Source organism: Sphaerodactylus townsendi, linkage group LG15, assembly GCF_021028975.2.
Source record: "Sphaerodactylus townsendi isolate TG3544 linkage group LG15, MPM_Stown_v2.3, whole genome shotgun sequence".
Lineage (NCBI taxonomy): Eukaryota > Metazoa > Chordata > Lepidosauria > Squamata > Sphaerodactylidae > Sphaerodactylus > Sphaerodactylus townsendi.
The window spans coordinates 3,413,432-3,484,918 of NC_059439.1; the positions used below are offsets into that span (position 1 = coordinate 3,413,432).

General features: G+C 51.8%; 1 protein-coding gene across 1 annotated transcript; it reads left to right on the plus strand.

Moving 5' to 3' along the window:
* The first annotated feature begins 10,299 nt into the window (after positions 1–10,299).
* Positions 10,300–53,205, plus strand: AREG (amphiregulin). Its single transcript, XM_048517812.1, has 6 exons — positions 10,300–10,408; positions 11,907–12,094; positions 36,327–36,516; positions 37,139–37,297; positions 49,066–49,148; positions 52,059–53,205. Exons 2-6 carry the CDS (start codon positions 11,944–11,946, stop codon positions 52,103–52,105), a joined length of 630 nt encoding a protein of 209 aa, XP_048373769.1. The 5' UTR covers positions 10,300–10,408; positions 11,907–11,943; the 3' UTR covers positions 52,106–53,205.
* Positions 53,206–71,487: the final 18,282 nt, after the last annotated feature.

A 71,487-nucleotide genomic window follows, 5' to 3' on the forward strand; every position in this document is an offset into this window, starting at 1 on the left:
CCGCCGAGCCCCATCCCTGGCCTCCGTGCAGGCCAGCTTTTGGCCTCCCCAGGCCCTGCCAGCCTGCACAAGGGCTGGGGGTGTGGCTCGGTGGTGGGCAGCCCCTCCCCCACACAGCCCCTCCCCCAGCCTCCATGCAGGCTGGTGAGGGGGCCCAACCCCCCTGAACCCCGCCTCCGAGCACGGGTGGCGTGCGGGGGCACATGGAGATTGTCTCTTTGGCGCCGTTTCCCCCCAATGTGTCTCTGCTCTAGTCTTCTGATGGTTGCTAGCATTTTGTCAGTGTTTTTTAGGCAACTCTAGAACTAGCTTAATATAATTAGGCACGAAGGACAAAACTATAGGCAAGCCTAGACCTGCTGGGCTTGTTGGCTTCATCGGCCCTCACTGACTGAAAGGGACCCCTACAATTCTGCTCAGGCCGTGTGAGTAACTGCCAGAGGCTCATTCCGCACATGCAGAATAATGCACTTCCAAACTGCTTTCAGTGCTCTTTGCAGCTGTGTGGAATAGCAAAATCCACTTGCAAACAGTTGTGAAAGCAGTTTGAAAACGCATTATTTCGCATGTGCGGAAGGGGCCAGAGATTGAACAGAACCAAAGTTAGCATCTGTTGGGGGGTAGATGTAATTTATCTGCAAATTGTATTGCAAAATAGTCTCAGTGGGCTCCAGGGCCCAGGATAATAACCCCCTCACAATTTCTGAAAGTCTCCTCTTGAAGACATTATGCAGACACAGTGGTGGTAGGAATGTGACCTCAATTTTTACTACCTTTGCCGCAGAGCAAGCAAGCTTAACAATGCCATGACAGTGTGCCCATTGCATTCAAGTATTCCCCACTTGTACTCCCACCATTGGCCCAGTGTCTTTATTGCCCCAAACTAAGTGGCATTCTGGGCTCCATGGAAGGGATGAGGGTTCTCTGGGGCAATTGTGCCCACAGCCCCAGTGATCTTCAGTTCAGTTCAGTTTTATTACGGCCATTAGGCCAGCAAAAAAGAGCAGAGAAGAACAAGAAAAAGGAGGAACAACAAACAAAAGAACAATCGAATTTGCACTGAAATCCATGAAACAGAAATCCACACAAAAAATATCATCAGCTTGTAGCATTCTTACGGTCACCCTCATGTGGTCTGGCTCTTGGTCCCAACATGGTTCTTCTCTTACTATATGCCAGCATACAAAATTTAGCTACCTGCTGAGATATAAGAGAAACTCGGTCTTCCAGCAAAATTCTCACAAGAACTGAGTCGGAATTAACTCTAGTTAAATTTCTGTACTGGATAAACAATGGATGAATTAACGCCTCCCTTTCCCCTTTATGGAGTTCACAATGCAATAAAATATGTAATACAGAGTCCACTTCCCCTGAGTTACAAACACATAGTCTCCTATGTCGTGGGATTTTTTTGAAATCTGCCCATTAGATTGGCTGATGGAAAAGCGTCAAAACGGGCCCTTGAAAAGGCCCAGCGGCATTTCGTAGATGTTATATTGGACAGGTAAGGGGCAGCCGAGATACCTGTCCAAGATTTTAATGGTTTATATAACGCCGGTAACAAGGAGAAATCTGTTTGCATTTCAATATCATTGAGCCGTTGATAGACCAAGGCTGTTGCTCTGCAATGATCCAGTTCCAATAATTGTACAGGATCCAAACCACACTGTGTAAGTTTAAGTGTTATTTTTTTCTAGTGAGTTTGGATATGGTGTTGCTGCCAGAGAAACCAAAGAGACGAAATAAACCCATGGGATGGGAGAGGACTTTAAGCCAGTGTTGATAATAAGCCTCCAAAAGGTTGTCTCAGCTTTAACCAACCCTGCTTCTTGTCTTAAAACTACAGTGGCTGTACATTTAGGAGTGTTAAAAAAGGCTCACAGGGAGATGTGTGGATGGGGACTCTCTCTAATGAAATTGAAATCCGAAATTATTTGCCGTGGGGGCTCCATGGAGGTAGGTTATTACCCAGGGATTTAGCTTCAAATAATCTAATTACGCTGGAATAAATCCACCCCCTTGTGATCGAAAATATCTTAGAGTTGCCTGTGAGCTCCTTTATGCTGCTGTATGGCTAGGCATATGGGCTGAGGGTTTTCCGTTGTACTGGAAAGACACACCTAGGTATTTGAAACACTTTATTTGTTCAATCTGATGACCTAACAGCTGCCATTTCAGTTTCTTAAAATTTGGCATTAAAATGCACTATCTTGAGATGCTTTGTGTAGTTGATGCTTAGCTGTTCCTCTGTGTGCATATCTGAGCAAATATCTTCCGAAGCTCTCTTTTTAGCCCCACTCTTGTCAATGATAATACAACTTGGCATCATGGGGCATACATGAGAATGGCTATACTCTTATCAGAAGTAAGGATAGGTGCATAGGTATCTTTCTTATGAAACCCTATTATTAATCAATAATGATAACATAAAAGTTAAACAAATGGGGGTGCTAGAAGGCGCCCTTGCCTTACACCTTTCTGAGTAGAGATGGAAGCCGTTAGATGACCTTTGTGTGAGAACCTTACCTGTATGAGGTGCGTGTTCTCATGTAACTTGACAATTAAGTGGAGAAGGAATCTATCGATATTGGTTTCTACTAACTTTGACCAAAGCCGACCTACGAGAGTTACATTGTCAAATGCAGCTTTAAGATCCAGCGAAAATGCGTATAGTGATCCTTTTTTGACAAGCACATATTTCTCCTACCAGGTAGTTTAGTATCGAGCAGTGATCCATAGTTGAGCGGCCTTTACGAAAGCCAGCCTGTTCATCCTCCAATATTTTTTTCTCTATTCAGCCATTCAAAGTAGGTTTATACACAGATATTTGAGTATATAGTTTGCTTGCAACACTAAGTAAAGCTAATTGGTCGGTAATAGGCTGGATTTGAGGATAAACCTTTTTTAAAAATAAGGTTATAATTGCAGCACTCCAATCAAGATCGGAATACAGGAAGTGCTATTGATATGAGTAAAAAGCTCAGCCAAAACTGGGGCCCACCATTCTACATTAGTTTTCAATAATTCTGGTGGTATAAAGTGGATTTCCCAGGGAATGCCCCTTTACCATCTTGCAATTGCAAGATCATGATTTTAATTTCATCCGTGGTCACTGGAGGCCATAGTGGGATATCAGACAAGACAGAGTGATGCCGCGTTGATTAGAGGCCTACTGATCTTTATAGAGAGGTCAGAGAAATAGCTCTCCCAGACTTCTGCTGGGATTGTGTTTGCACCATGTAGTAAAGTTGTAAAAATTGTTATTCTATTGCTATTAGTCTCCAAAAAGTTCCTGGAATCGTGGTTTTTGCCGCCCCTAATTGAGGCTTGCCATTTGGCATGACTGTCCAGCTTTTTCTTATGTTTTATTAGGGATTTGTGATGATCTTTTCCCTTCAAAATTACTTGAGATTGTGGGGATCCACACCAGCTTGAAAGCTGTGGAATAATTTAAAATAAGATTTTCCTTAGCTAATACACGAAATCATGGTCAAACCACTGTTTATGGAATGTTCCTGAATGAGAGATACCTCCTGTTGTTCTTTGAAAGGAGGGGTTTGAGGGGTTGTAGAAGTTCATAAATGCACCCCTTTAGTGTTGACCCTTTATTAACCTGTTTTAAAAGTTCGGCTTTTTATCAACTACTACACCATGTCTGAGTTGAACCAGCTAATGAACTGTTGTTCAATATTAGTATTCCATTTTGTTCTCAATCTGTTTGACTCTACTGAGAGGTCCCAAGTGTGAGGCTCCTAAGAGACCTCAAACGCTGAATTGTCAAATCCAGCACAAGGAGAGAAGTGGTCACTTTCTGCCAGTGGAACTACTGTAAAATGTCTGGTTCTATTTATGATTTCCACCAAAGGAACTAACAGGTAATCAATAGTTGATGCTTTTATTGCAGGTGAAAGTGTACTTGGCCACCCTGGGTAATCTCCTGGCTGACTCCCATTCAGAATAACTAGAATTAGATTTAATTTTTGTTTGTTTGTTGTTCCCGCATATTGATTTGCTATATCAAGATTGTTTCTCTGGAACATAAATATATGGTGTGTCAATGAACGTCCTCCAAGCATACCCCAAATCTAGCTAACAACATTCATCATTCTATGCATTTTTGCATTAAAGTCTCTACCGAAAATAATTAAGATGAGCTGCAGATTGATTCAGTGATAGATGGCATAACATTTCCTCTACCGCATTGTCCCACTTTTACTTAACCACAGTCCTTGGTTTGACTGGAGGAAGATAAATATAAACACATAGAAAACAAACTGACTTAGAGTATAATAACACCACCAAAACCGCTGGGCATGGGCTATAAATTCTTTTAACATGCAGATTTAAGTTGGTTGAGGATAAGATATTCCCAGTCCCCCTGATGGTCTACCCCCTCTTATGTGGAGTTGCCTCCAGTACTACAAGAACAAAAATTAGGGATATCAAAATTATAAATAATCCATGTCTCTTGTAATAACGGAACATGAATTTTTTTTTTTTTTTTTTTTTTTTGGGGGAATATTGACATCCATGGCTTTAGAGGCCCATTACTTACGTATTCCGCGTTGCAAGCAGGGTTGGAAGTTGTCAGAATTTTGGTTGATACGGTTTTAATGTCGAAATCTCCCGGGTTACATTATCCTCTGGAATTACATCCATTTTCTTAATATTGTCTGGGCCTTTGGTAGGTTACGCAGCAGGGATGGAACCTTCTGACAAGCTGAGCCTGAGATTATGATAACATCCTGGAGCTTGTTTGAAATAAAATCAGGAAGAAGTTAAAAGTGCGGGAATACTAAGTTGGAGAGGTCAGTTCTTTTAAAGTTCCACTATTGCCCTTTACTGACTTTTCCCCTGAAATTTGGGATGAAGATTTTATCTGCTTACGTGACATTGGAGGTCAGAGTGATCTTCACATTTCACGACACGGAATCAGTTCACAGCTGGGACAGGAGCACCAGCCTTGACCACGTAACCTTCTGCAGCTATCCACTTCCTGTTGTGGACTGTCCTAACCAGCTCCTCACCTTTGTAGGGACCGCACGTGTCTCTGAACGGATTGCTGAGATAAGCCAGGATAGGGCTTAGTCACATGGAGACCAGGTGCCCCTGATGACAAACAGGTCTAATGGTAAAGCTTGTTTGGTGTTTTGCATCAGTCTGATTGATCCCAATAAAAGGTCTTCTGTGGATTTGGTTCTTTTAGATTTATTTTTTCAAAACTTCCAGAAATTTTATATCTCCGGCCTCTCTACACCTCAGAAGGCCCCGGGGTGGCTCTTTCGTTCTGCCTTCTGATCAGCTGCAGGCAGCAGATTCATCACCTGGATGCAAAGGGGTTTTTCTCTATTTTCCTCTGGGGTTTCAGTGCCAGGGGGAAATAGGCAGTGCAGTGCCCCTCTTTACATCTTTCACATGATGCTGTGCTCTTTCAGGAGCTTGTAGCTCACCTTTGGCCAAAGCAAAATGCTGACTTCTTTGATAAGCTGGATTGGCGAAAATAGCTGTGTATTGGCTGATGCAGGGTCCTTTTCCACTTCACCCATGTTTGAGAGAAACCAGCTCTATCTCCGCCACTCCCACCATTCATTACAGGTCATGGGACAGTGGGGTTTCTTATTTTTTGGTTTACTTCTCCCACCGCTAGTTATTGGGAGAAGTGGTCTGTGACCCTCAGTCAAAGTAGAAGGGATTGCTGGAAGTCCCCAGTAACCAGGGAAGGGGAAAATGGGCAGTGGTGGGATCCAAAAATTTTAGTAACAGGTTCCCTCGCCAGCCCCCCCTCAGCAAACGGGGCAGAGGCATACCTAGGCAAACCTGAGCCCTGGGCAAAACCTGAGTTGGATGCCCCCCCATGGGCAGCCACCCCACCATGACCCCAAAAAATTTTTTTGCACAGGTCATTTCTAAATCATCATCACATTATAGAAAATGCCCCAACTCACAAATCTGAACACAGCAATGGTGAAACACACAGGTTCTTTGATAGAGACTGGGGAGATAAAAGGCACGAAAGGCTGAGAATCAATGAATTGCAGTACCTGAAAGGGATTAACCCAGTTCCAGGAGTTGCAGTAACCGTCGCAATTGCTACTACCGAACCAGTGCTTCGTTCAAAGGCCGATGCCTCTTCGGGAAGGCGATGACCGGAGGCGACGGAAAAGCGGACCCCATTAGTGGCTTCACCGGCACAGCCAAATAATTAGTAACCTACTCTCGGGAACTGGCGAGAACCCGCACTGGATCCCACTTATCTCAAATGGGAACAGGGTACATTTCTACGCTCTGCGTCCATTGCAGGACTAAAGGCGGGGAACCACCTTGCAGTCCTAAATCCAAGCCAGGGAGATCAAGCTGCACTAACACGCTGAGAGAGAAGTCGGTAGGAAAAGATTTCTCTCAAGAGTTGACTTACTGAGAAGTTGCAGAACACCTGCAGATTGTAGGGAAGAGGATTCACAGCCTGACATGCTCAGATTTCAAAATAAGTTTATCCAAGCGTGAATCAGTACTCATTCATTTGACCTTTAATGGCATGAATAAAATTTACATCCATTGAGCAGTTAAAATACATAGGATAGAATAGAGATGAGAAATCATGCGACGTCTTCGGTCTGACTTTTGTTGGTATCGTTTAGAAGCAGCCTGGTCGTGTGTAAGACAGAAATGAATGGGGCACCATTAATATGGGGTTCTACGAGTTGGCGTCTCTGAAGTTTATATTTGGAACAATGCAATAAGATGTGCTCGATTTGATTTCGGGAGCAGTTACATAAGCGTTCTTGAAAAGGGATGTGGAGATATCTTCCCCTGGTAACATTTAGCCGGTAAAATGTTGAGATTGAGAGCCTGCGCAAAAGCGTTCTTTGCCAACTGGTGAAGTGAGATTTGAGAAATATGCGGCCGAAGTTCCTGCAGGGGAAGATGCCATATCTCAAAGGACGGCAAACACTGTTGGCTTGTGATAAAAAGAATTTGGTATTCCATGTCGTAGGTGTGAATCAATACGAAAAGAAGACGGGATTGTGAATGAAGACATCAGATTAGGAGTCAAGAGACTGTCGTACCGGTTTTACAAAAGGCAGCGTCCACAAACGTGCAAACATTCATACTAGTTGCCAGCTCCCCATTGGCTTTCCTCTTTTTTTTGAAGGCCTTGGTGTACAGATGAAACTGACACTCCAGTCAGGTCTACTAGTGGAAGATGCTAGAAGAAGGACATCCCACTGCTGTGCCTGGAACAGGGGGCTGCAACCTGCGACTCTCCAGATGTTCATGGACTACAATTCCCATCAGCCATGGTGGCAGGGGCTGATGAGAATTGTAGTCCATGAACATCGGGAGAGCCGCAGGTTGCAGACCCTTGGTCTGGAAGATTCCACCTCTTCCTCAACTAATTCTTTCAGGCTCCCCTCCCTCTTTGTTCCCATTCCGTTTTCTTCAGACAGCTCCTCCTCTGTTGTTTTCTTCTGCAATTCTGTTCAGTTGCCTCCATCACCAAATGCCGAATCTTCCACGTCACTCTTCTTCTTGAATAATTCACCAACTAACCTCCAACTGTGGCGAGCCTGAGGCCTGCTGTGGAGAAATTGAGTCTATCATTTTAAATTTATCTATTTTGTAGCTTGTTTGGCTAAGTGTAGAGCCCCAGCTGTAGAGCATGCTCCTTTTAGTTAGGACTCAAATGATTAACACCTGTTAGCAACTTTTGACTTTTGCCAAGCTGACTCAGCTAATTATCAGGAAAGAATTATTGGTCCGTTTACATCAGCTGACAGATGATTTTCTGTACAATTTGCCTTTTAGTATTTCATTAGCCCACCTTTCTATCTTTCTTTATTCTTGTTGTTGCTTTGTTTGTAAACTCTGCCTGTTATTTATCTATGTTTTAGGTAGTTAATCTCTGCCAGTGGATATTTTTAGTTATAGTTAAGTGTTTAGTCTCTGCTTGCATTTGGTTGTAACACAGCTGCGCTACCGGAAATTTTAAGTTATTGTTTTAACTTTTACTTTTGCATTCTCAGTTTATTGAGCAGGTGCAAAACTCAATAAACAACAAAATATATTTTTCTAAGAACAGTTTTGTTTTCAGTGATTTTTTGCATGCTTAATAACAAAATCCCAACCCACGTTTCTTATGAAGGAGTGGCCGGAAGCAAACTCTTCCGTTACACCTGCCTTTTAGCCTCCCGCCAAACCCTTCCACAAAGTAATGCTTGCTATTTCTCAGACTCTCCTGTCGCTGGTTCTAGACTAAAGGCAGATGAAAGTGGTTAAATGACTCATGAACTGACCAATCATCCACTTGACTAACAAGAAGTAACACGTTCTGAACCCTTCTGTTCTACCTACATATGAGAGAAACTCCCTGAAAACCTTTGAGAGAAAAGGACTTGGCATCTTGGTATTCACTTTTCTTATTCAGAGTTAGACTGTCCATCAAAAGGGTGTATCTAATAAAATCAAAGCATGGTGGTGCCCAGACAAGGGGAAAGGAGGGGGGGCTACAGCCCAAACAAGGCTTCAGAGAACAGCAGGCGAGAGACGGGATGGACTGGAGAGATAGGGAGAGATGGAAGGCGAAAACTCTAAAGACATGATGGCCAGCAAACCCAAAGACAGGTGAGGAACCCAGCCACAGGCAAGGGGGTGGGGAGGGGAGAGAGACAGGAAGGGAGGGGTGGGGCTGCTTTTGAGCTCAGTAGGGCAGAAAGGATAAGAGGGAAACGAGGTTTAGCTAAGGAGGAAGAGGAACCCCGAAGAGAAGGAAGCCAGCCTCTGGTCAGAGGTGGTGAAGAAGTCCAGCTCTGGTGGTCCGAGCCCTCACTGAGGCTGACTTCAGCCTGACTGTATTGGCAGGATGTCAAGACAGAGGCCATTTTGAAAGCTAGAGGCCAAACGCAAAATGTTGCGTCTCCTCTCACGGTGGTTCACAAAATGCAGGTGTTTGGGAAACCTGATGGATTCAAGGTGACTGTGCTCTGCAATTCTGGTCCCTGCGTGGCATCCTTGAGTCCTACTGAAACCAGTTACTCTGAGAATGCGGAAGGAAACATAAGAACATAAGGAAGAAGAAGAAGAAGAGTTTGGATTTATATCCCCCCCTTTCTCTCCTGTAGGAGACTCCAAGGGGCTTACAATCTCCTTGCCCTTCCCCCCTCACAACAAACACCCTGTGAGGTAGGTGGGGCTGAGAGAGCTCTGAGAAGCTGTGACTAGCCCAAGGTCACCCAGCTGGCTTGTGTGGGAGTGTACAGGCTAATCTGAATTCCCCAGATCAGCCTCTACAGCTCAGGCGGCAGAGCTGGGAATCAAACCCGGTTCCTCCAGATTCAGGGCAGTGCCCACGAGACTCTTATCCTCTGTCTACGCACACTGCACTGGATCAGACCAAGAGTCCATGAGTCCCAGCTCTCTGCCTACCCAGTGGCCCACCAGGTGCCTTTGGAAGCTCACATGCAGGAGGTGAAAGCAAGGGCCTTCTGCTGCTGCTGCTCCTGGTTGCAGGAGAGGGGCCAGTTTGCTTGCAGTTAGTGAGGTCTGGAAAGTTCTGTGCAAAGCAAGCATGCCCTCATTGGTTACGCCATGGTCAGTCAAAGCCATACATTAATACCCCTGGTGTTAGCTGGTACCCTTCTTCGTCCATTTTCCCCTGTGCCCTGCCCTCCACAGCAGGCAACGCTACAGGAACTCTGCCCATGTACTCGAAACATCTAGTACCCTCTGCTTGTAAGAGTTCACCATGGTATACAGAAGCTTATGAAGCTTATAAAATTGTGCCTGGAGCGGAGAAAGGGGGCTGACAGATCTCTCTCCCCACACGAGAAAATGCTCTGCTAGGAAACTGGAGGGCACCCAGTGGGAGACATGGCAGGCAGCAAAGTGGAGTCCAACACGCGGAAGAGAGCTTACGCAGCCAAAGGAGAGGTTCCTCGGCGGCTGCCAGCCTCGGCGACGAAAGGAAGCCTCCCCAGTCAGAGGCAGTCAACCTCCAACAGCCAGGGCCAGGAGAGAAGCTCAGCCAGGGGAAGGCCTCGGCTCCCCGCCCCGGGCTGATCCCGCACCGCTCACGAAGAGCCTCCCGCTCCCGCCCCGGGCAGAGGGGTCACCAGCAACACCGGCAGCAGCAGCAGCAGCCCGCCTCCGCGTCCCGGCGGGCGGCGTCCCCATTCCGCGCCCAGGAGCACGAGCGCCCTTCCCCGCCCGCCTGACGTCGAGCGTGCCCCGTCCCGTCCCTCCGTCCTGCATGGAGCCGCCGCCGCCGCCGCCGCCGCCGGGGAGCTCAGTAGGGGAGCGGAGGGAGGCCGCCCTGGCCTCGGCCGGGAGGGGGCGAGGGAGCGCCGCCCTTGGAGACCCGGCCCCGCCCGGTATTGCGCCCTGCAGAATCACATCACCTCCTCCCTGCGAGGTAGGCCGGGGGGGGAGACTGATTGCCCCCCACCCGCCCCTTTTCCTCTGCGTCAACCCTCTCCTACAGCTTTGCGGCTGGGAGACGCAGCCAGGGGTTCACAAAGAGCCGCACTCTTTCAGCGATCCCCACAACAGCCCTGCGAGGGAGGCTAAGGCAGAGGTGGGATCCAGCAGGTTCTCACCAGTTCCCGAGAGAGGGTTACTAGTTATTTGTGTGTGCCGAGAGGGGGTTACTCATTGGGTCCGCTTTTCCGCCTCCACGCCCTCGCCTCCCCGAGAGGCATCCTGCCTTTGAACGTGGAGGTTCCATAATGTCACTCCCTGAACTGGGTTAATCCCTTTCAGGTCCTGCAATTCATGGATTCTCAGCCTTTCGTGCCTTTTATCTCACCTGTCTCTATCAAAGAACCTGTGTGTTTCACCGTTGCTGTGTTCAGATTTGTGAGTTGGGGCATTTTCTATCATGTGACGATGATTTAGAAATGACCTGGTGCAAAAAAAAAATGTTGGGGTCGTGGTGGGGTGGCTGCCCATTGGGGGGAGCATCCAACTCAGGTTTTGCCCAGGGCTCAGGTTTGCCTAGGTACAGCTCTGCCCCGTTTGCTGAGGGGGCGGGGGGGGGGGGGCTGGCGAGGGAACCTGTTACTAAAATTTTTGGATCCCACCACTGGGCTAAGGATGCCTATCTTGGTAGGGGGGCGGCTCTGCTGCCGATCTGAAGTCACCAGATGACTCTTTGGCACCGGAGGCAGGAGGCAAAAGGCAGAATTCTGGCCCCGTGTGGATCCAGGGCACCTTATAAAACCTCCCGTTTTCCTTCCGCTGGTCTGGCTGCCAAGGACCCTACAAAGCGCAGGAGTGGGGTGCTGTCATCCCTCTTCTCTTTCCCTTTTAATTTCTGTGCAGCCTTCCTTCTGCATAGTTACCGCCGTTGTTACTACCCGGATCGGCTGCTGGCGTAAGCTCTGTTGCCCTCTGGCATCTATGCCCAGAGGTGGCCCCTTTGTGGCTGGCCAGATGTGTTTGTGTCCAGTGTGCGGCCCTTGAGTCGACAAACCGGCCCTGTGGCAATCTGGACAATTTTTTCTTGTCAGGCTGCCCCTGGGTCTTCTCGGTAATCGGTCAGGCTGGTTGGAGGGGTATTTCCCCCCAGGTAAAAGCACTTAGAACTGGGATCTCCAAGTCTGCCTCCAGGCTTATGTGTCTGCAACGGGAAATGAGTTTCCCCTCTCTGGCACCCTTGCCGTGCTTTTGGTGGAGGGCTGCATGGATGTATTCTTTCACAGAAAGGCATTTTCAGAAATCCTGGGGTAACACAAAGGCACTTGCCTGAGAAACACCTCGAGAGCTGCTTGGGAGGTGACTCACTCCTGAGGGCCAGGGCAGGTGCAGGTGCTGCCTCATGTAATTGTCAGGTAAACATCTCCCTGCTGCTTTTGGCTGGCCGGGAAGCCATCCGAACCTCCTGACTCGTTCACGTCGCTTCTTTCCTGCAGGGTGCCAGCGTGTGGCCGGGTGGCACGCCACAGTGTGATGGCACGCCAGCCGGATGCGCCCCTCTTGAGGATCTTCAGTGGCCGTGGGGCAGAGCCCCCTTTGTCTGGGGCTGATTCTGAGGAAGCGGAAGAGGAAAGTGTGAAGGAGCGAGGGGCACCTCACTGGCCCGTGAACGACTCAGGGAGAGGTGAGTTGATGAGCCACTTTTGTCGGCTGGGATGGCTTTCCTCCTTGGCAGGAAAGGCCCCACGGAGCCTTCAGGACTTTGACTTTGTTTGGATTTCCATCCCGCCCTGCCTTGGTTGAGAACCAGGCTCAGGGCGGCGAACAACAATCACCAAACAATCTTCAAACAGTCAAATTCCAAGCTAATAATCAGCCCCTAAAACAATTAAAAACATTGATAATAAATATCTGCCATAACATTAAGAACTCTGGCGTCACAGGTCTGTACAATAGATGTCTCCACTTCTAAGGTAATATCTGAGCCTACTGACCCTCACCCCTGAGTCACAAAGATGTTTCCTAATATAACAAGGGAGGGGAAAGACAGGAAAGGACAAAAGAAAGGGCAGGGAAAGGACTGGAGTGGAGTGGAAAAGGAGAGAGGGGTGGCAGTGTTAAGAATGCCAGTCTAAGGTGGAAGTGTGGTGATATACACTTTCAGAACGCAGAACAATCTCGCGTTGTTTTTCGGGTCCTCTAAACTGCGCATGATGAATTTGCTGGAGGGTGGGTGGGTCGGTGTTATTCCCGGAGGTTGGAGTGCGACTGATGTGTTCTGGGTGCCTGAGCTTCTTAAGCATATGGAGACCCAATCTGGATCAGGACTATGGGGGCAGTGACAAGACATCCCCCTCCCCCCATGGCCATTTTCCCAAGCTGAAATGGACTGGGAGGCTTTGTAACCCTGTTTGGAGCCTGAAGTATATTGATGGAGCAGACAAAGGTTTCCCCAGTAGGGAAAAAAGATCACCACTCCCCAAGGTCCATTTTAGATTGGTGAAGAGCTTTAGTCCCCAGTACCAGCAGGCTGTGCGTGTGATCTGAATCGAGTCCTTGCACACCCGGAAAGAACAGACTCCTAGAACAGATCTGCCTGTATTGGGTCATATCCAAGAAAAACGTATTGTGTAATTGACCTCCTTTGTTGGTGTAACAGAATGCAATCTTTTGAGTTCCGCACAGGTTCTGCTTCTGCCGGTGTTAATTGTGCCTCAAAATCTCAATCTTGGGTGGGAGGATGTAGGGTTTTTTTCTCTCCTGGGGATTTCACACCCCCCCCCCCGATTTTCCAATGAAAAAAATGGAAAATTGGGGAGCTTTGAAAAATACTCCTATGAAATATTTTCTTTAGAATGAGTGAAGTGGTTTTTAGAGATAAGTATTGTCGAAGGCTTTCACGGCTGGATTCAATTGGTTGTGGTGGGTTTTCTGGGCTGTGTGGCCATGGTCTGGTAGATCTTGTTCCTAATGTTTTGCCTGCATCTGTGGTTGACATCTTTAGAGGTGTATCACAGGTGTATCTGTTACACGACTTCCCTCTGTAATACGCCTCTGAAGATGCCAGCCACAGATGCAGGCGAAACGTTAGGAACAAGATCTACCAGACCATGGCCACACAGCCTGGAAAACCCACAACAACCACTTTAGAGATAAGGTTTCACTGATTCAACACGTGTGGCATGAAGCATTAGATAACGATAATTGTAGTGTATACTGCAGACGTACAAGATACCTTTAAAGATATGCTTATTATTTAAATGTCATTGTGGACAAAATAAGTCAATGAGCTATAATAGGTGTAAGGTTAATATGTTGCTAAAAAAAACTCAAGGGGTTGGATCTAACCAGGTTTTCTGATGATGAAAAGAGAGGAAGGTCACCTATGAACCATTCCAAAAGGTCATGCCAGGGATCATGAGATCTGCCTATGAAAACCCTTGGTGGTGGCTGTGCCATCAAGTCACAGCCAAGTTACTTTGACTCTATGAGTGTTTCAAGGCAAAAATGGCTTGCTGTCGGCTGCTTTTGTGTAACAATCCTGGCCTTCCTAGGAGGTCTCCCATCAACAGTGGCGTATTTACCTAGTGGGCATGGAGTACCCTATGTCCCTGGGCGCCCCTCTAGTTCATTTGTGTGGTTTTTGTAATTTTTAGTGTTTTTTCTGTTTTAGCCTGCAGGGGGCGCAGTTTTTAGGCTAGCAGCACCACAAGTTATGCGAGGTTTGGTTCAGGGGGTCCAAAGTTATGGACTCCCAAAAGGGGTGCCCCCATCCCCCATTGTTTCCAATCGGAGCTAATAGGAGATAGGGGCTACACTTTTGAGGGTCCATAACTTTGGACCCTCGAGACCAAACTTCGCCAAACCTGGGTGGTACCATCAGAAGAGTCTCCCAAAGATACTCTGAAATTTTGGTGCTGTTAGCTTAACAATTGCACCCCTGACAGCAGGCACCCTCCAAATTTCCTCAGATTCTCCTTTTAAATCCACCCCCTTTGGCATGGACTTAAAGAGAGAATCTGAGGTCCCCAGTTTAAACATTTAAAGTGATGCTGTTTGGGGGTGGATTCCACTGGAGGTGTTTTGTGAGAGATGATGCTGACATTTGTTTGGTAAATGTTTTGCTGGGTGTGATTTGTGAGAGATTTACATGCTTAATACCCACTTGCACTGGCTTGGAGCTGTTTCTCAGGCTAATAATCTACCTTACAGGGTTGGTGTGAGGACAAAATTGGTGGGGAGAGAGCCATCTATGTTTTGCTGGGGGTGGGAGGTGTTTTGTATGCTGGTACAAAAAAATCATTGTTCGGTTGTGGTGGGGGAGGGTGGCCGCCCATATGGGGGGTGGGCGCAAACTCAGGTTTTGTCCCCGGGCTCCAGTTTGCCTAGATATGCCTCTGCCCATCAACGTACTAACCGATACCCTGCTTAGGTGACCCTGCTTGGCTTCTGAGACCTGATTGAGGTAGCCTGGGCCATCCCTTGAAAAACCCGTTCATACAGTTAATGTTCTGGTCACTCTTCAACTGCAAAGATATTTCTATGGATTTATTTGTAGGAAATTTCTGGTCTATATAAAAATCAGGGCAAGGCCCAAAGAAAGGCTAACCATCTCATCCTTTCTCACCATTTGCACCTGGTGAGACAGCCGGCACCCTATTTAACCCAACCTGACTTAGCGCAGTGATCCATGCAGTGGTCACCTCTGAGCTGGACTACTTCAACTCATGACTGCAGCTGCCCTTGAGCTGCTTTGGAAACTCCAGCTGCTGCAGAATCCAGCAGGCCAGATCCTTACAGGGATGTATCCAGCCAGTGCTCCGCTAGCTGCATTAACTCCAGGTGGAGTACCAAATCAGAGTCAAGGTCCTGGTATTGACCTTCAGAGCCCTAAACAGTCTGGGGGAGCCCTCGTATCTGTGGGACCAGAGCCCTCGTATCTGTGGGACCACCTTTCCTAGTATGTTACCCCAAAAGTGTTACGCTTGGCAAATAAGAACTTACTGGTGGTCCCTCGCTCAAAGATTGTCCAGCTGTGTCCTTCACTGGGGCCAAAGTCTGCTAGACTTAATACAATTTCACAGGGCCTGTAAGATAAGAACATAAGAACATAAGAACATAAGAACATAAGAACTAGCCTGCTGGATCAGACCAGAGTCCATCTAGTCCAGCTCTCTGCTACTCGCAGTGGCCCACCAGGTGCCTTTGGGCAGGAGGTGAAAGCAATGGCCTTCTGCTGCTGCTGTTCCTGAGCACCTGGTCTGCTAAAGCATTTGCAATCTGAGATCAAGGAGGATCAAGATTGGTAGCCATAGATCAACTTCTCCTCCATAAATCTGTCCAAGCCCTGTTTAAAGCTATCCAGATGGAGCAGTTCTGCCAGGCTTATGGTTGAAGACAGCAACAGTAGCCAGCTATTGGCTTCCCCTTCTCCTCTTACATTTCCCTTCCCTTCCCATTTATTCATTTATTGTGGTTGGCTTCCCTTTCCTTGGCATTAGTATGAATGTTGGGGTTGAAGGGGTAGTCCAACATTTTAATTGCTGTAATGACCAATCTTGGTCATTACTGAAAGAGTACTTCAAAACAACATTTCATGTAAACAAATGATTATGAAAGTTATTTATTCAGTCACCTGTTTTGGACTTTTCGATTGAGTATAGTAAACTAAGTTAAGTTAAAAATATATGAGTTAAGAAGCTAGCAATTGATACTTGAGTAAAAGATGGAGCAGCAACAATAGCATAGTGGCTAAGAGCAGGTGCATTCTGATCTGGAGGAACCGGGTTTGATTCCCAGCTCTGCCACTTGAGTTGTGGAGACTTATCTGGGGAATTCAGGTTAGCCTGTGCACTCCCACACAGGCCAGCTGGGTGACCTTGGGCTAGTCACAGCTCTTCTGAGCTCTCTCAGCCCCACCTACCTCACAGGGTGTTTGTTGTGAGGGGGAAGGGCAAGGAGATTGTAAGCCCCTTTGAGTCTCCTGCAGGAGAGAAAGGGGGGATATAAATCCAAACTCTTCTTCTAAAATAATGACGATTGGTTGAAGTCTAAGTAGTCATGAATGTATATGTCAATACAATAAGACAATCCCCAGCTAGGGGTATGTAATATGTTATGTATTATTGCTTATTTTAAATCATATCAAATGGTTTTTTTTATGTATTATGTATTATGTCATTTGAAACTCAATAAAATTTTGGATATACCAAAACATTTTTTTAATTGCTATCCCTTAATAGAGATTATGGAAGTGATTTTATTGCTGTCAGCTGATGGTGGAAGCTGCCCTCCGCCTGTGTGAGGAAGGACGGCCTATCAAATGGAACAAATAAATAGATGCCGTCAGATCTAGCTGCAAGATAATAATTGCACAGATATTCTGCATGTCAAGTCTGTTGGCTTGCTTTTCTCCAACAGGAGACAATCTAATAAAAGGCAGCCAAGAAACATTGTCAGTTAAATTTCAAAGTCTGCTCTAACTAATTAATAGTCCAGTTTATTGAGCTGCTGAAATCCTTTTATGTCTGCATTTGAAGGACAGCCGGCCTTTTGTTCTGAAAAGTTTGTTCATTTCCATTTGGGGAACTACTCCAAAGCTTATGGTAGACAAATGAATTCCTAAGACATTATTTGAACCTTAGAGCATCTGCTGTAATGAAAGACCTTGAACACTGAAGAAAATAATCTGTAATTTATTTAATAATGACATTCCACTGCAGTTATAACCCTGTGAAGTCCCTGTGAACCAGTGCCTAGAAGACAGAACACATATCAAGGCATTTATTTGGATTTTATCACTTCAGACTGCGCATGTTTGTGTGGGGGGGTGGGGAGGATCAAATGTTGAGCCTTCTTTCACGTAAAAAAGAACACGGATTAAGGAAGTGCAATTATCCTTTTAGCTGTACTGGCTATCACAATTAGGGCAAACTGAAACAGAAACTGAAATGGTCCAGTCCATTCAAGTCCAGGACTACTGGAGAGATAAACAAGATTTTCAGGGTATAAGCTTTGAAGAGTCAAAGTTCCCTTCATAAGATATGAATTGAAATTGTGTATGACACATGAACTTTTTTACATTCAAGAGTGTGGGCTTCTATGTGTCAGGCGGATGCGCCTCTGAGTAAATGAAATGCATTCTTGAAACTATATAATCACCAGATATAACCAATCAGTGCCTTTTTGATATATGTAACCAGCCTGCTATATGTTACCACTGCCATCTGTGCATTCTTTCCCTGATCTATGCTTTGCATGCTTTGTAGTAAACTAGGCATCCCCTGTGTCAGGGCCTGTTACTCCAGACAATAATTGAGATTCATGAAGATATCAAGAGCTTTATTGAACCGTGTCAGAATCCCAGTGACAGGTAGCCAAAGCAGGGGGCTCTGGCTCCTGTCCCTGGTATATAGCAGAGAGCATTTTACTCATTGGTGTGTCCCCCTCCCACTTTTCCCAAAATAATCTGCAACACACAAGGGAGAGTCAGAGAGAGTATTGTTATGGAATCTTGAGCCTGCGAAAGACTCCCCCTTAGTCCCAGGAAATGGAAGATAGGAGGGATGCATGCCTGAATCACTAGTTACAAAGCAAAGCAATAGATGGGCCATCCAACCCCCCGCCCCAAATGGTGATAATGGGCCAGATATGGAGCCAGGCTGGTCCCTGGGATGCCATCCTGTGTCCCCTGTCCTGTAAGAAAAGAGTTATAACTGTTATCTTGTTGTGAGCAGAAGACCAGGTGGCTCCTTCACTATCTGTTGCTGACCTTGGAGCAGTCTCAGTTCCAGGCTGCCTCTGGGAAATTTGTGAGGGGATTTGTGAGGGGATAGATGGGTCTGCAAATGTCGGTTTCCTTAGAACCGGCTTTGCCAAGTATGGTGCTTCGATACCTCATCTATAAACGCTGCTGACTGATATGTTTATTGTTGTGTTTGCTTGTGTTTACATATTTCTTATCTTTGTTTCTTGGCATAAGGTTCCAAGACCTAACACTATGGAATTCTGTTTTAGGGCGTAATCTCAAATTTTGTGTTTTTTCAAGTGATATATCACTTCTGATTAGACAGTACCAGGACAGTCCTTACTAGATTCTTAAAATTAATTAGATCTATAAGCAAGTACTTGTAATTTTTATTCCTCTAGATACAGTCTAGATGAAGCGATAATATACATAAAGACCTAACTGTTGTTCCATGAAGGTGTTCTGGTATTTCTTGTTGGATTCAGAATTTGAAATCTGTTGAGATTCTGGATCTGGTAATCTACCCTTTGTGCACAACATGAAATCTTTGTGTGTGCTCAGAAACAAAATTACTCAGACCCTTTTTATCTATTCAAGCTACCCTGTTTCTCCTAAAATCCTGGAATTAAACAGACGTAGCAGAGGTTTTGCTGAAGTGCTAAATATAAAACATCCCCCGAAAATAAGACGTAGCAAAGTTTTTGTTTGGAAGCATGCCTGTCTAGCAGAACACCAGAGCATGCAGCTGTGGAGCGGAAAAATAAGACATCCCCTGAAAATAATATATAGCAAAAATTAATATAAGACACTGTCTTATTTTCGGAGAAACATGGTAATGTATTTCATTTATTGTAGGAATTCCATTTATGGATAGGATAGAGTAAATACAGTTTCTTAATCTAGTCTGTCTAGCTATGATGGAGGGTGATACAGAACCTGTGTCCTGCCTTCGTGGTTCCAAAGAAGGAAAAGAGGTGTAGAGAGAAGGTGTAAAAGGCAGAAGGGAGTTCCCCTGAGAGAAGCAGTTTACACATCAAAGGGGTAGTGTCAGAGCAGTAGAGAAAAGATGCCAAATGCCATGACACCTCTGTCTTTCTGACACTCTAGTCAGGTCCCCCTCTGGAATCTGAGGTTAAGAAATAGCATGAAGTCCTTCACTTCCCTCTCAGTGGGCGATTCCCCACAGTCAAAATAACCTGGGATACTCACCCGAAAAAACCCAGATTCGTCAAGGAGGCCGGCCGCTGATGGGCCCTCCCCCCATAACATCAGTGGATCCTGCCGCCCCCTGTCCCCCCCCTCTTTTAGGGGATTTGATAGTAGGTCGCCATCTGTTGCGCTTGGTATTTGGAAGCTGCATTTTATTGGGGTTTGGTTTTAATGAGTATAGAGCCATAATTATTATTAATTAATTTCGGTATTTATTGATTTTATCTGTGCTCTATTTGTGTATCTTGTTGTTCACTGCCCTGAGCCCTCCGGGAAAGGGCGGTATACAAGTATAATTAATTAATTAATTAATTAATTAATTAATTAAAGGACTCCCCACAGCTTCAGCGCCAAATTCAGCTCTGCCCCAGCCCTGGCACCATTCCCCTGCTTATCCGAGTTTTTCAAAAATCGGCACAGAAGTGCAGCTTTTTGGAAATCCCGGGATGAAATCGCATCGGTGAGGAGACTGCAGGAAATGAATCGTGTCATTTTTCCCACCCTAGGAGGAACGCACAAATCAGAGCGCAGCGGGCTCAGAGCGCTCGAGGTGTTTTTTGTGTTTGTGTACTGCTTGTGGCTTCATAGGTATGACCCTACAAAAAGAAGAACAGCTGGTTCTGCATGTGTGTGCACCAATGAAGCTGCGCAGTTTGAAAGTTTAAAAATAGCTTTCCTATGTTTCTACAAAGCTGCGCAGGCAGAAAGTTTTTTTAAAAATAGGAAAGACTTCCTGAGGCAGACGGGAGGGACTGCAGGGTCATGTTCCTGCCCCAACGCCCCAACACTGAATGAAAGAGCCACATAGCAGATCGTGGGCCAGTGGGAAGAGTTGATTTGTTTAATCCCAGGATTAACTTCGACCCCCTCAATGGATGCCCACTGCGGTGGGGAGGCAGAGCTCGGGATGAAAAGGTGCTGTTTCTAATGGAACCAGAGGAAACATGATTTATTTCCCTAGTGGGGAATCAACCAGTGTCTCTTGACTCAGGCTGTCAGATGCATCTTCTTTCTTAGATCTGCAAGTTATTTATTTTAGCAAGCCTTTATTGGCATAGACAACAGTACAACAATAATAAAAAATGGAATTAAAAAGCATATACATTACAAGAAATAAATGTTGGGTTGAAGGAAATCTACTGGCATTTAGTAATTTCCAGGAGAAAGTCTGCCACTATCATACAGAGAGAAGGATCAGGATTGTCCAACAAGTAGTGTAATCTAATTAAATCGGGGAGATGGGGTAAATGTAAAGGAGTAAGATTCACACACTTGGATCTGATTTCCTTGAATCTGAGACAGTGTAGTAATTGGTGGGCCAGAGATTCAACTGAGCCATCGTTACATGGGCACAATCTATTTGCCTTTTCTTGCTTATTAAATCTGCCATGTAACAAGGCAGAAGGCATAACATTACACCTGGCGAGCATTATGGCTCTCCTTTGAGCAGGGTTTATTAAGCAATACAGGTAGTGTGCCAAGTGGCCCCGTTCAATTGGGAGAGAAAAATACAGTGGGGAAGATCTGCAAGTTGAATTTTGGGGAGTGGCTTGATAGGGACATCTGCAATTGTTTCTGCTGTTGGACTGTTCCTCAGCTTGATACCTTTTATCTCTGGCAGCTTTCTTACCAGGTGATACTTTATCTCAGTGTGCTTGGTGCTCATATGTACATCTTCTTGCTTAGACAGGGGTCTTCCGCTATAATTGTCCTCAGACTGTACTTCTATATATATTTATCTTGAGTTCTGTCAGTAGCTGGTGCAGCCTCTGTATTTCCTGGCAGCCCTGCGCTGCTGATACATATTCAGCTTCTGTGCTGGACAGTGCTGTTATGTCCTGTTTCTTACTTGACCAGTTTATGGCTCCTCCTCTACAGAAAAAAACTTGTGACCACTGGTGGATTCTCTTTGATTCACATCTCCTCCTCACTCTGAATCTACCTGTGCCACTACCTTAGGGCTTTCATTGCCTGGTATCGTCAGGTACCTCACAAGTCTCTTAATAGCATTCCATTCTTTGCTAGTTGGTGATGCAGTCTTTCTTCATGGTAAATCTACTGCTGAGCTAGTGTCTGGTCTAGTCAGTATTCTAATGTAAAGAAGCTTACCCAATGCTTCACAGTATACATTGTTTGCAGGCAGTTCTTGGGTGTTGTCTTGCTGTTTTACATAACTCACTTCCATGGGAGTTGGTGCTGAGTTGGCTTCTTCCATTCTCAGGAATCTTATTAGTTCTTTAATCTTTTGCTCTTGGTTGATGAGAAAACTTACATCTTCTTCCCTCTGTATTTGGATGCCTAGGTAATGTGTGACATTGCCTAGTTACTTGTCTTCAACTTGTTTGTTTAGATGATTCACTGTTTCTTTGTTGTCATCTGGATTTTCATATACAATCAGGTCATCAACATAAGCAAGTATATAAGTCTATTTGCCATTTTTTTGTTTGGTGTATAGGCAAAGATTACATTAGCTTTTCTCTTTTTTTACAGATAATTTTTATTTTATCAACAGAGAAATGCAGAAAAAGAAAAGCCAAAGATAAGAAATATGTAAACATAAGCAAACACAACAATAATAGTAGTCTTCACAATTAAACAAAACCCTAATTATAATAAATATATATTGACCTATATTATCAAAATCAAATATATTTTCTATCATATTATTAAGTGGATCTGCATCTGTAATCTTGTAAACTTCATAATCTTATTAATAAAGATAAACCAACATTGGCTGGTATACGGAATAGGAACAACTTTAATCATTAATCATTTAAGCAATCTAATTAATTTTTGCTACCTTCTCATTATTTATATTTGAAAAAATGAATAATAAATACATATAATTTTGTGTATAGAAGAAAAAATATATTACAATAACCCAAAATGTCCTTACTCTAATTAGGTTATTAGAATAATATATGTTGAAATTATCAGTATATTTATGTGAAATAAAAATATGCAATATTCTTAAGTATAAAAGCAGTAACACCATAAATAATAATGTCTGTGCCTAAATAAATCTCTCCATCGTATAATACTTCAAAGTACAACTTTAATTTCTCTTTAAATTCATGTTCTGTTCTTCTATTGATAGGAATGTCTGCAATTGTTTCTCCTGTTGGACAGTATCTCAGCTTGATACCTTTTTCTCTGTGCAGCTACAGAGTCAGGGAAACTGAGGCATCAAAGCACTGGGCATCCTTTTACTTCTTTCCGAACTGGTTTTCTGCCCGTGCAGGGTCAGTTTTGTAACTGTCTCTTCCAAAGGTCACGATTTTGAGTGTCTTCTGGGGTAAGGTTCTTTGTCTGCAGGTCTTCATTGATTGTGTCCATCCACCGTTTTTTGGGTCTGCCACGTGGGTGGCATCCACCAGGTTCAAGGTGCAGGGCTGTCTTTGCTACGGATGTTTCCTCACGGCTCATGACGTGGCCATACCACCATAGCGGTGCCTGCCTCATGTATTGGTCAGTTGGTGTTATTTTAAGTCTTTGCCGTAATCATTCGGCACATGGTCAAACAGTGTCAGGTTTAGGCGTCTGTCGAAGTATCCTCATTTCCACTTGGTATCTTTTCACTACTGCTGTGAAACGACCCCTTTGATTTATAGATTCCTGCTCTCAGAAATTTCCTTCTTTCTGCCTTATGACAGTCTATAGAAGTACCTGAGGACAGTTACATCTGTACATCCCTGACTAAGCAAGAAATATGTACACCAAGCACATTGACATACAGTACCAGAAAGGAGAAAAAGGGTTTGTCACAGCTTCAGACAGCCCCCATCTTCACCAAATTTACATTTCATTTCATTTCAAATGAACCATGTTTTAGGAGGTTATTTCTCTGACTTCTAAACCTCAGTCTTTAGGAAATAAATGTTGGAAATTTATCAACAAGAGGTAAGACTGGCATGACTTGTTTTTGAGAAACCAATGTTGACATTTAGTGATCACAGTATTCCCTTCTAAGTGCTTACAGATTGTCTATTTAAATGATCTGCTCTAGAATCTTTCCTAGTATTGTATTGTCGAAGGCTTTCCCGGCTGGAATCACTTGGGTGCCGTGTGGTTTCCGGGCTGTATGGCCATGTTCTAGCAGCATTCTCTCCTGACGTTTCGCCTGCATCTGTGGCTGGCATCTTCAGAGGATCTGATATTTCCTAGTATTGCTGTCAGGCTGAGTGGACAGTAATTGTTTGGGTCCTCTTTATTCCCTTTTTGAAGCTGGGGGCAACATTAGTCCTCCTCCAGTCTTATGGGACTTCTCCTGTTCTCCTGGAGTTTTCAAAGAGTATAGCAAGTGATTCTGAGATTACTTCTGCCAATTCTTTTGATTCCCTGGGACATAGTTCATCAGGCCCTGGAGATTTGAATTCATTTCAAGTAGGCAGGTATTTCTGTACTACCTCTTTATTTATTCTGTGCTGAATTTCCCCTGCTGCATTTTCTGTTCCATTTCCGCCTATTTGAGCACTGTTTCCCTTTTGGGAGAAGACCAAGTCAAAGAAGGTGTTGAGTAGTTCCACCATTTCTTGGTCCCCTGTTAGCATTTTGCCATCTTCTCCAAGCGATGATCCTTTTTCTTCCTTTTGCTACAAACAAAACCAAAAAAAGACTTTTTTTGTTGTTTTTAACCTGTTTGGCAAGCCTGAGCTCATTCTGCACTTTAGCTTTTCTGACTTTCTCCCTATACCTGCTGGCTATTTGTTTGAATTCCTCTTTGGTTATTTCCCTCTTTTTCCAGTTCTTGTGCATGTTGCTTTTAAACCTCAGCTCAGTTGAAAGTTCTTTAGACATCTGATTCTGGTTTCTTTAGACACCTCCCATTTTTTCTCCTTACTTCATCCTCATTTAGCCCGTCTTCCCCCCTATCCCCCCCATCCCACACCAGAAAAAGACAAGGTTTTCAGAAAAGACTCCCATGTAACTGGGGGGAAAATTATTTACACCTTAGCCCTCCACCTTCACCTCTGAAGTGTCCCATAGAAGCCAATTGTGATGCAGAAACACAGAAGAAGAATGATAGTATATTCTATAAGGAAATGATCAATAAGCAAGGGAAAATTAAATTATGGCAAGAGATAAAGGAGGAGGGCAAGAGTATACAATGGCAAGAGTATACAATATCTTTTCAGCAAACATCCAGACTTAGAAGAGAATTAAAATCAGAGGGAGGAGTATTATGTGAAATGTCAAATTTTGAAAAAGAGATTACCTCACAGAAACATTTGATGGGAAGAATATGTAAGATTCTGCTGCAATACGAAACAGCAATGGATCAGGTAATGGTATGCATCGTGAAATGGATGCAAAATCTTAAAGAAGAGATAACTTTTAAAATGATGGGAAACATTATGGTCCAGAAATATTAAACTTGCTGCTTGCCAAATGTTAAAAGAGTACCGGTATAAATTGTTTTACTGATGGTATACAACTGAAATTATCAAGATGACTAAACATAGGCTCATTCCGCACATGCAGAATAATGCACTCTCAAACTGCTTTCAGTGCTCTTTAAAGCTGTGCGGAATAGCAAAATCCACTTGCAAACAGTTGTGAAAGTGATTTGAAAACGCATTATTTTGCGTGTGCGGAAGGGGCCATAGTGATGGTCTCTGTTGTAGATGTCAAGGAGAGGTTGAGTCTTTCTTCCATATGTGGTGGACCTGCAAAAAAATCAAAAAGTACTGGATAGAAGTACATACAAATATGCAAAACCAAAAAAATTCCTTAAGTGCCAAAACAATGCCATTGGGCATTTTGCCGGAAAATCTTCCAAAGAAACTTAATGAACTATGTTGGCACTTACTAACAGCTTCAAGAGTAATAACTGCATCCAGCTGGAAAACTAGAAAAGATCTTAACACAGAACTTTGGGAAGATAAAGTTAGAGAATATGCTGCAATGGCTAAATTAGCAAATCTCATAAACAGACAGTCGAAACAGGAATTTGATGAGTAATTGGAACTGTATTTCTTATTTGAGGCTGAATTGATTCTGTAAAAATAATAATAATGGTAAGAACACTAATTTGTTAATGATTAAGATGCAAGAAGTTGTCTATTATTGATGTTTTAGAACTAAAGGTTAGAAGGCAATGAATTTTAAAACTATAAAATGTTCTCTCTGAATGATATTAGTTTTGTAACCTTGAGATCCAGTGGGTTAGGTCATTATTATTATTATTATTATTATTATTACATTATTACATTATTATTACATTGATTATACTCTACTACTAAAACTAAAAATATCTATATCTATCTAAAACTAAAATATCTATATCTATCTACTACTAAAACTAAAAATATCTATCTATCTATCTATCTATCTATCTATCTATCTATCTATCTATCTATCTATATATATATATATATATATATATATATATATATATATATATTCTCACATATAATTGACAAACAAAAAAGGAAATATAGAACAGAAAAGAAAAAAGAAAAAAAAGATGGTACAGCTACTCATGAACTGTATAAGTATTGACCTAACCCACTGGATCTCAAGGTTACAAAACTAATATCATTCAGAGAGAACATTTTATAGTTTTAAAATTCATTGCCTTCTAACCTTTAGTTCTAAAACATCAATAATAGACAACTTCTTGCATCTTAATCATTAACAAATTAGTGTTCTATATATAGGCCCTGAGTCCCCACCCTCAACCAACAGGCCAAAACCTGAAATGTGCAACAAGCACATTTCACAAAAAGTATTTAAAAATAAACCAGTTATTTCAAACTATTTGACATTTTTGTTCTCCAGGCATCAGGCAGGAAGCTGGAATCAAAACACAGGCAGGCAGTAATCCAAGGGATGCAGGAGTCAAAGAACCAGAAACACAGAGCTAAAGCAAAATTCTTCATTTTGACTGGGAATGGGTTGGTAGGGATACAATTAATAACCCTGAAGTCCTAATAGCTCTAAAGCATATATTTTAATCTTAAATTAATGTTAAAGGGGACTTGAAAGTGTTTAAAGGTTCAGAATTTGACTGGCTCCATTAGGTTTGTTTTATTTGCCCTTACAATACACTATAATACCCATAAAGTTTTAGTAGTAGAGTATAATCAATGTAATAATAATGTAATATTTTGGTAACTGGGAATAATTCTAGGGATCTGAGCTGAGTAAAACTGAAGCAACTATCTAGCAACTACCTAGGTATAAGCTTTCCATCATATAATTTAAAAAATTTCCTTCTATACCATACACACAAGGCATTTGTGTTGTGGCATGGTCAGGGCTAATGTCAATTGCAGCAAGATTTCTTGGACGGACCTATTTCCTGTAGCCCTACTTTCACTTTCCATTCTCTCTGCCACAAGTGAGACCACTTCTAGTATGATATTAATTTTTGCTTCTCGATAAAGCAGAGAGATTTGCCAGTGAGCACAACTTTGCCTCAGACACCTTTCCTTCCCGCCATCAGCCCCTCTCACTCCTTCACACCACTGTCTGAAATAAAGTTTTAAAACATTTGGGGGGGGGGGGCAAGGGGAAGGCATGCAAGGGACAGCACAAGCAGGGCATTTGTTTGGCTTCATCCCACCTCCTCCATGCTGCTTCCTCCCTTCTCGACGACAGGGAGAGCTTTTAAAACTTTATTTCAGTATATGTGTGTGTGTGATTCTCACTTTTCAAAAATATTGATGGGCCTTCACTAGGGTGCGCTTTAACACATTCCCCTCAGGGAGTTTTCAAAAATGGCTCATGGAAACACACTTATGCCCATGCACTAGTAACAAGATAGAAACAATTGTTCATAGATTATTGCACTGCCAGTTTTATGTAGATGTTAGGAAAAACCTAATACTACCCTTGTTGTGTTGGCTACAGCCATTTTTGTCCCCTTAATAGCCCAAACGATCTTTTAGTCAATTTCTTGTTGGATAAAATCCCCAACGTTATGTATCAGGTGGTAAAATTCCTTTATATTGCCAGAAGATTACGTCGACCTCGGGCTTCTTGTACTTAGATCTTTTCAGTGTTGCTGCTTGTTGTTTTATTTTGAACAATTAATGTTAGCATGTCCCCTTGAGAGAGAATGATTGTGTGATTCTGGATATACATATCCAGAATCATATATGTATATATGCATACATATATGCATATTTATACATATATATTTATTTATAATTTTATTGTTTTTTAATACTGGTCAAAGACCGAATAAACACTGACATGAGGCGACATGAAGTGAGCGGGCCTACCATCCCCAAACTTTTGCGTTCCAAGCAGTCTGTTGTGGCGTGCTCCAGGGTCCCTGGGTGGGCCTTTGTGGCAAGGGGAGGGGTAGAACAAGCTGTCGGGTATTGGGAGGCAGCTTTGTTCCTAGACACACAGTTATATAACTAAGAGGCAGACCTCTAAAACCTTGAAAATCTCATTAATTGATTTAACAGAACTGTTAACCCCACAAGAAGTTACAGAAGTCCTAAAGCTGCAGAGCAGAGGTGGGATCCAGCAGGTTCTCACAGGTTCCCGAGAGTAGGTTACTTATTATTTGCGTGTGCCGAGAGGGGGTTACTAATGGGTGATTTTGCCACGTGATTTTTGCCTTAGTTACGCCCCTCCTCTCAGCAGTAGCGCGCAGAACTTGAAGCAGTCTAGCAGGAGGTGCACCGGCGTGTGTGGCAGCTTGCGCCTGCGCCTGCGTGCATTAGTTTCCTGCCCAAGGACCGGTGCAGCGGCTGCGTCCTTGCCACAGCCCCGCCCAGGAATGCCCCGCCCCCAGAATACCCAGTCACGCTCCCGTCGTGCCCCGCCCAGCCCCATTGGCGCTAGACCACAGTTTGAATCCCACCACCATGGGAACTTGTTACTAAAATTTTTGGATCCCACCACTGCTGCAGAGAGGGAGGGAGTCTCAAAACTGTTTCCCAATATCTGGATGTTCTCGACCGAAGCTTATAAGCTCTTTTGAGGCCCTCCCTTTACATGAACAAACATCATTATGAGCTTTGAAAAATTACAAACCCACCTGACTAAAATTAATCAAAAGAGCATAATTATACCTGTCAACGATAAGAACAGCAACAAAACCACAGAACCCATCAGACAACAACTCCATAAGAATATCCATCCTAAAGTGACAAATAATCAACCTAAGAGGAAATTAGAGGAAAAGGAAAAACCCCTCCCTTACAGAGATATGGGAGGCATTATCCCTTTCCTTGTAAACAAACCAATTCACGATGCCTTACTGTCTGATTCACCAGTTCTGATTCCTCTTGAATTGAAAATTCAGATACATTCTGTAAATCCCAAAGTTCAGCAGGGAATAGAGATGGGTACCTTAGAACTTGTGAGTCCCTTGTTTTGTGGTGGTGATGATGTTGTTAATCCAGTGTTCCAGCCTGTTGAATAAGAGTCAGAAATAAGAGTTCAGACAGAATCCCTAGTGGCTATGGACCAGTTGGTCTTTTTTTTATTAGGAAGCATTCCTTTGCAGCTCAATAATTTGTTTGCAAAATCAGAGCAGCATTCTTGAACACTAGGAAAATTGTTTTCTCTTTATCAAGTGTTCTGCAGTGGATCACAAATGTGTTGTATCTCTGTGTTCTTACTCTACAGCACAGGTGTCAAACTCACGGCCCTCCAGACGTTATGGACTACAGTTCCCATCATTCCCTGCAAGCATGATGCTGGCAGGAGATGATGGGAACTGCAGTCCATGACATCTGGAGGGCCGCGAGTTTGACACCTATGCTCTACAGATTGGTTTGCATGAGGGGTTACGTTGTGTTGTTGAAAAGACATGCATGCACTAGACCTGTGAATAGAGCCCAGCCCATATTTAATTGGGTGCTAATTCACTCTGGGAAAAGTCAAATGTAAAAGGCTTCTGCCACGAGTCATTCTGATTCGAAAAGAGCTCTGCAGATTTGTGTGTGTGTGTGTGTGTGTGTGTGTGTGTGTGTGTGTGTGTGTGTGTGTGTGTGTGTGTGTGTGTGTGTGTGTGTGTGTGTGTGTGCGTGTGTGTGTGTGTGCGTGCAGTGGCGGTGCTACCAAGGGACAGGGGGGGGGTGCCACGCACCGGGCGCATGGCTTTGGGTCATGTGGGGGGTGGAAAATTCCTTCGAACCCCCCCTCGCGACACCCCCCCACACTAACTTTAGCAAACCGAGCAAGCTGGAGAACAGGCCTGCCTGTTTTGGTGGGAACTACGCTTCCCAGGGTCTCCTGGGAAATGTAGTTCCCACACAGGCAGGCCTGTTCTCCAGCCTGCTCAGTTTGCTAAAGTAAGTGTGGGGGGTGTCGTGGGGGGGCAGATGTGATTTCCCCCCCATGGTGCCCCCCCCCCCCCGCAGCTCCCCCTCCACACTTACTTTAGCAAACCGAGCTGGCTGGAGAACAGTCCTGCCTGTTCCCTTCCAGGCTGCAAAGGAACTGGTGGGAACTATATTTCCCAGGAGACCCTGGGAAATGTAGTTCCCACAAGAACAGGCAGACATGTTCTCCAGCCTGCTCGGTTTGCTAAAGTAAGTTTGTGGGGGAGGGGGGCAGAGTGCGCACTGGGCGCATTCTGGCCCAGCTACGTCTCTGTGTGTGTGTTGGACTGCAATGGCGTTAGACCCTCCCAAGGTCCCTCCCCTCCCTAAACCCCTCCCCTCCCTGGCCCCGCCCTCAAATCACCACATATTTCCAAACTCGGGGTTTGCAACCCTACAAAAGGAACGGATCTTCTTGGTGTTTCAGAGGAGAGCCCTGAGATCTGGAATACTGAAACCCAGACTTTTTTTTTTTTGCAGGATGCGACATGCACTCACGCAGTCAGGACAGCATTAAGTGCATATAACAATAAGTGCTGGATACTGGGCAGCTGCAAAAAATGAAGGGTTGGGGATTAGTGTAAAGCAGTTGAGGGGGAAGCCATGTGCGCTCTTGGGATCCCAAATGGGGAAGTGATCTGGAGGGATCAAAAGGCACCTGGTAAGTCTTCAGAAAGGGAAGTTCAGGATTCCAGGAAGTTAGCAACATTCCAGGTCAAAATCCAAGTAGAAAGAAATGCCCGGGGAAAGTGCAGGCTGAGCCTGGCAAGGGAGCTGGAATGCCGTGTCTGCAGCCAGATGGGATGTCTCTAGAACTGCTTGCTGAGCTCACCTGTTGCACTGAAGGGACCTGTTGCGCTGCAGGGAAACACTGAGCAAAGCATTTCCTTTTCTTGGGCGTGAGAATGGAAATCCTGATGAGCTCCGAGTTGAGCCTTCCAGCTGTATGTGGGAGTGGCATGGGAAGACTTTTGAGTCAAGAGGCAGAGGGAGTGGGGCAGGAAGGAGGTCATTCAGATCTTGTCTGTCTTGCCGAGGGTGAAGCAAAGGTGAACTGGAGCGGCAGTGCTAAAAGGAATGTGACAACACAACAGATGCTTGTATTAGCAACCATCAGGGTAGATCTGAAACTCCTCTCACAAAGGAGCCCCCACTGGACCAAATGCTCCCATAGTTGCCCTTCTAACTAGGCATCTATCATGCAGTCAGGCTGAAGATCTCCACTCTTGCCTGTTTGGAAAATGGCTAAAAGCAGAGATGGGATCCAGCAGATTCTCACCAGTTCCCGAGAGTGGGTTGCTAATTATTTGTGTGTGCCAAGAGGGGGTTACTAATTGGGTCCGCTTTTCCGTCTCCACGCCCTCGCCTCCCCGAGAGGCATCCTGCCTTTGAACATGAAAGTTCCATATAGCAATTGCGACTAATAATGTAACTCCCTGAACTGGGTTAATCCCTTTCAGGTACTGCAATTCGTTGATTCTCAGCCTTCCGTACCTTTTATCTCCCCAGTCTCTATCAAAGAACCTGTGTGTTTCACCATTGCTGTGTTCAGATTTGTGAGTTGGGGCATTTTCTATAATGTGATGATGATTTAGAAAAGACTTGGTGCAAAAAAATGTTTGGGGTCGTGATGGGGTGGCTGCCCATGGGGGGGCATCCAACTCAGGTTTTGCCCAGGGCTCAGGTTTGCCTAGGTTCGCCTCTGCCCCCTTTGCTGGGGGGGGGGGGGGCTGGCGAGGGAACCTGTTACTAAAATTTTTGGATTCCACCACTGGCTAAAAGGTTGCTTTTTGTGTGCATTTGGGGATGGGGAGGAGGAGGTAGAGATAGAGGCCAGCAAAATGGTCAAGGCAACCGAGCAACTAAACCACAGGATATCCCAGCGACTTAGGGAAAAGTGCTCACTAGAAGGGGCTTTATTATTTAGTGGCACTTGTTTTGCATTACTATTTTGCCCACCTGAGTGCCAATTAGCTGGCGGGGGGGGGGGAGCACGTAGCAGGGTTCCGGGGTACTTTGCTGGCTTTCCAAATCTGCCTGCCTCAGTCCCGCACCTACTGGTGAAAGGAGGAAGCGGAGTGTTTTTTCCAGCGTTAAAAACTGGACCACAGATGGTTTACACCTGTGCGTTGCTTTGCCTGGGAAACCTTGCAAGGTAAACCATGAATCACAGCATCCTGTCTCGTGATCCTGAGCACGGGTCAACAGGAGATCCTGGCCAGTCGCCACGGGTGATGGTGAATACCGCTGGCTATGCACTTACACTCGAAAGACCAGTAAATCCAAATTGCAGACATAACACACGGAGAAATGTGCTCCACCCGGCTAACTTCAACAGTTCAGTAATTGGGACCGCACGTGCTCTAGAACAGGGGTCAGCAACCTTTACCACCCAAAGAGCCATTTGGACCCGTTTTCCATGGCCCCGGAGATCTACTGAGCCGGAGAGGCAGCTCCACACGGAGCTGCCTCTGGTTCGGCCCCTCCATTCACCTTTCCTTCCAGTGCTGGGAGGCGGAGGCGCCGGGCAGGGAAACCTCCTCTGATCGACTGAGCAGGCAGGTGCCTGCTCCGTGGGGCAGAGGGGGGATGGCAGCTGCAGGAGGCAATGGCGCCAGGCAGGGAAACCCCTCTGCCTGAGAGAGCAAGTAGCTGCCTACTCTGTGGGGCATAGGGGGGGATGGCGGCTGCGGCCTGCCTGGTGCCGCCGCCTATTGCGCTGTGGGAGGCAGCGGCACCTGGCAGGGATACCCCCTCTGCCTGATGGAGCAGGCAGCCACCTGCTCCATGGGGCAGAGGGGGGATGGCGATTGCTCTGGAGGGACATGCCCACGCTACCCTCTGACCTCCAGGGGTCGGAGGGCAGCGTGGGCGTGTCCCTCCAGCCCTCCAGAGCAGAGAGGTGAGTGGAGGGGACGTGAAAAGCGGCACCCTCACGCACAGAGCCGCCTCCGGTTTGGGCCCTCTACTCACCTTTCCTTCCAGCACTGCTCTGGAGGGCTGGAGGGACATGCCCATGCTACCCTCCGACCTCCGGGCCACATGGAGCCGCAGTATAAGGCTGAAAGAGCCGCATGCGGCTCTGGAGCCGTGGGTTGCAGACCCCTGCTCTAGAAGCTATAACATTGGCAAAAGGAATATTACAGGAGATGAGTCAGTGCTTAGTTATGCAGAGAGTCCTGGCCAGCCATAGTGGAACAAAAGGTTTAACATCTACTTCTTAGCCAGGATGCCACACCTGAGGACAGAGACAAGGGAAGGTCAAATTGCTGATCTTTGTATTGGGTCAGGATGAAAGGAATTACCCACCACCACCAAGGGGATGGACTCCAAAAAAGGGAGATTATACATTCTCTGGAGAAGGTTGCATTTTGGCATCAGTGTTATTTAATTTATTTCTGAATTGTTTCAACCCTGTTAGAAATCAATTTGCAGGCCCTGTCGCTAGGAAATGCTCAGATTCTGATTTTATTATATGCAGATGATGCTATTCCGCTCCCAGGCATGCGCCTGGTGCGAGGCGCACCCCCTTTCCCCTTGTAGCTTCGCCTATGATGTAATGTATTACCATCAGCTTTGTTACAAGGCAGACAGTTGCAAATTCCCCATCATGAGAGAATTTGCACATGCACTATGAACTGTGGAGAATTGCTCGGCCATGTGCTTTTGCACTGCTCTCTTTATAAGACAACCGGACTAAACCTTTTGCAACTGGTTCTGACAAAGAAAAAATAAGTTTATCGGAACCACAAAAAACTTATACGTGTTGAACAGTGATGTTGATAATATAACCGAGACAACCGGCAAATTTCTATGTCTCGCTATTGAGATGCAACTACAAATGTAGAATAAGACTTCTATAGCATGACGGCCAATTCGCAAGATCTATTATGTTATATACGAATATATTCTTTTGTTCATTTGTCTTTTATGCTAATAAGCCAATAAAGATTGACTTGACACAATAGAAAAAGAAGAAGAGTTTGGATTTATACCCCCCCCCCTTCTCTCCTGTAAAGAGACTCAGGCTGATTTTCACTTTCTAAATGCTCCATGGTTGAGCCGGGGCGCATATCTACTGTGAGGTTTCTCACCCTTCTTACAGTTCCTCACTGCTGCCCGGCTATTTCCTTCGCTCGAGTTCAGGTCGGTGAGATAAGCCCCGAATGGTTCCCCATAATCACTGCTTAAGCACCGCATTTGCGGGCAGCCTCTGTTTCCTGCATTCAGATAGGCTGAATCTCGCCCCATTCCCCCCACTCACTTTCACTATTTTAGTTTTACATGACTCTGAACACAAAACAAGTGCTGAGAATCAGCGCCCTCGCCCCCTCCCCCATCTAAAATCATTGCACGTGCGACGGCCGGATGCGCATGCATCCTCCCACCCAACCCCTCCATCTAAAAAAAAAATGTAAAATCCCTAAAATCGCGCTTGGCGTGTCGCGGGAGCCGAATGCAGCTGCCCTCTCGTTCACGGCGCCTGCACATGCCACTTTTCTATCCAACGTTTCTCCCTCCTTTATAAAAATCAAGGTTTCTCTCTCCGTTGTTGTTTTTTTCACTGCAAGGCCAGCGCCTGTTCATTGGTGGGGCGGGCCAGAACGGTGAGGTGGGAAAACTGGTTGCATTTAGGCTACGGAGGAGTTTTGCACACTGGTGGAAGCCTCCGGACCAACAAAAGGGCATTTCAAAAAGACCTCAACCTTTGTGGTTCAGGAAATTCGCAGAGCAAAGGCCTTGCCGTGGGGCAGATCCAGGTGAGAAACATGGCAGCCACACTGCAGCACCAGGGGCTGTGTACCAGACTTCCCTCTGTGATACACCTCTAAAGATGCCAGCCACAGATGCAGGCAAAATGTTAGGAACAAGATCTACCAGACCACGGTCACCCAGCCTGGAAAACCCACCACAACCGGGTTGTTAAATTATTTCAATCCCACCACTGCATTTAATCCTCTGGTTTTGTGGGGCTTTTTATTTTCTTTGTCTTTTTTTAAAAAATTGGCAACTCCTAAACTGATTACTGTGCTGTTCTTTGAACAGATCTGAAAAGGAAATGGCTAACCCTAATTAGTGAACCCTACTTGATTTGCAATAATTATAAGTCTGTAGCTGGTCTTACTGGCTGTTACTGACAGTCCTGTTTTAAACAGTCGCACGGTTAATTTCACAGGTGTAAATGGCCATAGAAGGAAGGGTGTAACTCTGCTTAGCAGGGCAGTATTTAGGAAGGAGAATCAAATATGACACTCTATTTAAAAGGTTGTTAGCCTTCCAACATAAGCCACAGAATCAAAATCACTTCAGAGCTGTTGTGGATTTTACATCTGGAGTCTGAGACATTCCTTCTGCTGAAAACCCAAAAGGTTTTCATTTGGTGCCTGCCAACTGCTGAGAATTCACAGATGAACCTGTCTTGTGACTACCTTAAACTCACTGCAGCCTGGCTCCTTGACTTCGGAGATTATTTGATCTATGCATCTATAGATTAAAACAACTTAGGCAAGCATGTCGGCTTGGTTTCCCACATTCTTGATTCTCTTCATCGCCTTTCTGCTGTCACAAAACTATCTTACAGGTTAGATTATTTTCAGGGTCTTCTCAAATTAAATGCATCCTGATTTGTTATCTGGCCAGAAGAGCATGCATTCTAGAAACCTGGGCTGTTTCCGCACAGCCAAATAACAGCGCCCTAGGGACAGTAAACACACTTTTGAACTTTGCTCAAGGAGCGAGGTTTTTCAAAAGCAGCGTCTTCCCGCCAGTGTGGCGCGAATCGCACCGGCGTGTGGGCGCCGTTTTTGGCCCCTCTGGGGTTTGCGAGGCATTTACTTTTCCTTCCTGTGCAGCACTGGACGGCTGGAAAGACTCGCCCCCGCTGCCCTCAGACCCCCATGCGGAGCCACCCCTGTGGGCAGCGTCAGCGTCGGGACTACCCACACGGGACCATGCAAGCGGTCCTGACGCGCCACCGGCTTTATTTAAGCCGGTGGGAAGCCGCTGCTCTGGCTGTGCAGAAACGGCCCTGGCCTGTAATGGTGAATGCTAGCATGGCACATTTAGCTAAATAAATGTAGCCGAAAGGGTGCTGTGGTTCAATTGCTCATTCATCCATGAGCTTAATAGGGATGATGTCGTGTGTCCCCCCCCCCCCCAAATCCCTGGTATAATTTACTTTGTAGGTCATGCTAAAATGCCCCTCTGAGTTTCTGGAAGAAAGGATACAATCAGAGGTGGGATCCAGCAGGTTCTCACAGGTTCCCGAGAGTTGGTTACTAATTATTTGTGTGTGCCGAGCGGGGGTTACTAATTGGTGATTTTGCCATGTGATTTTTGCCTTAGTTAAGCCCCTCTTCTCAGCAGTAGCACGCAGAACTTGAAGCAGTCTAGCAGGAGGTGCACCGGTGTGCGTGGCAGCCCGCGCCTGCGTGCATTCGTTTCCCGACTAAGGACCGGCGCAGCGGCTGCGGCCTTGCCACAGCCCCGCCCAGGAATACCCCGCCCCCAGAATGCCCGGCTATGCCCCCATCATGCCCCGCCCAGCCCCATTGGCGTTACGCCACAGTTTGAATCCCACCACCATGGGAACCTGTTACTAAAATTTTTGGATCCCACCACTGGATACAATACAAATGTAAATAATATAAATGCATGCTTTCATTCTGCAGTTGAATCACAGCTGAAGAAACCAGCACTGTCAGAAAGTGAAAAGAAGAATCCTGGCAAACTCAAAAAAGGGGGAAGGAAGGGAAAGAAAAAGAAAACAAAAAGCCGCACACCATGTGAAGAAGACTTCAAGAACTTCTGCATTCACGGCGAATGCAAATTTATTGAACATCTCCAGATACCCACCTGCAAGTAAGTTGACTTCTGTCTGAATCCCATTTGTGAATCTAAGATCTCTGAGGGAATATCGTTTTCAGGCCGACAAAAAATCAGACTATTGAAAATAATCTTAACGTATCTACTGAAAAATCACTGACCTCCCCGGAAAGTCTCAGAAACTTGAGAAAATGAGAAAGCGGAAATAAATGCTATTAATGGCTATTACTCTGTCAGTGTCAGGAGGATGTCTGTGTGATTCAGATGCGTTCCCAATTCTATGTAGCTGCCTAAAATAACGAATCAGTGCTGCTCGAAAGATAGACTAGTCTGCTATATGTAACCACTGCTATCTGTGCATTCTTTCCTTGATCTCTACTTCATGGCTTCACATGTTTTGTAGGAAACTAGGCTTCCCCTGGCACTTCTGTCCCATGAGAAAAGAATAACGTCCATTATCTCGTGGGGCTCTCTCACTGTCTGCCGCCGACCTTGGGACACCTCGGCTCCAAAGACTGTTTTTTACGAATTCTTGGGAAACTGGGAGGGAGCTTTCAGCGGGGAATAAAGGGGACTGTGAAGGACAGCTTGACTTTGCCAATGGCGTTAAGTATTCAACTACAGCACAATTAACTGATTTCCATGCTATTTTTTTTAGATGCCATCCAAACTACTACGGTGAGCGTTGTGTTGAACAGTTCTTAAAGTCACACAAAAGCCACGAGGCAGCCAGCCAGTCGGCTACCATCTTCGTGGTGGTAGCAGTTGTCTTCTCCGTCTTCAGTTTTGCTGTCATCATAATCCTGGTCATAATGAAGTAAGTGGAGCATTTTCAGTCTTCAGTGGGTGTTGTGTGATTCCTGCAGGAGAACTTAACCTGTACACTATTCTTTGCAAGCTTAACAATTCATGTAGGCACACGGAGCTGTCGATAAAGATGGCCAGACAGGCCGAAGCAGGCGGGTGACCGCAAAGATGAGTGCTCTTTTGTGTTTGTTGCTTCCTGTGGGGCACGGCTGTCAGGATCATCCTGGCTTTTAGAACCTTGTTTAGAGCCATTGGTTAAAGTAATTGTTGCCTTACAGACTGAGAGGGCGCTACCTCCACCTTTGAAGGAAGCAGTTATTGAAGGAGCAGCAGTGGCGTAGGAGGAGCAGCAGTGGCGTAGGAGGTTAAGAGCTCATGTATCTAATCTGGAGGAACCGGGTTTGATTCCCAGCTCTGCCGCCTGAGCTGTGGAGGCTTATCTGGGGAATTCAGATTAACCTGTACACTCCCACTCACGCCAGCTGGGTGACCTTGGGCTAGTCACAGCTTCTCAGAGCTCTCTCAGCCCCACCTACCTCACAGGGTGTTTGTTGTGAGGGGGGAAGGAAAATGAGATTGTAAGCCCCTTTGAGTCTCCTACAGGAGAGAAAGGGGGGATATAAATCCAAACTCTTCTTCTTATTATTATTATTATTAGACCTCTTCTTGACAGTCATTGGCTAAGGCAGGGGTACCCAATATGGTGCCCATGGGCACCATGGCAACCCACTGTGATCTTTTCTGGTGCCTACCAAATGTTTGCAGAAAATAGATAAGGCTAAGTGGGCATCTGCAAGGCATCTGATTGGCTGTTGGAGAGTCCATTGGGTGTGCAGATTTTTAAACATGTTACTTTGGCAGCCGCTGCCCTGACCACAGCACGAGAATCTTCACAGTGTGGCTGCAAATAAGCTGTGGCAGCAGCCGTTTTGTAGCTGTGCCCACCACACGCTATGCCTGAGTTTCAAAGATGCCCCAGAAAGGTTAGGGCACAGGTGTCAAACTCGCGGCCCTCCAGATGTTATTGACTACAGTTCCCATCATCCCCTGCCAGAACGATGCTGCCAGGGGATGATGGGAACTGTAGTCCATAACATCCGGAGGGCCGCGAGTTTGACACCTATGGGTTAGGGATGACTGGGTTAAGAGTTCAGTGACAAATTGTAGCCTGTGGTGATGGAAAAGCTCCGGGCGTTCTTGGATGACACATCTGTCTCTGATCCGTTTCAGCCAGACTCGAGACGTGGATCCCAGAACAAAGACAACTTCTTTTCCATGAGGGGACAATCTGGGTTGAAAGCTGGATAGGAGAAAGTCATCCCCTCTTGTTGCAGTATCTGCATAATATCATCCCCTTTCTTGTGGATCATGTATGCTAACTGTGGGTTAATGCACAGTGAACAATGTTAATGTCCAATGTACTGTTGAAGGCTTTCACGACTGGACTCAACTGGTTGTTGTGGGCTTTCCGGGCTGTGTGGCTGTCGATCTACCAGACCACAGCCCGGAAATCCCACAACAACCAGATATTAATGCCAGGGAACTCTGGCTGTTTAAAGTTATTTTAATCTTTGACTGTTACTTGAAACAAATGAAAGTTAGATTAATTGCTTTTTAATAGAGATTAAGAGTTAAGTTATCTTCCTTTAGGAAAGATAACGAGGACATATCTTGTATGTACCTGGTGACTAGCTCATCAGGTACATAGTGCCTGTTTTGATGATCCCATACTTACTTAAGAACCAATCACTTATCTAGATAGTAATCTTATCATTACGATAGAAGACATCTAGAGGAAGCAAACTGTTACAGAAATGCACTATTGTGATAAGCAAATCAGATTTCCCTGGAAGGAAGTCACAGAAGGCTAGGTCAGGTTTCTGGGTGCGACTTGGATTTATTTGATAATCCCTAAAGGCAGTGCGACAAATACTTGAAGCCTGGTTTTCTTTTAAAATATTACTATGATATGATTAAGGGCTATTAGGAACGTTGATAATATTAGCCCTTGTTTTGGCAGTAATTATGGGGTTAATTTTCCCTTGCCTGTATACTATGTTGTCTTCCTTATTAAAAATAACTTTTTTTAAAAAAAAGATAAACATCTGTGAAGATTTTCAGTGTAGTTTGTCAGAGAACAGAGCCACACCTTGCTTGTTTGTATTTTCGGATTTAGCGGTTGAAAGACAGCCTTTAATAGATAACTCCTGAGGAAATCTGCTGCTAAACATTTTAAATGGGCAGAGTCCTGTTAGAACTCTTTCGTGGGAGTAAAACATCTCATTACATGCTAATATTGTTAGATTAATCAGCAACCTTTGATACAGCTGATGACTCCCTTCTCATCCATTGGTTGGAATATGAAGGTGGCATTAGGTCAGTAGGTCTTCAGTGGTTTCCATCTTATTTTGTCCAATCATACACAAAGACTTGTCACCCAAAGAACAGAATAAAGGGAATGGGATTTGTGCTGTTGAGTGCCTAAGTTCTGTTCTCTCTCCTGTGCTCTTCAGAATTTATGAGGGCCTGCAGAATGAGAGTGTGTGGTTCTTTTAAGATAAGTGTTATTCAAACCTCCAGATGCTTTGAGGCCATGATTAGGAGGTTAAGGCTGAACCTTAAAGACAGAGGTGATCCTGGTTTAGAAGCTGTAGAGAGACTGAATCCAATTGTAGTGGATGGATTGGAGTTGGCATTTAAAGGCCAGGTTAAGAACCTGGGAGTGTTCATAAGAACATAAGAACATAAGAACTAGCCTGCTGGATCAGACCAGAGTCCATCTAGTCCAGCATTCTGCTACTCGCAGTGGCCCACCAGGTGCCTTTGGGAGCTCACATGCAGGATGTGAAAGCAATAGCCTTCTGCTGCTGCTGCTCCTGAGCACCTGGACTGATAAGGCATTTGCAATCTGAGATCAAGAGGATCAAGATTGGTAGCCATAGATTGACTTCTCCTCCATAAATCTGTCCAAGCCCTTTTTAAAGCTATCCAGGTTAGTGGCCATCACCACCTCCTGTGGCAGCATATTCCAAACACCAATCACACGTTGCGTGAAGAAGTGTTTCCTTTTATTAGTCCCAATTCTTCCCCCCAGCATTTTCAATGAATGCCCCCTGGTTCTAGTATTGTGAGAAAGAGAGAAAAATTTCTCTCTGTCAACATTTTCTACCCCATGCATAATTTTATAGACTTCAATCATATCCCCCCTCAGACGTCTCCTCTCCAAACTAAAGAGTCCCAAACGCTGCAGCCTCTCCTCATAAGGAAGGTGCTCCAATCCTTCAATCACCCTCGTTGCCCTTCTCTGCCCTTTTTCTATCTCTTCGATATCCTTTTTGAGATGTGGCGACCAGAACTGAACACAGTACTCCAAAATTAATTAACTGTTCACAAATTCAACAGAATACTACCATGATCTAAATAAGGACAATGTGTGAAAGTATACCTATGTGTGCATGTGTCTGAAAAAAGATTCCCCGTTTGGTTTAGTTTAAACTCACATTACTGTTTTTTTTTAAAAAAAAAATCCTGTAGCACTTTTAATTTAAGCAAACACGAGAGAAACTGAACAATGCAGGGTTTTGTAAAAGAAAATATCAACTGATGGATTTTATAACCCATATGTGATTTTATAAACTATATCTGGCATTCACAGCAGGTAGAAACCTCACAACAACACCTGTTCTTAATTTCATCCTGAAGAATCTCAGCTGCATCTGTTTCAGAATATTTCATAAAGAATGCTAGGGACATGGTCCACCAGAGCCTTAGTGATAAGACGAATGAAGCCACAAAGTACAGTTCTTTTTGAAGGATACAAATTCAATTAAGAATTGAAACATATGCTATCTTTCACCTAGCAAACTTTGGTGCGGTCTATTTGTTTTGCTTTCGTAGACAGCTAAATATTGAATTTTTTTGTACAATCCTAGGCAGACGTACATCCTTCTAAGAGTATTGACTTCGATAGAATTAGAATGGTATGAATCTGTTAAGGATTGCAGAGACTAGATTGATTGGACTCTGAACGTAGGATTTAATTCAATTTTTAATGGACCCAGCCCTTCTATTTGAAAAGCAGATTGGTATAATGGCTAAATGTGCTTCTATCAGCTACACCTAGTTCATCAACTCTCTCCTTTCTCAGCCAGTCATGGGATGCCAATCCATGCTTTTCTGATCTCACCATTGGCCCACTGTGATGTGCTCTATGTTGGAGTGCCCTTTGATACATCAACAGGTTTAGAATAGGGCAGTCTGATTATTGTTGTGGGACCTGGGATCCTCTGTCTCTCCTTCCTTCCTTCCTTCCTTCCTTCCTTCCTTCCTTCCTTCGTTCCTTCGTTCCTTCCTTCCTTCCTTCCTTCCTTCCTTCCTTCCTTCCTTCCTTCCTTCCTTCCTTCCTTCCTTCCTTCCTTCCCTCCCTCCCTCCCTCCCTCCCTCCCTCCCTCCCTCCCTTCTGTTTGCTTTGTTTTACTTTTAGTTCCCAGGCAAAGCTTTATCTGCTTGTTAGACACCTGCTAGCTGTTGCTCTCCACAATACTTGGGAATGTAGATTGTTTCGACCTAAATTTATTTTTATTTATTTTATTTATTATTCTACTTTTATACCGCCCTCCCCCAAAGGGCTCAGGGCGGTTTACAACAGTGATAAGACAATAAATATTAAAACAATTTAAAAGCAGCATCCAATTTCTGTATCAATTAAAATAAAGATGGCGTCCCGCTATTAAAACTCCTACAAAGGGAACAGCGGGTTGTAGCTGTTTCCGGGCACCCCTATCAGCGGCTGGACTCTCCAAAAGCCCGGCGGAATAACTCAGTCTTACAGGCCCTGCAGAATTCATTAAAGGTCCCTTGCAGAGTCCAGGACAGTTGGTGAGGAGAGCATTCCACCAGGCAGGGGCCAGGGCCGTGAAATGCCCTGGCCTAGTGGAAGGCCAGCAGCATGTCCATAGAGAGGCCAGGGGATCCTCACAAGCAGAATTGTAGCTCTGCCGAGCATGCCCAGAGACCGGCGTGCAGGACATATGGGGGCCAGACCAGGGGGTGTAGCTAGGGTGAAATGGAAGCCGAGGGCAGGAAATCTGAGTTTTGCGCCCCTCCCCGATTTTGGGCAGCTTGTTCCTCCCCCACCCACGACCAAACAACATTTTTTTTGCACCAGGTCATCTCAAAGGGAATCACCATCGCATTTATAGAGACATAGCCCAACACACAAATCTGCCAGACACACCCAGGGCTCCCTAGTTTTGGCTAAGCAACATTGAAAGTGATGCTATTTTTTGAAGACGGGGAATCCACCCTGAAACAGCATCACTACAGAGCCCAGATTCTCCTTTTAAATCCACCTTAAGGGGATACTCTGGGCTCCCTAGTTTAAACAACATTGAAAGTGATGCTGTTTCAGGGGTAGATTCCCCACCCCAAACAGCATCATTTTTTCAATATTGGACCGTAATGTGGGTTTTCTGGGCTGTGTGGCCATTGTGGTCTGGTGTATCTTGTTCCTAATGTTTTTTTCACCTGCATCTGTGGCTGGGTATTTTCAGAGGTGTATCACAGAGAGAAGTCCTGGCTATACACTGTGTCCAGCCTTCTCTTATAACAGACTTCTCTCTGTGATTACACCTCTAGAAGATGCCAGCCACAGGATTCCAGGCGAAGCGTTGAGGAACAAGATCTATCGAGAACTCCACGGCTACACAACTCCCTAATAAAACTCACAACTACCAGTTGAATCTGGTTTTGAGAATAGCCTTACAAACAATACTTTCCAATGTTTTTTTTTTTTACCCAATCTAGGAGCCCAGATTCTCCCTTTTAAAATCCCACTCCAAAGGAGGTGGATTTAAAGAGAGAATTCCTAAGGGAAAGAATTTGAGGGTGCCTGTCAGGGGAGCAATGTGTAAGCTAACAGTACCAAACTTTGAGGCTATCTTCAGAAGACTTTTCTCATTAAACCACCCAGGTTTAGTGAAGGTTGGTTCAGGAAGCCCAAAGTTATGGACCCTCAAAGGGTAGCCCCCATCTACCATTAGCTCCCCATTGGAATGGGGGGGGATGGGGGTAGGGCACTCCTTTTGGGGGTCCCATAACTTTGGACCCCTGAACTCCAACCTTCACCAAACCTGGAGTGGTATCAACTGAGGAGACTATCCCTTATGGGTACCACCAAAGGGTTTAGTGAAGTTTGATTCAGGGGATCCAAAAGTTATGGACCCTCAAAATGGTATGCCCCCATTTACTATTAGCTCCCATTGGAAGCAATGGAGTATGGGAGTCACCACATTTTGGGGGTCCATAGCTTTGGACCCGAGACTGAATTTCAAGCTTCACCCAAGCAACTGGTATCATCAGGAGAATCACCTGACAATAGTCTGAAAATTTTGCAGATTGCTGCTTTAGCCTAAAAAGCTGCACCCCTGCAAGCCAAAATAAAATGGGAAAAAACCCTGGAGAGAATAGAAAAAGCCACTAACTTGAACCTGCAATTTTTTCCGCCCACCACAAGGTGGCGCCAGGGCTTGCTGTCCCCGGATGTCCCCCATGGTAGCTTCACCGCCTCTGGGCCCAGGCGGTCTCTTAGAGTGCAGAGGTCCCAGGCCAGCGTGGGGCCTTAAAGGTTAACACCAACACCCTTGAAGACAATCCGAGACTCAGCTGGGAGCCAGTGCCAAGCTGATGCAACACCGCGGGCATGATGTGAGTCTCTAAAGGCACCTCCCATGAGCAGGCGTGCCGCTGCATGCTGGACCGAGTTTCAATTTCAGGATCAGCCGCATGAGAAGGCCAGCTTAGAAGCCAATTCTGCAATAGTCCAGCCTGGAGGTGACCGTTGCATGGATTACAGCAGTGGCCAAGGTCCGTCTGGGAGAGGAAGGGGCCAGCACGCCGGGCCACTGTGCGAAGATGGAAGAAGGCAACCCAGATTTACATGGAAGCCACCTGGGTCTCCATTGCAGAAAGAGAGGCGAATCCAGGTGGACCCCCAGGCTCTGCTTGAGACAAGAGGGGTGGGATGCCAATGAGACTCCCTCCCACACCAGTGGCTGAAGCAATCCCCCACTCCCCCCACCTGCGGCCTAGCCAGAGAATCTCCGTCTTCGTTGGATTCAGCTTTGGCAACCTGCTCTGCCTTCAACCAACCAGCTACAGCATCCCAAACAATGCTGTACCTTAAGAGCTGCAGGGGCAGTGACCGCTCCCCCCTCCATACGACAGAATGAGCTGGAGTGTCTCATCAGCATATTGGTTGCACATCAGCCCAAAGTTCCGTACCAGCTGAGCAAGGGGTCGCATGTAGATATTAAACAACAGCAGGGACAGCAAGCTCCCTGAGGCACCCCACAATGGAAGTGGGCACACGCCCGGTGGATTCCGGTCCCCACACCACACTTGCCCTGACCCCGGTCCCGGAGGAGCAGAGGCAATCCCATTGAAGGACAGTGCCCGCACTCCAGAGAGCAGCCAGAAGCGGTGCAGGTCAAAGGTCATGAGTGCGACCACATCCAAAAGCTGCGGTAAGATCCAATAACACGCAGCAGCTTGCCCGATCCGCCTCGGTCCAGAAAGCTGCATGCGAGGCGATATCTGCTTGACAGCGGCAGAGGAACCGAATCTCCAGAGTCCCATGCCCAGCACAGAAGCGGACTGGGAAGGGATGCGAAGGCCAATGCATCCTCCAGAAAACCTTGAAGCTGCTCCAACACCACTCTCTCAATTACCTTCCCCAGAAGCGAAAGATTGAAACAAGAGGCGGTAGTGGCGGGATCACTAGGATCTAACAGCCGGTCTTTTTTTAACAGTGGAAGCGGACCACTGCCTCGCTTCCAACCCACCTGGAAAAACTCCTTCGCTCAAGGGAGCTGTTGATGATATTCAACAGGTGGGGTTAAGATAACTCCAGACTCTCAGCATGTTTTATATAAGCCAAGGAGGGACGCCTGGATCCAGAAGGACAGGTAGTAGGTCTAACAGCAGCCAGGATTCTGTCAACAGCGGCTTCAGAGAGCAGGGAAACTGGGCCAAGCAAGGGCCAGAAGATGTAAAGAGGAGCCTCCGGTTAAGCCAATTGTGTCTCCTAAGGTGGCAGGGAGGTCACATGGCGAGACGGCTTAGCGACTTTATCTGCAAAATAGCTCATAAAAGCCTCACAGCTAATAGCCAATTGGTCATTTTTTGAACCCTCAGATGATTGAGGGTGAGGAGACTGAATAATCTTGAAACAGTTGTGCTGGGCGAGAGCTAGCAGATCTGCGAGAGAGGAGAGGAGAAGATATGCTCTCTTCGCCTCCTTCATACCAGCCATCTACATAGGCTTTCATAAGCGTCCTATAAGATATTCGGCGCTGCCTCGATCGCGAGACTTCCTCCACACTTTCGCTCTAGCCGTCCTAAAGCTCCCACGTTTCAAACCAAGGCGTAGCTTCCTCGGTATACCATGGAGCTAGCCCCAGGAAACGGAAGGTCGAATTAGAGTAAGAGGCGTCGGGGAGGGAACAACAGCCTACGATGGCATTGGAAGGTGGGTGATTCCAATCCGCCACCAGTCCATCAAGGGTGCCAGTGGAGTTCCAGGATCCCGCATGAGCAGTCAGGAATCCGGCAGGATCCACATGTAGAAGTCTCAGCGGCGAGCATAAATCAGCATTTCGTCGCCTAGATAGGGGGTATTGTGTGGCATGCGCATCCGAACCTTCAGGGCGTGGTGGATTCCAGACCATGGCACTCTATCGTGGAGGGATATGACCGCGTCAACACCTGACCCGAAGATCCCAGGTCCAGTGTGTGATAGCCAGCTTCATGGAAGTGGGGGCCAGAATTTACCAGGGGAGAGACCAGCGTCTCCATGGTTGACACCAGGTCCTTTGGCCACCGTACATGAGGTGAAGCGTCGACATCGGAGCGTTGAGAGTCCCCAAAACTAATAAGCTTGGGGAACCCGCGAACTTGCGCCCAGTCTGCCACCACCTCCAGCAGCTGCGGCAGGCTATCCCCTGTGGTGCTATGGCGTCCGGTACACCAGGAGGGGATAGCCAATCTCTCCAGAAGCCAACCACTCCCAAGCCGACACACTCCATGCCAGTGATCTCTGGGACAGGGATGCGCCCTAAGGATGGAATCCACGGATTAACTGTTGCCGCCACCCCCCCGGCCCGTGTTTGCGTGATGCGGTGGAGACACATGGCGAAACCTGGTGGTGCTGAAGCCCTCACCCAAGGCAACGGTCTCACCACTCTCGCACTTCCAGGTTTTCGGTGATACAACTTCCAGGTCCATCTGCTGAACTCCGAGATAATCTCGGAGAACTGTGGTCTTGTTATTTATGGACCTGGCATTTATCAACACCAAAGACGAAGCAGGGTACTTCTAGAACCCAACCACCTTAGTCCCGCGGGATAGGTTCCGGAGGTCGAAGGTTAATCAGTGCGAGCATAGCCATATCTCACCCATGCCTTCTCTCATGCGGCCTCCGCCTACCATCCTCTGAGCCCGTCCCATCAAAACTGGGATCCCCAACCCCAAAGGGGTGCCCCATTCCCGCCGTTCCCCTCTAAAACAACCCCGGCGAAAACTCTCCCACTTTGGGTGGACTCGGCTCGCATCGCTAACTAACCTTCACCTAATCCCACTGAATTCTGCCCACAACAAGCAGGCCTCAATTTTACAGTCTACCCATGCTAACTAATCCCTACAAGCGCTATACTGCTAATACCCACTCCCATTAGATCCTATCTAATTATTAAATCCATTAGATCTATTAAAATTATTAAATTATTTAAATATGTGCATATGTACCCTTTATACATACATATGCATACACCACAATGGAAGGAAGAGTAGCAAACTCCACAGTCGCGATACAATACAGACCCTGAAATGTCCAGTAATGTTTTGTTATGCTCTATAGAATATTGATTAAAAAGTCCCACGAAAACTCAAAGGAGACAGATGCATCCAGACGCCCCCTAATGGCCTTAGACTGTCACTCAGCTGGAGTTCATTGAGAGCATCTGTGCTCAAAGATTCTTCAGCCAACGATGGTGTGTGCAGTTGCATAGGCTTCTTCTGCCGTTCAAAAAGCCCAAGCGGTTCAGTGTCCGTTCGTATTGCCAGGAGGTCCCAATTAGGGCTATTCGGTCTGGGCAACTCCGGCCTGGACGACTCCATCCCAACCTCCCCTGCCGCCGCGGGGTCGATTTCCCAGAAGCCGCCTACCGCATTGCCCGCCGCCGCCTCCGCTAGATGTAATTTGGCTGGTTCCTCCCCAACACAGAACTCCTGGTCTGGTTCCCCACGCCACCTCAGCTCTTCAACTAAAAATGCCCAAGTCCGTGTCTGCGCCCAGTACAGGGAGATTTCTGCCACCAAGCTCCCTAAGGGGGTTTCTGCCACCAACCCCCTACTGTGAGTCTTACTAGTAAGGAGACTGGGCGCAGCCGTTGATGTCCAGGAGGGCCGTTGAAGCAGAGGCGTACTGTCTCTGGGCCATGGGATTGGAGGGGGCCATGGAAGGCAGCTCAGGTTGACATCACTGGGTCTGGTATGGTTCAGGACCTCTGTTTCTCCAATTCCCTCCTCTGGTTTGGAAGGCTTTCCTCCCTCCACGTTCTGGAACTCTGTGTCCCCTTCTTCAGTTGGTAACGGAGTGGTACCCCCTTCTATGTTGTGGTCGCTGGCCAGGGCTATCCCCCAGACCATGGACTGACACAGGATGGACACTAGGTTCAGATTGTGGTGGACTGGGAGGCCCCTCGTACGAGAAGCCAGCTCCAGTTTTTCTTGGGTTCCTGCAATTTATATTGCAGTTTTATCCCCCAGTTTGCAGAGGCTGTGTTCTCTCTCACAGATTTACCGAAAACAAAGGGGAGGGGGCCTAAAGCCAAGGAGCCTGGGAGCCGGATGGACTGGTCACCCGAGTGCTGAAGGGCTTTTGAGGAATTAAAGAAGCTGTTTACCTCAAAGGCCATATTGTGGCATGCAGACCCAGCCATGCCATTTATTATGCAAGTTGACGCCAGTGATGTGTCCATGGGGGGAGTCCTGCTCCAGCAGGGAGAGGATGGACATTTGTAACCATGTGCCTACGCAGCAGTGGCGTAGGAGGTTAAGAGCTCGTGTATCTAATCTGGAGGAACCGGGTTTGATTCCCTGCTCTGCCACCTGAGCTGTGGAGGCTTATCTGGGGAATTCAGGTTAGCCTATACACTCCCACACGCGCCAGCTGGGTGACCTTGGGCTAGTCACAGCTTCTCTGAGCTCTCTCAGCCCCACCTACCTCACAGGGTGTTTGTTGTGGGGGGGGAAGGGCAAGGAGATTGTAAGCCCCTTTGAGTCTCCTGCAGGAGAGAAAGAGGGGATATAAATCCAAACTCCTCCTACTCCTCCTACTCCTCCTCTTCTTCTTCTTCTTCCTCTTCTTCTTCTTCTTCCTCCTCTTCTTCCTCTTCTTCCTCTTCTTCCTCTTCTTCCTCTTCTTCCTCCTCCTCCTCCTCCTCCTGCTCTTCTTCTTCTTGTTGTTCTTCCTCTTCTTCCTCTTCTTCCTCTTCTTCTTCTTCTTCTTCTTCTTCTTCTTCTTCTTCTTCTTCTTCTAAGTTCTCTTCAGCTATATTTTTATATGCCATGACAATGATGTCTGTCTTTTTTTAAAAAATGTTTAAGGTGCTCTAATTTTGTTTTCTTTGTGCAACTGTGTTTTATTCTGACTATATTTGGATGGAGGAGTTTCTTTATTTGGTGATTTTGTATAATGAATCCCACTATCACTGCTCCCAGGGTAAGAAAAAAATATGTCAAATGTGAAGAGAAAGAAGAAAAGAAAAAGCTCCGCCAAGAAAATGGAAGTTCCAACAATGAACGTAGGCTTTATATTTCCATCTTTTTTCCCAGTGTTTAACTGTGATGGGGTGGTGAAAATGTTGAAGTGGGAGAGAATTAAGTTCTAATCCACTCTCTTGGGGATTTTCTCAGGCCTGGAAGCTGGTTGCCTGACCACTGGCCAGTCACTATCAGCCTACCCACACCCCCAGAGATTGTTATGAGGATAAAATTGGGGAGGAAAGAACACTGTCTTAACCCCCCCCCCTCAAAAAAAATGGGGAGCAAAGCACGGTGTTAAAAATGAATAAAGCAAGCTGTCTGGGCATAACCCTTTTGGTGATACCAGTATTATTCCTTATACAACATGAAGGAAAGGTCATGATTTTATGTGACTCAAGTGGAAGGCCCTCTCCAAATGATTTGTCACTGGATCAGTTTATAAGCACAAGCATTTATTGTCATTGTGCACGCACAATGAAAATTTACAGCAGCCTTCCTCGATGCACACAATTTCAGACTCCTACCCCATCCTCACTTTCCCCTTCCTCCACCCATCCCTACACAGCCCCAAACGCATCAACACGAAGCCCCGGAGTTCAGCATCACCGCAGCTCTAGAGTAGAAGCTGTCTCTAAGCCTCTTTGTCCTAGTTTTTATAGACCTGTATCGTCTGCCGGATGGTAACAGTTCAAAAAGAGAGTGTGCTGGATGAAACGGATCTCTCAGAATATGTTGGGCTTTCTTTAGGCTTCAGGAATTATAGAGTTCTTCCAAGGAGGGGAGAGGGCAGCCAATAATCCTCTGTGCAGTAGTGATCACCCTTTGGAGCGCCTTCCTATCCACCACTGTGCAACTGGAGAATCATACACAGATGCAGTAGAGTTAAGAACACTTTCTCTATAGCACAGCCGGTAAAAGGACACCAGGAGTTTTCCATCCAGTTGTTGTTTCCTTAACAGTCTAAGATAGTACAGTCTTTGCACCTGGGCCTTCTTAACCACCATGGCAGTCTGTATGCGCCCAGGTCAAGTCCTCTTTAATCATAGCCCAGAAATTTAAAACTAGCCCCCCGGTCCACTTGATCTCCATTTATAGTCAAGGGCTGAATTTCTGAGCTATTCCTTCTATAGTCCACTATAAGCTCCTTTGTCTTGTTAGTATTAAGAACCAGGTTATTTTCCCTGCACCATGAGAGCAATCGGTCCACCTCACTCCGATAGGCAGACTCATCCCCTCCACAGATGAGCCCCACCACCGTTGTGTCATCGGCAAATTTGATAATGGTGTTACTATGATAGACAGGAATACAATCATATGTATGAAGGGTGAACAATCAAGGACTCAACACACAGCCCTGTGGCGTTCCCATATTTAGAGTAAGAACTGAGGAAACCCGATTTCCCAGTCTAACCCGCTGGGAAATCATAGCAGGCATATAACAAGCATCATGAGTTCACCAAGTGACCATTAGCTGTGATGACTATCATCCATCTGCATAATGCATATGTGAAGGTCATGGATTCTCAGGGTGCTTCAGAATTGTGTGAGAAAGGAAGAGACGGTTTAACCTCTCAGTGTACAAAATTCAGCTTCTCTGCTCTGGCATGCCAATAACAAAGAAGGGATCCCAGTTTCAATGAATGAAGCAGAATGGAGATTGAGGGGTTAAACCTCCTTTGCCTTCCCTGCACGGCACTTGAGCAAATTAAGATTGCATGAACTTGCAGTTTGCATTCGATAAAGGGATGAGTTGCATGGTGTTTGCCACGTCTGTTTTGCCCTGCGGTAAACCATTCTCACTTTTAGTTTAAGCCCCAATGTCGAAATATTACAAGAGACGCTCATGCTTCAGAGACCGTTTGTAAGATGGCAACAAGTTAATGTATGTAAAGACCTCAGCGTACTCTAAAGTGCTCCATAAATGCTGAGTGTTGTTGTGCATGGATGAAAAGGGCTGTCAAGTCACAGCCAACTTCTGGCAACCCAGGATTGTCAAGGCAAGAGACTAACGGGGGTGGGGGAGGGGGGCTTGCCATTGCCTGCCTCTGGAGTATTATTATATAGGGTACCATTTTAACTTTTATCAAGAAAGCCCCTGTAGGTACAAAAATCTATAATGTATTAGTTGGTTCTGGACGTGAACCTGTAATATGTTACTATTTTCTAAACCACTTTAGCCATTCAGTTTCCCCTTTTGGGAGACTGGGGAAGCCATCCCGAAATTGTATTTTGCTGTGGCCATTTTAACTTCTTTTTTTTTCTGGAATAAGTCATTATCCAGCTTGACTATTGACCACTCCAAGAGCAGTATTTAACTGAAAGTGGTTACACAGGATAAGAAGCTACAAAATAATATTGCAAGTGCTTTTTTCAATAAAATAGTTAAATGTTTCTTTTTTAAAAAAACACCCTCTAAATTCCAAGTTTTTAAAACTAGCAGTGCAGAAGGCACTACAAGAGATGAACACACAGCTACCCAGGTGCAAGCATTCTTTAAGCCTTTAGATGTACAGTGGCTAATTCAAAATTCCTGCTTCAAAATATCGACAAGATCCATCTAGCCCAGGGGTCTGCAACCTGCGGCTCTCCAGATGTTCATGGACTACAAATCCCACCAACCCCTGCCAGCATGTCCATGAACATCTGGAGAGCCACAGGTTGCAGACCCCTGATCTAGCTCCATGTTCCATCTCACCATTCCTCTTTCACAGATCTAACAGGAACTGTTCTCAGTGCTGCAACTGAGATCTATTTAATGTCAGAGATTGTATCTGGGATGTCCTGCATGAAATAAGCATGTTCTCCTGGTGCTGAGTTTCCCCACAAAGATGGAGAAATCCTGCTTTAGCATATACAGATACTGAACTGTCCAGAAACTCTTTCATCATTGACATGATTTTTCAAAATGGTGGATCTCTGAGCTTTAACATAGTTCTTGTTTTGTAAAGGTGATGAAGTTGATGAGCCTGTTGATGAAGACCATGAGGCTCCATAGATACATGTCTGAGAAAGTGAAACGAAGGACCTGGAGCTCAGTGACAAGTCGCCATCTTGACTGATCAACATGGGGAATGCCCCAGAGGGCAACAGAACGTTCCTTTTGGGTCTTGGCAATTGCTGATGCTTCACATGCAGGAATTTACGTGCCATATTGATAAACAATGGAGAACTGCCCACCTTATTGAGTAGTAGAAGATTATCATACAACTGTTACTGTCAAGACTTCACTTTTGGTTCTGTTGTTGTTGCCCGGGAATTATGTAATAGTTTACGGAGAAGGTACTGTGCGAAGGGGGGAGGGTCAGAAAGTTTAGAATATTGTTTTAACTGCCATGTCTACAAAGAGAAATGCTTTACTGACTTCCACACCCCTTCCCCCAAGGGTGAATGATACAACCAGCAAGAGAAACAGTACATGAATAAAAACCATACTAATGCATCAGTGACTCCACTTGGGACAGATGGCACAGGACAGAACACTCTGCCACACTGGCACCTCATCAAACAGTACTTCATGAGTTTTATTAGGAAAAGAGTTGCCATAAATTGCTGGGTGACCAATTATGCTGCCCTATTACTTCCCTCTGTTTCCTGGATCCTATTTCCTACTTCAGGCTCAAGCCAACTACCTTCTAGGCAAACCAAGTGAGATCAGTCCCTACTGAGGCCCAGCTGGGATGAATGGAGTCTGTCCAGGAACAGTTGTTTGGTCAAAGGTGCCCACTTATGAAGAAAGTTACCCAGCCTTAACTATAGAAGGCTGTTACAGCTTTCTTAGTAGAATAACTGTGGAAGTATAGATACTGGATTGGCATGGTTCTACGATAGTGGGAGCAGAACTAGCTAATAGTATGCAGATCAGCAACCCAAACGAATGTATTATCTACTTCCAGGATAGAGGTCTCTTATGTAATCGAGTTTGTATAAAATTATTCTTGACAACAAAACAAAACTTTACAACGAGGTTTTTATGCTATTTTGGTGTAAATATGTAAGTAAAGAGAGGGCTTTGGCTGTAAATAATATATTCTTTTTATTATGTTTTGCATACCTTGGAAATGATGTATTTATTTTACAATTAAACTTTTTTTACAGAAATATAAAATAAGTGAATCATAACTTTTGTTTAAGGGATATACAATTTTAAAAGATCAGCGAGGTGGCTTGCAAAATTCTGATTAAAACACACATTTTTATTGTTGCTTGGCTTAAGTCTAATATGAATTTCAGGACTCTCAACTAGAGTGTTGGTCCACAGTACTACATGTCTGTCTACACTATGAACGGAACTACCCAAGGCCACCACTGGTGATGGGCTTAGTGTGGGATGCCTTGTTGGACTCCTTGATGGAGCCATCAGGATTGCCGAAGTTCACCAACTGGGAAGGCCTTGAGGTGGGGTTCTGTGCCCTCCATAGAGCTTTCAAGACCACTCATTCTCAGATGGAGGTACCATAAGGAGATCACTGGAATCCAAGCTTTATGGCACCACCACACATCTGGATTGGAGAAGATATGCATCACAAAGTGGATTCTGTTTTGGATTCTCAGGTTTATATGGGTCGGCTGCAGTATCTGGTTTCTTGGGTTGATGCTGCCCATGTTAGTGCTCCTTGGCTTGTAAAGGCTTTCCACAAGGCCTCACTGCCCTAAGGGGAAGTGGGGCTCTTAAGGAGGGCAGAATGACAGGATCCAGCTGGTTCTGTTCAGTTACTAATCCCGCTCCTGATTTGTTACATCAGTCCATGATTAAGACTCAGGAATGGTTCAAGAGCTTCATTGAACTGTGTCTAGACCTGAGCTGCAGAAAGTCAGAGCTGGCGCTCAACCTTCTGCAGCTAGTATATATCTTAAACATTGTCCATTCATACGGTCCCCCCTCCCACTGATTCCCACAATTGCCCGCATAAGAAAGGATAGTGTGAATGCAGTATTGTTATGAGATGGGGGAAGGTTTGCATACTTCACTAGTTACAAGCAAGCCACAGAAGAGTGGAGCAGAAAGGCCCTCAGGCCGCAGATAACAGGTGTGATCTTGGCTCCAATCTTGTGCAGGTGTGATCTTGGCTCCAACCTTGTGATGCCAGGCTGTTGTTTTTAGCATGGCTCCTGAGATATAATGTATAGCTTCTCCGTATGAACAGAACAGCATGCAAACCTATTCTTTTCCACGTCATAACAAAATACTGCCCAGTAATTGCCAGTCTTTGCCCTGGTTTGCCTAAAGCATGTGAAATATTGGAATTAGCAAGAACCACTTGATGGTGATGGTTGGCATGGACCTCCGAAGTTTTAAAAAATTCAGTGCACAGCTGTGTCATTTTATCCAAGTCACTATACCTTTCCTAACCTACTTCTGAGGAGCAGCAGTGGTGTAGTGGTTAAGAGCAGGTGCATTCTAATCTGGAGGAACTGAGTTTGATTCCCCGCTCTGCCACCTGAGCTGTGGAGGCTTATCTGGGGAATTCAGATTAGCCTGTGCACTCCCACACACACCAGCTGGGTGACCTTGGGCTAGTCACAGCTTTTCAGAGCTCTCTCAGCCCCACCTACCTCACAGGGTGTTGGTTGTGAGGGGGGAAGGAAAATGAGATTGTAAGCCCCTTTGAGTCTCCTACAGGAGAGAAAGGGGGGATATAAATCCAACCTCCTCCTCCTCCTCCTCCTCCTCCTCCTCCTCCTCCTCCTCCTCCTCCTCCTTCTTCTTCTTCTTCTTCTTCTTCTTCTTCTTCTTCTTCTTCTTCTTCTTCTTCTTCTTCTTCTTCTTCTTCTTCTTCTTTTATTTTAAGAAGTGTATTTGTAGCACTGCCCTCCCTTGCAGGGTTGCCCTGAAGATGGGCGGAAGCCGCCAAGACATTGCCCCTAAAGTCAACAAACACACATACAGAGCGGGAGGGGGGAGGGATTTGATACACATAATTTTTCCCATTCACATATAAATTGGGGACATCACCCAAATACAAGGACTTCTAGCAAAAATCCATACAAATATTTTTAACAAAAGGATGGGACTCTAAATTCAGATCAACATCTGTGCACATCCCTGCTAGGTTGTCAGGTCTCTCAGAGTTTGTCAACAACACCAAAGGCATTCTGCTGCCACCCCCATTTTCCAGGACCCCCTAATCTGATAGGGACTGTCAATTCAGTGAGCTCTTAGCACTGGCACCAGCTGCCACCCTTAGAGGCCTGCTGGGAGGCCATGGCTGTTAGACAGCTACAAGACCAGTATAAGTTTGTCACATAAACCTTGCTGCATAATGTTAACTCCTGTGCCAAAAATCTCTAACCCCCCGCCCCTCCGGCCCTTATTTTGGTTTGGAACCCTTGACATTGTTCTCCATGTTCTTCCCTCCAGCAGCTGTGCAAGACCTGTGTTTTTCAAGGAGCTTTTACTTAGCTGGAGATGCCAGCAGCAGAGGAAACCTCCACAGAGGTTGGAGGAAAGTGTCACAGAAACAATATTGGAAAATTCAAGCCTGAAGTCCTTATGGCAGTGGTGGCGAACCTATGGCACGGGTGCCAGAGGTGGCACTCAGAGCCCTCTCTGTGGGCATGTGCAGAGTGCCCCCCAACACACATCTAGGCTGGTTTGGGCCACTAGGCTCAATTAGTAGCATGAAACCTAAGACCTAGTTTTGGGGAAGCAGCGTAGGTAACCCTGTTAAATGCTGTTAACCCCACTGATTTTCATGTGCTGAAGTGTAATCCTTTACCTGGGAGTAAGCTCAGTTGCTGGCAATGGGGCTTGCTTCTGATTAAACCCTCCTAGGGTTGTGATTCACCCATTGGGAGAGTTGCATGGTTGCTTCAAAGCAAAGCCACTGACTACCACCAAGCTTACTCCTTAGTAACGCATGCCTCAGAGCCAACCATTTTTTCTAAACTAAAACCTCAGTTGTCAGGTTAAATTGCTGTGTTGGCACTTTGCGATAAATAAGTGGGTTTTGGGTTGCAATTTGGGCACTCGGTCTCAAAAAGGTTCGCCATCACTGCCTTATGGGATGTCAGGCTCTGTGCAGATCTCTTTCAGAAGAGCAGGCTTTAATTCCCACCAAAAGTTCCCAAAGGAAAAAAAGAGACAATGTCAGTATGTAAATATATTTGCTGCTCCATTGCTGCTCCTGTACAAAGATGCCATGGTTGGCATTTGAATGAGAATTTTCCAAAGGTCTTTCATCTGAGAAGCAGGATCTCAGTTGAACTCCAGCAGTTTCATGAAGCAGAAACCTAACTTTGAACTAAGCCTGCTATCTGATATGCAGTATTTTCCAAGCAACTCACCTCCAACAGCTTCCTACCTTTCTTGTTGAACAGGTTCATCTTCATTGCAGAGACATGAGGTCACAGGAGTGGTTTCACAGCAGCTCCGGAGTTATCCTGTCAGATGACTGTAAATGCTGGAACAATGTTTCCTAATACAACCAAACAAATGAAACATGCCTGGAGAGAAGGCACAGGGCCAAGTGCTGCCACCAACCATCTCACACGAAGGAAGACTCCTCTTATAAGCAGTCATTTCTAGAGTCCCGGGTGGGACATAGCTCAGTGATGGCAGAAGGAATAATTTCTCCCGAGACTGAAACTTTTGGAAAACACTAACACCACCCCAGTGATTCTGGCCATGAAAGCCTTCGACAATACTCTGCCCATTTATTTTCCAGCTATATACTGATAGTCGTGATCATTTAGTAAAATGCATGACTTTAGACTTAGTGTAATTAATAGTCATATGCCTCAGCTAAGCATCCAATCAATACAAATACCAATCAATACAACATTGGGAGAAAGATTTTAAAAGGCACTTGAGGCCAATAGGAGTACAGGAAATAAGTATTATATCGTCTGCATATAGAGCAGTGGTTCTCAACCTTCCTAATGCCGTGACCCTTTACTACAGTTCCTCATGTGGTGGTGACCCCCAACACTAACATTTATCCATTTGACAGATGGAGAACACTGATGCAGAGAGTCTTAGGCAACCCCTGTGAAAGGGTCATTCGACCCCCAAAGGGGTCCCGACCCCCAGGTTGAGAAGCACTGGTATAGAGGTACAGGAACATTAACATTAGCTAAAAATGTAGAATGATACCAAGATGATTTCAGTTTGACTGGAAGATCACTCAAATATAGGTTAAACAATAGTAGAGCTAATACACAACCCTGATGAACTCCTCTTTGCAGTGGAAAAGATCTAGATAGTCCGATGGAATGGCTACAATGCACATAAGGAGGTTCGTACAGTTTTCCAATAAGCTGTAACAGTCTGCTATCTATAAATGTATTTCCCAGTCTGGCCCGTAATTGATTCCTAGGAACAGAATCAAAGACTGCCTGTAAGTCTATAAAGGCCACATACAGTGAGTCCTTTCTCGGCCGGATGATATAAGTTTGAATATTGATTCAACATTGAGTGGCCGTGCATAAACTTGGTCTGCTCAAGCATTTAATACAGGAAGTGTGCGTATAATTTACCAGAAGGTTAATCGAGCAATAATTTACTGAATTGAATTTCTCACTTTTTTTTATAAATTGGAACGATTAAAGACAAATAAGAACTATTATTATTTAGTTCTTTAATTATTTAATTTAAAATAATAAATTATTATTTATTATTATTTGGTGAGCAGCAGTGGCGTAGGAGGTTAAGAGCTCGTGTATCTAATCTGGAGGAACCGGGTTTGATTCCCAGCTCTGCCGCCTGAGCTGTGGAGGCTTATCTGGGGAATTCAGATTAGCCTGTACACTCCCACACACGCCAGCTGGGTGACATTGGGCTAGTCACAGCTTCTCGGAGCTCTCTCAGCCCCAACTACCTCACAGGGTGTTTGTTGTGAGGGGGGAAGGGCAAGGAGATTGTAAGCCCCTTTGAGTCTCCTACAGGAGAGAAAGGGGGGATATAAATCCAAAACTCTTCTTCTCTCTATTAAAGGTAAATAAGGCTAGAAATTGGACCCACCTTTAAACATTGGATCAAAGAGCTTCTGTAATAATTAAATCAAGCCCAGGAGCTTTCCATGACTTCAATTTGTTTATCAAAATCTCCTGAGGCAGTACACCAGGCCTTCCTGGAAGCATTCCCTGGGCCTGCAGGGACATTTCAGTCACGTTTTTCTTGGCTCCTCTCACTCCTTCCTATGGCACCTGAAAGAGCATTCCCAGGTTTTTTCCACCTGTCTGCATAACCAGGGATTAACTAATGCGAGTGCCGTGAGCTCGGCCTGGAGCTGTGGGATAGCGCATAGATAGACATAATGTCTCTGTTTCATGTTGACTGGTGAGTCTCAACATCATTTGGGCATTTGATCTATTTTGATCCCAAGCTGCAGGCATTATAATTATTTCAAGAATGGAAAACATCTTTTTCTAGTATTTTCCACTGCCTTTGTGGCGTGCCAGGTTTTAATCAGAGATGGTAGCAACAAGGGCTGCTGCAGTGAACTTGGTCTGTGCTGAGAGATTCTTTCATGCTGTGAAGCCCAAGGGGCAGCTAAAAGCTGAAGCAGCGCTCGATTTCCAGAAAAAGCAATGTCTGGGTTCAAGTCCATCTAGAAACAGACAACAGGAATATGGAAGCACTTTGAACTAATATGTACAACAAGACAGACTCTATCTTCTCTTGGGTGCTTTTACATGTTCATTATTGGCATTGAAAACATTTGCCAAAACTGAACACTGGTGCCCCCTTCCACAAATTCAGCCTTGCTGCCCACTCGTGAACAAGTTATGTCCAGAGGTGGGATCCATCAGGTTCTCAGCAGTTCCCGAGAGTGGGTTCCTAATTATTTGTGTGTGCCGTGAGGGGGTTACTCATTGGGTCCGCTTTTCCGCCTCCACGCCCTCGCCTCCCCGAGAGGCATCCTGCCCTTGAACGTGAAGGTTCCATATAGCAATTGCAACCAATAATGTAACTCCCTGAACTGTGTTAATCCCTTTCAGGTACTGCAATTCATTGATTCTCAGCCTTTCATACCTTTTATCTCCCCAGTCTCTATCAAAGAACCTGTGTGTTTCACCATTGCTGTGTTCAGATTTGTGAGTTGGGGCATTTTCTATAATGTGATGATGATTTAGAAATGACCTGGTGCAAAAAACATTTTGGGGGTCATGGGCTGCCCTTGGGGGGGGGCATCCAACTCATGTTTTGTCCAGGGCTCAGGTTTGCCTAGGTACGCCTCTGCCCCGTTTGCTGAGGGGGTGCTGGCGAGGGAACCTGTTACTAAAATTTTTGGATCCCACCACTGGTTATGTCACATACGTTTGCCCAGTGCAGGAGTTGCTTTGGGCTGTTTGGACAACTGAGCAGGAAGCACTGGCGTAATGCCCATTGGGCAAGGTGGGCAGCTGCCCAGGGCATCACCTTGTGGGGGGCATCAAAATGCTGGGTTCGTTTTTGGGTATTTTAGTGGTTTTCCATTTTTGGCCTGCAGGGGGCGCAGTTTTTAGGCTAGCGGCACCAAAATTTCGGTGTATCATCAGGAGACTGTCCTTATGCTACCCTCCAAGTTTGGTGAGGTTTGGTTCAGGGAGTCCAAAGTTATGGACTCCCAAAGGGGGTGCCCCTATCCCCCATTGTTTCCAATGGGAGCTAATAGGAGATGGGGGCTACAGTTTTGAGGGTCCATAACTTTGGCCCCCCTGAACCAAACTGCACCAAACTTGGGGGGTATCATTAGGCTAGTCTCCTGATGAGACCCTGAAAGCTTTGAGACTGTGCCTTCAGAAATGTGGCCCCCCCACAGCCTGCAACCCCCATTGACAGCAATGCAGAACTCAATGCAGAACAAAGATTCTTGGGCAAATTTCTAGGATGTTCCTGCAGGGGGTGCATTTTTGGACATATCGGCACCAAAATTTCAGGGTATCATCTGGAGATGATGGCACCCCCCAAGTTTTGTGCAGTTTGGTTCAGGGGAGCCAAAGTTATGGACCCTGAGCGCTGTAGCCCCTATCTCCTGGCTAGCTCCCCGGCCATTGGCACTAATGGGGGATGGGGCACCCCCTTTGGGAGTCCATAACTTTGGACTCCTTGAACCAAACCTCACTAAACCTGGGGAGTAGCATAAGGACAGTCTCCTAATGATATGCTGAAATATTGGTGCTGATATGTCTAAAAAAGAACCCCCTGCAGGCAACAATGTCCTGGTGCAAAAATTTTTTTGTCATGGTGGAGTGGCCACCCATGGGGGGGGGGGGGCATCCAACTCAGGTTTTGCCCAGGGCTACAGTTTGCCCAGGGCTGCCTCATTACGCCCCTGGCAGGAAGCCACCATCTCCCCTCTTTCATACCCTGGTCCTGACCCAAATCATGACCCTGCACACCTGAGAATTAAGTTTCAACACAGTCCATGTCTGGTTTCACAGGATAAGGAGGAGAGCCAGAAACAATGTAAGGTGTAGTTAGGCCTTTAGAAAGATTCATGTTGCACAGCTACAGGTAATATTAAAGAACAGTGAAGTGCTGAAGATGCAAGCCGTGAAAATTAACATAACTGAAATATCTTTCTCTGCTTCCTCCTTCCATTGGCACAGTTCTGAACATGAACACTGGGGTTTCATGCACACTGGAAGACATTCCATAGCGGTGCTGCTAAATGTCCACATGAGAAGGAATTACTATAGAACCCCATTGTGAAATGAGAGAGCTAAACAATACTGTGTATTACACATCAATAGAATTTCTCAGCAGATTGTTCCTTTCTAAAATAATAATAACGAGAAACAGCAGTTTCCAATCCAAAAAGTCACATCATTTTGCTATGTTGTATGCAGGGTTACCAGGAATAATTAATTTATTTATTTATTCATTTAATTTAATTTGTAAACCGCCTTCCCCCGTAGGGCATAATGAGTTCTCAAAGCATCTGTCTGCACCAGCTGTTACCATCTGGGTTTGTTACTGTCTGTGTCAAGCCCTGACCCCTTTGTGTCTTGCCATCACCCTCTAGGGGACTCTGGGAGACTCTGGCACCAAAAATCCCCTAGCTAGTGCTTTGTTCAGAGTAGTAACAATGAATTTTCTAAGTGCAACACCTGCTTTCTTATGCAGCTTCTGACCTTGGAGAGAGCTGTGTGGCCTGAGAAGGCTTTGTGCTCCGGGAATGCTTACATTTCTGAGGATGACTGTTAAGGGAGGGGATGCTTAGCTGGGGCATATGGACTGCTACTCTGAATGTGAATGTCAGAATAAGCTGCCACTATATCATAGAACCAGGCCTGGGAGAGCCATCCCTGTTCTATTAACCCTGGGTTCTTTTCTCCAGATACTCTGAAACCAGTTGAGTTCTCAACAATTTTTATTGACAATGAAACAGAAAACAATAAAATATTTGATACAGACTAACAGCAAGGTTCCCGCAGGCTTGTCTCAGCCCCCTGAGCTCAGAGATGCGTCTTCTAGCTCAGCCTGGATTAGAATCAAACTGTCTTTGTTCCTTGGTTCCCAGGAAAACTCCGGTTTTTGCCATGTGGTAATCTAGTCTTTGATGTACGTGGCTTCCTTTTGGGTAATTTATTCACAGCCTTTGGGCTTCCTATCTGGAGATCAAAGCCCCTTGTCAGGCTAGTGTGACTTTTCCTGATACTGTAATGGAGTAACTTCATCACACAGATTCATCAAAAAAAATCCTGTGGAGTGCACCAGCTCGTACTCTGATACAATACACCTGAATCATTTGAGGACCTTAAGAAGCTGTTCACTCCCGAGCCGGTGTTGCAGCACCCAAACCCTGATCAGCTGTATGTGGTTCAAGTTGTGGCAGCAGTTGGTGCTGTGATCTTATAAGGGGGGGGGCAGTTGCAGCCCTGTGTCCATCTCTTCAAAAATTTAATGAGACTGAACCAGAATGGCTCCCTGCCCCAGCTACAAGGCCCAGATGCCAACAGAGAAGATAGGTAAGGTGACTGTACATGTGCAGACAACACCCTTGTTTTTCCTGGGATTTAAACCCATCCCCAATGTAATTTTTTTACCAGTTTTCAAATCTCCTTTCTCTCCCCGTGGCATGCACGTAGGTAAGGGGGGGGGGGTTTCTCGGGTTTGAACCCCCCCCCCATTCATGTCCGAAGCTCCGCCCACCCGTTTGTGGGTTTTAAAAACATTTTAGTTCTTTTTAGGTTTTTGGCCTGCAGGGGGCGCATTGTTTGGGCTAGCTGCACCAAACTTTCAGGGATTGTTTGGGGGGCTCTCCTGATGATACTACCCAGGTTTGGTGAGGTTTGGTTCAGGGGGTCCAATGTTATGGACTCCCAAAGGGGGTGCCCCCATCCTCCCCCCCCCCCCCCCCCCGCCCCCCACCCTCCCCGCCCCCCCCCCCCCCCCCCCCCCCCCGCCCCACCCCCTCCCCCCCCCCCCCCCCCCCCCCCCCCCCCCCCCCCCCCGCCACCCCCTCGCTCCCCCCCGCCCCCCCCCCACCAACAAACCCCCCCCCCCCCACCCACCCCCCCCCCCACCACCCACCCCCACCCCCCCCCCCCACCCCCCCCCACCCCCCCCCCCCCCAACCCCCAACCCCCCCCCCCCAACCCCCCCCCCCCACCTCCCCTCTCCCCCCCCCACCCCCCCCCCCCCCCACCCCCCCCCCCCCCCCCCCCCCCCCCCCCCCACCCCCCCCCCCCCCCACCCCCCCCCCCCCCCACCCCCCCCCCCCCCCACCCCCCCCCCCCCCCACCCCCCCCCCCCCCCACCCCCCCCCCCCCCCACCCCCCCCCCCCCCCACCCCCCCCCCCCCCCACCCCCCCCCCCCCCCACCCCCCCCCCCCCCCACCCCCCCCCCCCCCCACCCCCCCCCCCCCCCACCCCCCCCCCCCCCCACCCCCCCCCCCCCCCACCCCCCCCCCCCCCCACCCCCCCCCCCCCCCACCCCCCCCCCCCCCCACCCCCCCCCCCCCCCACCCCCCCCCCCCCCCACCCCCCCCCCCCCCCACCCCCCCCCCCCCCCACCCCCCCCCCCCCCCACCCCCCCCCCCCCCCACCCCCCCCCCCCCCCACCCCCCCCCCCCCCCACCCCCCCCCCCCCCCACCCCCCCCCCCCCCCACCCCCCCCCCCCCCCACCCCCCCCCCCCCCCACCCCCCCCCCCCCCCACCCCCCCCCCCCCCCACCCCCCCCCCCCCCCACCCCCCCCCCCCCCCACCCCCCCCCCCCCCCACCCCCCCCCCCCCCCACCCCCCCCCCCCCCCACCCCCCCCCCCCCCCACCCCCCCCCCCCCCCACCCCCCCCCCCCCCCACCCCCCCCCCCCCCCACCCCCCCCCCCCCCCACCCCCCCCCCCCCCCACCCCCCCCCCCCCCCACCCCCCCCCCCCCCCACCCCCCCCCCCCCCCACCCCCCCCCCCCCCCACCCCCCCCCCCCCCCACCCCCCCCCCCCCCCACCCCCCCCCCCCCCCACCCCCCCCCCCCCCCACCCCCCCCCCCCCCCACCCCCCCCCCCCCCCACCCCCCCCCCCCCCCACCCCCCCCCCCCCCCACCCCCCCCCCCCCCCACCCCCCCCCCCCCCCACCCCCCCCCCCCCCCACCCCCCCCCCCCCCCACCCCCCCCCCCCCCCACCCCCCCCCCCCCCCACCCCCCCCCCCCCCCACCCCCCCCCCCCCCCACCCCCCCCCCCCCCCACCCCCCCCCCCCCCCACCCCCCCCCCCCCCCACCCCCCCCCCCCCCCACCCCCCCCCCCCCCCACCCCCCCCCCCCCCCACCCCCCCCCCCCCCCACCCCCCCCCCCCCCCACCCCCCCCCCCCCCCACCCCCCCCCCCCCCCACCCCCCCCCCCCCCCACCCCCCCCCCCCCCCACCCCCCCCCCCCCCCACCCCCCCCCCCCCCCACCCCCCCCCCCCCCCACCCCCCCCCCCCCCCACCCCCCCCCCCCCCCACCCCCCCCCCCCCCCACCCCCCCCCCCCCCCACCCCCCCCCCCCCCCACCCCCCCCCCCCCCCACCCCCCCCCCCCCCCACCCCCCCCCCCCCCCACCCCCCCCCCCCCCCACCCCCCCCCCCCCCCACCCCCCCCCCCCCCCACCCCCCCCCCCCCCCACCCCCCCCCCCCCCCACCCCCCCCCCCCCCCACCCCCCCCCCCCCCCACCCCCCCCCCCCCCCACCCCCCCCCCCCCCCACCCCCCCCCCCCCCCACCCCCCCCCCCCCCCACCCCCCCCCCCCCCCACCCCCCCCCCCCCCCACCCCCCCCCCCCCCCACCCCCCCCCCCCCCCACCCCCCCCCCCCCCCACCCCCCCCCCCCCCCACCCCCCCCCCCCCCCACCCCCCCCCCCCCCCACCCCCCCCCCCCCCCACCCCCCCCCCCCCCCACCCCCCCCCCCCCCCACCCCCCCCCCCCCCCACCCCCCCCCCCCCCCACCCCCCCCCCCCCCCACCCCCCCCCCCCCCCACCCCCCCCCCCCCCCACCCCCCCCCCCCCCCACCCCCCCCCCCCCCCACCCCCCCCCCCCCCCACCCCCCCCCCCCCCCACCCCCCCCCCCCCCCACCCCCCCCCCCCCCCACCCCCCCCCCCCCCCACCCCCCCCCCCCCCCACCCCCCCCCCCCCCCACCCCCCCCCCCCCCCACCCCCCCCCCCCCCCACCCCCCCCCCCCCCCACCCCCCCCCCCCCCCACCCCCCCCCCCCCCCACCCCCCCCCCCCCCCACCCCCCCCCCCCCCCACCCCCCCCCCCCCCCACCCCCCCCCCCCCCCACCCCCCCCCCCCCCCACCCCCCCCCCCCCCCACCCCCCCCCCCCCCCACCCCCCCCCCCCCCCACCCCCCCCCCCCCCCACCCCCCCCCCCCCCCACCCCCCCCCCCCCCCACCCCCCCCCCCCCCCACCCCCCCCCCCCCCCACCCCCCCCCCCCCCCACCCCCCCCCCCCCCCACCCCCCCCCCCCCCCACCCCCCCCCCCCCCCACCCCCCCCCCCCCCCACCCCCCCCCCCCCCCACCCCCCCCCCCCCCCACCCCCCCCCCCCCCCACCCCCCCCCCCCCCCACCCCCCCCCCCCCCCACCCCCCCCCCCCCCCACCCCCCCCCCCCCCCACCCCCCCCCCCCCCCACCCCCCCCCCCCCCCACCCCCCCCCCCCCCCACCCCCCCCCCCCCCCACCCCCCCCCCCCCCCACCCCCCCCCCCCCCCACCCCCCCCCCCCCCCACCCCCCCCCCCCCCCACCCCCCCCCCCCCCCACCCCCCCCCCCCCCCACCCCCCCCCCCCCCCACCCCCCCCCCCCCCCACCCCCCCCCCCCCCCACCCCCCCCCCCCCCCACCCCCCCCCCCCCCCACCCCCCCCCCCCCCCACCCCCCCCCCCCCCCACCCCCCCCCCCCCCCACCCCCCCCCCCCCCCACCCCCCCCCCCCCCCACCCCCCCCCCCCCCCACCCCCCCCCCCCCCCACCCCCCCCCCCCCCCACCCCCCCCCCCCCCCACCCCCCCCCCCCCCCACCCCCCCCCCCCCCCACCCCCCCCCCCCCCCACCCCCCCCCCCCCCCACCCCCCCCCCCCCCCACCCCCCCCCCCCCCCACCCCCCCCCCCCCCCACCCCCCCCCCCCCCCACCCCCCCCCCCCCCCACCCCCCCCCCCCCCCACCCCCCCCCCCCCCCACCCCCCCCCCCCCCCACCCCCCCCCCCCCCCACCCCCCCCCCCCCCCACCCCCCCCCCCCCCCACCCCCCCCCCCCCCCACCCCCCCCCCCCCCCACCCCCCCCCCCCCCCACCCCCCCCCCCCCCCACCCCCCCCCCCCCCCACCCCCCCCCCCCCCCACCCCCCCCCCCCCCCACCCCCCCCCCCCCCCACCCCCCCCCCCCCCCACCCCCCCCCCCCCCCACCCCCCCCCCCCCCCACCCCCCCCCCCCCCCACCCCCCCCCCCCCCCACCCCCCCCCCCCCCCACCCCCCCCCCCCCCCACCCCCCCCCCCCCCCACCCCCCCCCCCCCCCACCCCCCCCCCCCCCCACCCCCCCCCCCCCCCACCCCCCCCCCCCCCCACCCCCCCCCCCCCCCACCCCCCCCCCCCCCCACCCCCCCCCCCCCCCACCCCCCCCCCCCCCCACCCCCCCCCCCCCCCACCCCCCCCCCCCCCCACCCCCCCCCCCCCCCACCCCCCCCCCCCCCCACCCCCCCCCCCCCCCACCCCCCCCCCCCCCCACCCCCCCCCCCCCCCACCCCCCCCCCCCCCCACCCCCCCCCCCCCCCACCCCCCCCCCCCCCCACCCCCCCCCCCCCCCACCCCCCCCCCCCCCCACCCCCCCCCCCCCCCACCCCCCCCCCCCCCCACCCCCCCCCCCCCCCACCCCCCCCCCCCCCCACCCCCCCCCCCCCCCACCCCCCCCCCCCCCCACCCCCCCCCCCCCCCACCCCCCCCCCCCCCCACCCCCCCCCCCCCCCACCCCCCCCCCCCCCCACCCCCCCCCCCCCCCACCCCCCCCCCCCCCCACCCCCCCCCCCCCCCACCCCCCCCCCCCCCCACCCCCCCCCCCCCCCACCCCCCCCCCCCCCCACCCCCCCCCCCCCCCACCCCCCCCCCCCCCCACCCCCCCCCCCCCCCACCCCCCCCCCCCCCCACCCCCCCCCCCCCCCACCCCCCCCCCCCCCCACCCCCCCCCCCCCCCACCCCCCCCCCCCCCCACCCCCCCCCCCCCCCACCCCCCCCCCCCCCCACCCCCCCCCCCCCCCACCCCCCCCCCCCCCCACCCCCCCCCCCCCCCACCCCCCCCCCCCCCCACCCCCCCCCCCCCCCACCCCCCCCCCCCCCCACCCCCCCCCCCCCCCACCCCCCCCCCCCCCCACCCCCCCCCCCCCCCACCCCCCCCCCCCCCCACCCCCCCCCCCCCCCACCCCCCCCCCCCCCCACCCCCCCCCCCCCCCACCCCCCCCCCCCCCCACCCCCCCCCCCCCCCACCCCCCCCCCCCCCCACCCCCCCCCCCCCCCACCCCCCCCCCCCCCCACCCCCCCCCCCCCCCACCCCCCCCCCCCCCCACCCCCCCCCCCCCCCACCCCCCCCCCCCCCCACCCCCCCCCCCCCCCACCCCCCCCCCCCCCCACCCCCCCCCCCCCCCACCCCCCCCCCCCCCCACCCCCCCCCCCCCCCACCCCCCCCCCCCCCCACCCCCCCCCCCCCCCACCCCCCCCCCCCCCCACCCCCCCCCCCCCCCACCCCCCCCCCCCCCCACCCCCCCCCCCCCCCACCCCCCCCCCCCCCCACCCCCCCCCCCCCCCACCCCCCCCCCCCCCCACCCCCCCCCCCCCCCACCCCCCCCCCCCCCCACCCCCCCCCCCCCCCACCCCCCCCCCCCCCCACCCCCCCCCCCCCCCACCCCCCCCCCCCCCCACCCCCCCCCCCCCCCACCCCCCCCCCCCCCCACCCCCCCCCCCCCCCACCCCCCCCCCCCCCCACCCCCCCCCCCCCCCACCCCCCCCCCCCCCCACCCCCCCCCCCCCCCACCCCCCCCCCCCCCCACCCCCCCCCCCCCCCACCCCCCCCCCCCCCCACCCCCCCCCCCCCCCACCCCCCCCCCCCCCCACCCCCCCCCCCCCCCACCCCCCCCCCCCCCCACCCCCCCCCCCCCCCACCCCCCCCCCCCCCCACCCCCCCCCCCCCCCACCCCCCCCCCCCCCCACCCCCCCCCCCCCCCACCCCCCCCCCCCCCCACCCCCCCCCCCCCCCACCCCCCCCCCCCCCCACCCCCCCCCCCCCCCACCCCCCCCCCCCCCCACCCCCCCCCCCCCCCACCCCCCCCCCCCCCCACCCCCCCCCCCCCCCACCCCCCCCCCCCCCCACCCCCCCCCCCCCCCACCCCCCCCCCCCCCCACCCCCCCCCCCCCCCACCCCCCCCCCCCCCCACCCCCCCCCCCCCCCACCCCCCCCCCCCCCCACCCCCCCCCCCCCCCACCCCCCCCCCCCCCCACCCCCCCCCCCCCCCACCCCCCCCCCCCCCCACCCCCCCCCCCCCCCACCCCCCCCCCCCCCCACCCCCCCCCCCCCCCACCCCCCCCCCCCCCCACCCCCCCCCCCCCCCACCCCCCCCCCCCCCCACCCCCCCCCCCCCCCACCCCCCCCCCCCCCCACCCCCCCCCCCCCCCACCCCCCCCCCCCCCCACCCCCCCCCCCCCCCACCCCCCCCCCCCCCCACCCCCCCCCCCCCCCACCCCCCCCCCCCCCCACCCCCCCCCCCCCCCACCCCCCCCCCCCCCCACCCCCCCCCCCCCCCACCCCCCCCCCCCCCCACCCCCCCCCCCCCCCACCCCCCCCCCCCCCCACCCCCCCCCCCCCCCACCCCCCCCCCCCCCCACCCCCCCCCCCCCCCACCCCCCCCCCCCCCCACCCCCCCCCCCCCCCACCCCCCCCCCCCCCCACCCCCCCCCCCCCCCACCCCCCCCCCCCCCCACCCCCCCCCCCCCCCACCCCCCCCCCCCCCCACCCCCCCCCCCCCCCACCCCCCCCCCCCCCCACCCCCCCCCCCCCCCACCCCCCCCCCCCCCCACCCCCCCCCCCCCCCACCCCCCCCCCCCCCCACCCCCCCCCCCCCCCACCCCCCCCCCCCCCCACCCCCCCCCCCCCCCACCCCCCCCCCCCCCCACCCCCCCCCCCCCCCACCCCCCCCCCCCCCCACCCCCCCCCCCCCCCACCCCCCCCCCCCCCCACCCCCCCCCCCCCCCACCCCCCCCCCCCCCCACCCCCCCCCCCCCCCACCCCCCCCCCCCCCCACCCCCCCCCCCCCCCACCCCCCCCCCCCCCCACCCCCCCCCCCCCCCACCCCCCCCCCCCCCCACCCCCCCCCCCCCCCACCCCCCCCCCCCCCCACCCCCCCCCCCCCCCACCCCCCCCCCCCCCCACCCCCCCCCCCCCCCACCCCCCCCCCCCCCCACCCCCCCCCCCCCCCACCCCCCCCCCCCCCCACCCCCCCCCCCCCCCACCCCCCCCCCCCCCCACCCCCCCCCCCCCCCACCCCCCCCCCCCCCCACCCCCCCCCCCCCCCACCCCCCCCCCCCCCCACCCCCCCCCCCCCCCACCCCCCCCCCCCCCCACCCCCCCCCCCCCCCACCCCCCCCCCCCCCCACCCCCCCCCCCCCCCACCCCCCCCCCCCCCCACCCCCCCCCCCCCCCACCCCCCCCCCCCCCCACCCCCCCCCCCCCCCACCCCCCCCCCCCCCCACCCCCCCCCCCCCCCACCCCCCCCCCCCCCCACCCCCCCCCCCCCCCACCCCCCCCCCCCCCCACCCCCCCCCCCCCCCACCCCCCCCCCCCCCCACCCCCCCCCCCCCCCACCCCCCCCCCCCCCCACCCCCCCCCCCCCCCACCCCCCCCCCCCCCCACCCCCCCCCCCCCCCACCCCCCCCCCCCCCCACCCCCCCCCCCCCCCACCCCCCCCCCCCCCCACCCCCCCCCCCCCCCACCCCCCCCCCCCCCCACCCCCCCCCCCCCCCACCCCCCCCCCCCCCCACCCCCCCCCCCCCCCACCCCCCCCCCCCCCCACCCCCCCCCCCCCCCACCCCCCCCCCCCCCCACCCCCCCCCCCCCCCACCCCCCCCCCCCCCCACCCCCCCCCCCCCCCACCCCCCCCCCCCCCCACCCCCCCCCCCCCCCACCCCCCCCCCCCCCCACCCCCCCCCCCCCCCACCCCCCCCCCCCCCCACCCCCCCCCCCCCCCACCCCCCCCCCCCCCCACCCCCCCCCCCCCCCACCCCCCCCCCCCCCCACCCCCCCCCCCCCCCACCCCCCCCCCCCCCCACCCCCCCCCCCCCCCACCCCCCCCCCCCCCCACCCCCCCCCCCCCCCACCCCCCCCCCCCCCCACCCCCCCCCCCCCCCACCCCCCCCCCCCCCCACCCCCCCCCCCCCCCACCCCCCCCCCCCCCCACCCCCCCCCCCCCCCACCCCCCCCCCCCCCCACCCCCCCCCCCCCCCACCCCCCCCCCCCCCCACCCCCCCCCCCCCCCACCCCCCCCCCCCCCCACCCCCCCCCCCCCCCACCCCCCCCCCCCCCCACCCCCCCCCCCCCCCACCCCCCCCCCCCCCCACCCCCCCCCCCCCCCACCCCCCCCCCCCCCCACCCCCCCCCCCCCCCACCCCCCCCCCCCCCCACCCCCCCCCCCCCCCACCCCCCCCCCCCCCCACCCCCCCCCCCCCCCACCCCCCCCCCCCCCCACCCCCCCCCCCCCCCACCCCCCCCCCCCCCCACCCCCCCCCCCCCCCACCCCCCCCCCCCCCCACCCCCCCCCCCCCCCACCCCCCCCCCCCCCCACCCCCCCCCCCCCCCACCCCCCCCCCCCCCCACCCCCCCCCCCCCCCACCCCCCCCCCCCCCCACCCCCCCCCCCCCCCACCCCCCCCCCCCCCCACCCCCCCCCCCCCCCACCCCCCCCCCCCCCCACCCCCCCCCCCCCCCACCCCCCCCCCCCCCCACCCCCCCCCCCCCCCACCCCCCCCCCCCCCCACCCCCCCCCCCCCCCACCCCCCCCCCCCCCCACCCCCCCCCCCCCCCACCCCCCCCCCCCCCCACCCCCCCCCCCCCCCACCCCCCCCCCCCCCCACCCCCCCCCCCCCCCACCCCCCCCCCCCCCCACCCCCCCCCCCCCCCACCCCCCCCCCCCCCCACCCCCCCCCCCCCCCACCCCCCCCCCCCCCCACCCCCCCCCCCCCCCACCCCCCCCCCCCCCCACCCCCCCCCCCCCCCACCCCCCCCCCCCCCCACCCCCCCCCCCCCCCACCCCCCCCCCCCCCCACCCCCCCCCCCCCCCACCCCCCCCCCCCCCCACCCCCCCCCCCCCCCACCCCCCCCCCCCCCCACCCCCCCCCCCCCCCACCCCCCCCCCCCCCCACCCCCCCCCCCCCCCACCCCCCCCCCCCCCCACCCCCCCCCCCCCCCACCCCCCCCCCCCCCCACCCCCCCCCCCCCCCACCCCCCCCCCCCCCCACCCCCCCCCCCCCCCACCCCCCCCCCCCCCCACCCCCCCCCCCCCCCACCCCCCCCCCCCCCCACCCCCCCCCCCCCCCACCCCCCCCCCCCCCCACCCCCCCCCCCCCCCACCCCCCCCCCCCCCCACCCCCCCCCCCCCCCACCCCCCCCCCCCCCCACCCCCCCCCCCCCCCACCCCCCCCCCCCCCCACCCCCCCCCCCCCCCACCCCCCCCCCCCCCCACCCCCCCCCCCCCCCACCCCCCCCCCCCCCCACCCCCCCCCCCCCCCACCCCCCCCCCCCCCCACCCCCCCCCCCCCCCACCCCCCCCCCCCCCCACCCCCCCCCCCCCCCACCCCCCCCCCCCCCCACCCCCCCCCCCCCCCACCCCCCCCCCCCCCCACCCCCCCCCCCCCCCACCCCCCCCCCCCCCCACCCCCCCCCCCCCCCACCCCCCCCCCCCCCCACCCCCCCCCCCCCCCACCCCCCCCCCCCCCCACCCC

Coding starts and splice junctions, on each gene's coding strand:
- AREG (XM_048517812.1), top strand. CDS start 11,944: ATGGCACGCCAGCCGGATGCGCCCCTCTTGAGGATCTTCAGTGGCCGT. Junction 36,517..37,138: donor CTCCAGATACCCACCTGCAA/GTAAGTTGACTT, acceptor TATTTTTTTTAG/ATGCCATCCAAACTACTACG. Junction 37,298..49,065: donor ATAATCCTGGTCATAATGAA/GTAAGTGGAGCA, acceptor CACTGCTCCCAG/GGTAAGAAAAAAATATGTCA.